Source organism: Miscanthus floridulus, chromosome 10 (assembly GCF_019320115.1).
Source record: "Miscanthus floridulus cultivar M001 chromosome 10, ASM1932011v1, whole genome shotgun sequence".
Taxonomy (NCBI): Eukaryota; Viridiplantae; Streptophyta; class Magnoliopsida; order Poales; family Poaceae; genus Miscanthus; species Miscanthus floridulus.
In genome coordinates, this window is record NC_089589.1 from 134,940,646 (window position 1) to 135,012,734 (window position 72,089).

A 72,089-nucleotide genomic window follows, 5' to 3' on the forward strand; every position below is an offset into this window, starting at 1 on the left:
TCCTCTTGGTGTGTGAGACACGTCGGGTCATGCCGACATAGCACGGTAAATCTTTTCTTTGGCGCAAGCACTGCACGTGGCACACAGGCACGCCTTCTGGTCATGCCTTCCCAAGCACGACCCTCAACATATCTCTCCTAGTTTTCTTTGTCCACTCGTGATATAAAAAATATTTTATGTGTATATTTTCATGAAAATTTTAATGGTTTTCATAATCTATTCAAGAATTATATGAGAAGTAGTATAATAAATGTTAGAAAATTGCATTGTAACATTTTTTTTGAGATGAAAGAAGAATTGTTTTAGATAAAAGCTGGGTACATTAACACATTACAAGCACTCAGAAATTGATTTTCATCTAAATTGTACCCACGCTGTGAATAGCTGTAGATCTCAAACCCAAACCTGTATGACGCTTCGTATAGATGACCGCACAGACAAACACTCGGCAAATGGCCTGAGAACAAATGCCCAATGAACGACGGCCAATATTCCTGCAAGCAGAGTTGAGAAACTTCTTATTTCTTGTGTCTTCCTTCTTCTTCTTTCTGCCACTGAAGAATGAGGAAGCGTGATCTGAAATTTATTCTCCCTAGTCCTTCATCGTGGCCAGATCTAATCACAACAAAACAGAGAAGAGGCCGGAGAAAATTATTCCATGGCGGCGACATCATCTCCGCCTTGATGTCGCCGTCCGGAAAGAAAAGTCTCCATGTCGTCGTGCCGATGAAGTTGTTGACGCCATAGTTATCGCCCTCATCTTCAAAAGCACTGCTATGGAGAAAACGATTCCACCCTAGCCCCGCGCCGTTGACAGAGAGTAGGAGGAGGAGATAAATCTCCAATACCAACAAACTTGGCATGGAGAGACCCTAACCTTAATGACTCAATCTACTAAAAAAACTTATTAAAAACAATGGATCCCTACTTCCTCCGGCCTCCAGCGAGATGCCTCGCTGAAGGAGAAAGGAGGGGGGACCAGTGGTGGTGAAAGGCGGGGGGCGACGGCGGCGGCGGCGCTAGGCGAGTCGCGAGGCCGAGGGGGCGAGTCGCGAGTCACGGTTCGTGGGCCTCGTACAAAGCAGCGACGTAAATGCAAGCCGCTCATGGGCCATTTTCATGCCGTGCTTGCCCAAGCACTGCTCATAAATGCAAGCCGAGCCATATAGCCCATCATACCGAGACTCTAGGCAACGACATGGCCTTCACAGTCGTGTAATGCCATGCCGGCCCAAGTATTACTTTTAGGAATTTTCTAGCTAAGCCCGGATCCTGGCTTTGGGACTAGCCACTCACTCGAGAGTACAAAGAATTCCACTGTCAAAACATATTCTAAGGAAAATATAATAAAGATTAATTTGATGTTAACGGGTTTTTGGTTTCGTTTTTTTCTTGTAAAGTTAGTTTGAATTAAATCAAACAGATTTAAGACAAAGCTAGAGGATGCATGTCGTCCCAAATTAAATGCACTTCTGTTGGACTCTTGGAGGCGATCGTATTATTTACTCCTATAAAAAATTATTTTATCATGTAATTATTGCAACTTGAAAGTAGGGAAAGTAAAACAAAAAGAAACTACTAGAATTAGATGGATCATACCTAAAAGTGCATTTATTTAAGGGTAAATTTCAAATGCTAAAAGTGCAATTATTTTATTTTCTATGCGATAAAGAGTGCAGCTATTTTATTTTAGAAAGAAAAAACTCATAGGGGTTGCTTCTCTCGCTAGCAGATCATGGCCTATTTGGTGGACTGACACGTGGTGGGCGGATGGGACCTGTGAACCTGTCCCCACCGCCCTGCCGGGGAGCTGTGAACACGTCCGTCATAGGTGCATCCTGACTGCGCACAAGAAAAGTGGTGCCAAGAAGCCCACTGGCCATATCCACGCTGTGTGAGATTGCCATAAAATGGCAGTACATTAACTAATCCGATTTCCTGAATTGTTTTAGAAATAACGACGGATCATATTTTAATGTTTTCTTTAAAAATGATTCCCATTTCAACAGATTACGTGGGACGCGATGAATGAAGCACGCGATTTGAAATAACTACTAGCGGTCGGCGTGTGTCATGTAGTACACGTCTGATAGCGGTCCCGGGTCCGGTCCACGAACTAGCTAAGGCATGACCGAAGCAATCTCTAGATTTTTTTGGGTCTTTTTTTGGGTAATATATATAGAAAAACACTACTCTCTCGTCTTTTTAAGATTATGCATGTATGTACTTAGCTTTGTCTTTACATCTAATTTAAACTAACGTTATAGAAAGAAAATGAACCGACGCAACCAGTCAAATTAGTTTTCATCATATTATTTTCCTTAAAATATGTTTTAATAGTAGTGTAATTCTTGTTATCTCGAGTCCGGTCCCAAAGCTAGGATGCCGGCCGCTTGAAAAATCCAGAGAAGTAATGTCGAGACTACTCAGTGCAAAGCTAATGAAGACTAAATAAAACGATTTGGCATGCTTGAGGATGAGCAAATCAAAAACAGTTGTCTTCAATATTTTTTTCTTAAATTTATTATTTTCACCTAAAGATCATTTCATAGGCGGCTTAGGCGTGTACCACGAAGGGCCTAGCTTATTAGGTAACCATTTTCTTTGTGTTAGATACTCGCTCCATCACAAAATATGTGTACATCTTGAACTTCGAGGAGTCAAGCGCTTTTAAGTTTGACCAAATATACATGAAAAAGAACTATATATGGTTATGACATCAAAATATATATTATTAGATTAATCATGTCATATATTTTTTATACCAAACCTATTTACATCGAGATTCAAATGTCAATATTATTTTCTACAAATTTAGTCAAACATAACGTCCATTGACTCATAGATGATTTGACAATGGAACACTGCAGAGTTAGAAACACCTAGGGTCTCCACACCCACACCCCGAATTTTTTACTTTTTGGCCCTTTTTCGAAAGTTTCTCTCAAATAGACCCCTGGCGGAAAGAATTCCAGAAATGGACCCTTGGCTCGGCGCCAGAGTGAGTGGCGCCGAGCTCGGCGCCACGGTGACTGGCGCCGAGCTCCTGGCCACGGGCAAACGGCCTACAAGGGGCTCGGCGCCAGAGCGGATGGCGCCGAGCTCGGCGCCGTAGATCTTGGCGCCGAGCTCGGCGCCACTCACTCTGGCGCCGAGCTACCTGCATTTAACCCCCGCCCAGCCTTCTTCCCTGAGCGTTCTTCCTCTTCTTTCTCCTCGGGTTTTTTTCTCGCCACTTCATCCTACCTCACGAATCGACATATTGGACCTTGAAAACCTTGATTTGATCCGTAGATCTTCGAGAGCAAGGTATACTCGCTCACCTCCTTGTTTTTCTCGTATAGATTCGGTACATATTAGTCGGATTTTTGAACCTAAGAATCGTCATCACTTAGGGTTTCATTGTATCCCTCAATATATGTATTATACAACCGTAGGTTCATTTCAAGGCGTGAAAAATGCTAGCAAACCAAGCCGCATGTAGTTATGTTATGGGTTTATTGTTGTGGATGAAATGAGAAACCCTAGGTTTAGGGTATAATGTTAACTGCTTTTGGTTCTTATAACGAAATTGATTGTATTGTAGTTATGGTTCTCATTGATATTTTGTTGTGATGTTTTTATTTATGTTTGCTAAATTACATCCTATTTGTTAGATGCAAGAAATGTTTTGGGAGGAGTTTTGGCGAAAACGGGGTCGTCCTCGCGAATTATACCCCGACGCGTCTAGCAAAGATGCCCCTGTTCCCCCTGACCTTCCTGTCCCTAACTGTGATTGTGGTTTCCCGGCCCATGTTTTTCAATCGAAACATCCGGACACAGCCGCGCGTTGCTTCTACACATGTAGTCGGTTTAATGTAAGAAATTATTTGTACTATCCTTTTTCTTTATTTGTTTAAGTATGGTACTAATATATTATTGGAATCTCATTGTGTAGGACCATGAGAGGTGCTTTTTCTTTCAGTGGATCGATGGTGCAGAAATGTTTGATCCTAGGTACCTCTTTTTCGATGATTGGTTTAGAGGGAGACATCCACGTGAGCACTTCAAGCGGTGGGTTCCACCCCCCCTAACCCTCCGGCAATGACGGCTAAGGAGAAGCACCTAGCCGCCATTAGACGACTCGAGGAACCTCCTCTGTGCGATTGCGGAGATCGAGCTATGATAAACCCTGAGAATACGTTGGAGTTTGTGTGTCCAAACAAGCATGAAGTAAGTGCAAAGTGTATGTGTTAAAATCTTGAGCTATATGTGTTTATGTACTAATGTCTCATTATTTAGGTGTATTCAATGGCGAAGTGTCGTTTCAAGGAGTGGTTGTATGGTCCTAAGAACCAATGGCCGGAAGAACCGCGGAGGGTTAAGGAAAAGAAGAAAGAACGTGTAATCTACAAAGCACCTCCTATCATGTGCGAATGTGGTTGCTAACTGATTGCATTTTATACATCAAGGGATTGGTTGCAGCGGAGAACATGCTGCAGAGGTGGCTCGTGCAAGATATGAGGAGAAGAAGTTAGATGCCCATAGATCACGAGCTGGTCGCACCGTTTAATCATCGATTGTGCTGTGTGATGATGGAGACGAGGATGAGGACGACACTGGCAGACTGAGTGAGCTCATTGCTTTAGCAGAGGCGGGCATACAGGCGCAGGAGGCTGACGACGACACAGGCAGACTGAGCGAGCTCATCTCTCTAGCAAAGGCGGGCATTCAGGCGCAGGAGGCTGACGACGACACTGGCAGACTGAGCGAGCTCATCGCCCTAGCAGAGGCAGGCTTACAGGCAGAGGAGGATGACGACGCGTTCTTCACTCAGGCCGTAGCGGCCGCAAACGAAGCGGAGGCCGCTTACTACAAGCGACAGGCAGGTGAGAGCAACGCAGTTGAGCCTAGCCGCAGCAACAGGGTTGTAGTAGAGGACTGGTACTCGGATGATGAGTTGCTTACTCAGTACGTTTCAGATTGAGGATTTGGAAGTGCATTTGCCCCTTTGTCTACTGTCGGCACTTAGTTATACTATTAATATGTTGTGTAATATGACATAGTATCTAACTTTTCATTATGTGGTTGTTTCATTATCAATGGTCTTAATATTCCGCTTAATGATACAGACTTATTTCTATTTGAACACGTGCTGCAAAAAACAGTTAACGACATACGATATTATAGAAATCAACACACGAAACACATTAAGTGGCATGTGACTACAGGTACCGAACCTGGGTACATAGTTTTCTTTGACTAAACCTAACATGCCTTAGGTAATTAAACCATGCCTTTGGTAATTAAACCTAACATGCCTTAGATAATTAAACCTGGGATTCTCCACAAGAAAAACATAAACTCATCCTAGTAGTGTGGCCACATAGCAAATTGTGTTGCACCTTCTCCATAGTAGCCTCCCGTTGTTGGTGGTGGTGGTGGCGGGGGTGATGGGGGAGACCCCTTTTTCTTGTGGTTAGGGCAGGTGCAATATGGATCATTGCAGAGTGCCTCCTGTGAATCGGCACCATTGTTGTTGTCGTCCTGTTCGTCGTCCTTGTAACCGCTGCTAACTTCCCTTTCTAGTTCGAAGATACGGTCTTGTAGGTAGTAGATGTACTCCGCATGCGGATAAATAGGTCGAGGATCGACCCACCTACTGAACCCACAGTTTTCTTCTATCAAGGAAGACTACAAAAAGTATGTCGTGTAAGTGATATACAAGACAAACATATTGAAGAAACAAATAGTAAAAGAAATTACACATGCTCGCGGGCATTTGAAGAAACGACGACCTCCATCTATTCCCTCGGTGAACATCTGCACTAGGCAGTCCTCACCATGCATGCATTTTGGCCACTCTTCTTTCCTTTCATCGTATCCTGTCAGTGGTGCCTCTTTGGTGAAATCACTTTTGCTCTCAATTGGGAACCTCTCATAAAGAGCTTCCTCAAAGAAATCGGGACCAAGAGGACCCTCCCACCCCCAGGTAGTTTTCTTCCCCTTTCCTCTCCCTCTGGACGACCCTCTAGACATTGGTACTACAACGAAAGCAAATGCTGAGGAGTGTTCTTCTTCCTTATTGTTTGTGTGAATGAGAGGGAGTGAGTGGTTATTTATAGGTCAAGAGGAGGAATGGAGGCCTGTCAATGTGCCATGTCAGCGATCCATGTGCCGCTTTACCTCAGCCGTTGGATCAAACAGTCATAAGATGGATGGTGGAGATAGAGTTTAGTTGTGCTTCCTTGCATGTTGTCCTTGCAGCTGAGAGGTCTATATCAGTGATGTGATAATTCGATGATGTCCGTGTATCTGAAAAGTCTATATTTATTCTCTGAAAATCATAGATTCTCTGAAATGCATAGATTCTTGTACACAGCGTATGTACAAATATTCCTGAATTATAAACGTAATAAATTTATAGTTAATCTATGTACTAAATTTATGTCTTTGTACAAGTATAGTATGATTAAAGATTCACGCAAAAAATTCGCAAGATACGGTCTTGTATTAGAAGCATCCACAGTTACAAACAGAGACATCAATATATATTCTAAACATTTACTCATCCAACAAGCATAATGCAACCACAACGAATATCACAACTAACATAATATGTCATGCAAAGTACAAATAGTCCACAATATTCATACGGTCCCGAATAATTAAAGATAAGTAAATACAATAGTTCATAGTAACATCTACCACGTCCCTCACTGTCTCCTACTCTTGCCCCTACCCTTGTGACCCAGAGCGCTGGTGCCTGGAGTGTAAGGGTCACGGGGACGGCGTCGCCTAGTGCCTAGAGGCGGTGTAGGATAAGTCGATGGAGCGTCATGGAGCTGAGAGGGCCCAAGCTCATCGTGCCTCTTGTCCATGTCATCGTCGTCCTCGGCCTCCTCGTCCTCCTCCTCGTCCCCTATAGCTGCTTGACTAGAGGAACCCAAGGCTCCTCTTCCTGCGGAAGGATCATACACGTCATGCGTCGTGTTTGTCCTGCAACCACAACGACCAGCCGCACGGCGTAGACGACATGACAGCCTCTGTTGTACAAAACAATGTTAAGTGAAAGAATATAACGTATTAATGATTTGTTTGAAAGAATATTTGTATTCTTACATCTAGGAAGCCAAGTATGTAGTCATCATTGACTCTAGGCCGAACGCGCTCGATCTCTTCAACTGAGCTTCTCAGTGTATTGCCCTGCAACAATGTTTTCAATATTAAGACTTCTGAACACCTAATGTATTACAAGGGTTATATATTTAGTTTTGTTTTCTTTTGTACAAGAATGTAACTTATTACAAGGGTTATACAGCGCGAAGGTTGCAATAACTACAATAGATAACTCCTAACGTCGGTCCAAGAACACCTAATGTATTGTTATGTAACTAAACGTAACAAAATAAGTCGATTGGCTTACCACTCTGTCCAAGATCGGTCCTGCCTCCACCTGCCTTCCTGCACGAGTGGACCGGTCGTACGTCATGTCCTCATCGTCGGAGGACTCGATGTCGGCGTAGTCAGCTTTGGTCCACTATAGTCTGAGCCTGCACCTTGTCGAACACTGGTACCAAGCTTGGTACCGCCTGAACTCACGGTTCATGTGCAGCTCGTTGTTGTCGTCCAGGTTGTCGTGCATCTCCTCCCATTCCTCAATGTAGGACTGGTGGTGCCTCTCCCAGTCAAAAATCTTCTTGTTCCTCTGACGATCCAACCTGCACGTATGTCATCGTTACATTAATCCACGTACGTGGCACCATATTATAATAAATGGACCATCATCATGACTCATTTGAAATATCAAAACACTTACTTGTGTAAGTCAATGCCAGTCGAGAACATAGGCATAGGCCAAAGATGTCTCACTCCAAATTGGCGTGCAACCCTATCTGGCAGGTGGTACTCGATAGCATAGAAGCAGATTAGAGGACACCTCATCCTATAGAAGTAGTCGTCGGCCCCACATACGGTGCTCAGCTGAAAAAGTAGTGCGTCCTCTCCACCATATGGCTCCCACTCTACCTGCATCATGTTCAAATAAGATGTTAGATGGTATACTAATCCTTTTAATAGGTGCATGGAAAATAAAATTTACTTACACTAGACGCCGTCAGCGAATCTAGCTCATTTGTGTACTGAATGTACGCCCGGTCTATCCTCGTGTGCGAAACCCTGACCTGGTCCCAAAGGTACGCCCACGTCGGCTGGCGACTTGGAGGCTGACCTTGGAACCATTCATGACATGACAGTACCTCTGGACGACCAACTGGAAAACGAGCCCACATCCACAGCTGTAACAGGTACACGCATCCACCAAGTGACGGGTTCGCCGTAGACCGACGACACCCCTCGCACAGCTGCCGGTATAGAAAACACAAGACTGCAGAGCCCCAGCTGTACTGACCCGCCTGGTCCCAGTTACTGAGGCAGTGGATCCACATCCAGGACGCATTGTCACCCGTTGCGTCTGGAAAGAGAACTCAAGCAAAAAGGTGTAGGATCCACGCCCGGCAGTAGTACACAACCGTCTCCTCATCTGCCTCCTCGGGGCACTGTGCGAACTCTGTACGTAGCCATGAGATGGGAACTTCAGAAGTGCGAGCCCCTTGCTCACCAAGCTCATGCCCAAGGAAGGCCTCCACTCGTGCTCTCCATCCCTCTGACCTGCATTGCCCGGTGACTGGGTTCCCATGAATCCTTAGGCCTAGCATCTTCTGACAGTCCTGAAGCGAGACTGTCATCTCCCCGAAAGGTAGGTGGAAGCTGTGAGTCTCCGGCCGCCACCTATATTTAAGACCAAGGAAGATTACTTGTTAAACAGTCAATCGCATTAACAAATGGCCATGAATGGAGGCAATGATTCACTTTAATACCTGTCTACCAACGCAGTTATCGCCGCTGAGTTGAACTTGGGCAACCCACGACGAACCTGAAAGGAGATGACATCTAGGCCAGCTCTTTGCAGGAATGGAGTGTACCTATCATCGTACCGAATGTCCAAGAACCCACTGTGGGTCCTAGAACAAAGGTGCGGAAGGTCCTGCATCGAAGATAACATAGTAACATGTTACTTCACGAACACATGTACGAATAAAACTTATAGATTATTACCTGCCCCAGCGCAACGAGACGTCCTCTGTGGGTCTCCTCGTACGTCGGGTCGAGCAGGTGGAATTGCTCCATCCTACAAAAAAAAGTGAATGAATTAGAATTGCAATGTACAATGAAACATGAACTTATAAATGTATACATAATTGACACAAATACAAGCATAAATTGAGACATGCATAATTAAATATATGATACGACAAAATATAAAATAATACTATAAACCAATAGTCCTACCTCACTAATCTGCCAATGGCAACTTCGTGAGTTATGGCCAAGTCTACCGCACTTGCCGCACTCGTACTGCTCGGGATCAGTAACAAATGGAGTTCCTCTCCCACGCCTAGTTCTTCCGGGTATCTGATCCATAACCATCCTATGTCTCGTCCTCTTCCTTGATCCACGCTTGTTCCAACGGTAAGCTGGATCCGCAATGTACTTCGGCCCATCATAAGGAGGCCACTCTCCAGGGTCCCAGAAAGGCACGAAGCGAGGGCTCCATGTGTTCACAAGCGTGTTGACACTGAACTCGTGAGGTATCCTCCTCTCGATATTATAGTTGCGATGCCTAGCTGCTGCCACCAAATGCGAACATACAAAGTGGTATTGCCTTGGTTTACCACAAGTGCACTTGAAATCTTGGAGGACAACCACATGTATCCTCGACTCTCGGACCTCGCCATCGGACGTTGTACTGCCCCTATGCTCGACCTGATAAGTCCCTGTGGTGTGGTCAAAGCATGCAACCTCATGTGTGCCAGCCCTTTCTCTTGCCTTCTCTAGGTGTGCCTTTGGTTTTGGAGCCCATATCTCTCCATCACTACTCAACTGCAATGCATGGGCGTGTCTATCGTTGAACCAGGCAACAAGCTTATAGAAGGTGAATTGAACAATTGCATTCATGGGCATACCACGTATCCCCAATAGCAATTTATTGAATGACTCTGCCATGTTGCTGCATTGAAACTCGTACCTCCAGCCACCATCGTCATGAGCTCTCGTCCATTTCTCCAAATCCCTCATCAAACCTATGAGCCATTGTCTACCTTCTGCATTTGATGCGGTTCTGACCTGCTCTAACTTTTCCCTAAAGTACTTGTCCTCAAGCTGTCGAGCAGCCTCCTGCAACAGATCAAAGTTTTTCTTGACACTGTCCTTCCGTAGGAGATTCTCGGCAAGGTGTCGAGTACACCAACGATGGTGCAAAGGTGCATACCCCTCTAACTGCTCTCGCACGGCATTAAGTATGCCCTAATGCCTATCAGATATGACGCCAACCTCCCTGCCAGGGCCAACCACATGTATCCGGACTAGCCTCAAGAACCATCCCCAACTGTCATTGTTCTCCTTCTCAACCAAAGCAAATGCTAAAGGAACCAACTTGTTGTTCGCGTCACAGGATATGGCTATAAGAAGTGTGCCCTGGTATTTACCAATCAAGAACGTACCATCAATGGAGAAGATGGGATGACAATGCCTAAAGGCCTCGACACACTGAGGAAAGCATCAGAAGGCACGGAAAAATATCTGCCTCCCATCCTTCCATGCATTAGGTTTTGGGATGTACTCATAATGCATGCCTGGATTCACCGCTTTGATTGCATTGAAAAGAACTGGTAGCTGCTCATACCCATCCTCCCAGTCCCCATATATCATGTTCCACGCTCGCTGCTTAGCCCTCCATGCTTTACCATAAGTTATCACATATCCTCCATACAACGCCTCAACGGTCCTGATAATTGTTCTCACCTTCATGTTGGGTTCTCCCTGCAAAATTCCCATCAACCGCTTGGCAATTAGGGTAGATGTCAACTACCGATGCCTCAGTGTTAGCTCATGGTCAGCACAATTGTGTGACCCAACTACTTTTGTGATCTTCCATTTTCCGGTCACCTGTTGCTTCCTTGCACAAACCCTCCATGGGTAGCGTTCCTTGTCACACACAACTGTGTAATGGCGCTCCACATATGAATGCAATACCCTGTAAGGCCTCTTTCGTATCACTGCAAAAGCCTGCAACCACCTCTTCAAAGCAGGGAGGTCATTGAACACCCTCCCCTCCTCAATTACCATGTTAGGACCGGCCTCAGGAGCTTCTAGGAGCTCATCATCACGTCCTTCTGCAAACGCCAGATCAGAATGAGCAAGATCACTAAACTCATGAACTCTAGGATCACGGCGGTCGGGAAAGATACGTCTCATCATCTCAACATCACTCTCCGTCAGCTCTCCAACATGACGATCATCATCAGAATCAAGAGCCCTAGCCATTTCATATGGCTCCGAATCATTCATAATTTCAACATTATTGGAGCCACGAAATCCATCTGAAAAGTGCACTTGCGCAGCAACATGGGGCACATCGATATTCTTAGGAATGTCTCCTGCAACGTCATTACAGAAATGAGGAAAGAATGAAAAAAATACCATGATTCTGATGAGCTCCCAAAAACCATGCGGTTAAGACACTTACTCGAATGATTCTGTGTCAAAGGGATCTCATAAGGAGGATCTGCCACGAAAACATGAGTATGACAACCATCTCCAAATAACGCATTGGGGGCAGATTGAGCATCAGGAACCGTAGGCGCAATCTGCACATGCAGGTAAGGTTCCGGAACGGGAGGGTCGATGTGTGCCGGATGATCCATTGCTGGGGTAAACCCATGAGGGATTGGATCAACTAACACCCGACGAACAACCACGTCCAAACATTGCAGCTGGCTCTTCATAGCCGATCTCACATAATTGTCCCACTGATCCGCACAACCAATTGAGATCATTCGCCTGAAGATGTTTGGAGGACAACCTAGGTGCAGTACACCATCAACTGCAATGTCATCATCTCCAAAGCAATGCAGCTCCTCCCGAGCCCTTGCAACCATATCACTAAATGAAGGCCTATCATTGAATAGCACAGGCACGCTTTGCATGTCAAGAAACTCAACATATCCATAACGATCGCTTTCAACCGTGCCTCCATGATATATGGTCACTAGGTTGTCCATCTATTTAAAAAACGTAACGAATCATATGTCCTTCAGTCCAAATTATACGATAGATAGTACCTAACAAGTACTTTCTAACTACAAACTAAGTAATCATGATAATAACTACGTATATATTTATAGTGTACTCACTAAATAGCAAGATCATATGTAGGTAACTACAAATATAACTACATATCTAAGTAGCTATCTAACTATATCTATTTATCAATGTATCTATGTTTCTATCTATCTACATATATATATAACCATATCACTAACAAAGTCATCACAATATAACTAGTCAATAACATACACCAACTAAATAAGTACATTGCATATTCATATTTTATACCTTTCCGGGTCGACGGACGATGGGCGTAGGCCAAGGCAAATATCCGAGACTGCGGTGGCGCGGCCAACGACAGAGGTGGCGCGCGGCGGTCGCGGGGTGGCCGGCGCTCCGCGCTGCGAGACCGGCTCGACGGCCGCGGGAGGCGGGGCGAGGCGAGGACAGCGGTGGACGTCGGCAAGGCGGGGCGAGGCCGAGGCCGGCGGTGGAGACAAAGGCTACGACGACGGTGGAGGGCGTGGCGGCTCGGCGCTGCAGCCAACCAACGGCCAACAGCGCGAGGGCACGGCGGCGCGGTGCGGGCTCGGGCGAGGGAGCGGAGGCAGCGGCGCGGGTTCGGCCGCCGGAGCAGCAGCGGCTCGGACGGGCCCGGCGCGGCGCGGGTTCGGCGCAGGCGGGCGCGGGCGGGCGCGCGGCGCGGCAGGCGCGGCACGCGGCGCGGGCAGGCGCGCGCGGCGCGGGGGGCGCGGGCCGCGGCGGGCGCGCGGCACGGCGCGGCGGGCGCGGGCGGGCGGGTGCCGCGGCGTGGCGCGCGCAGGGCGGGCGCGGGCGACGTCGGGCGCGGGCGGGCGTGGGCGCGGCGGCGGCGGCGGGGGCTGGCTAGGGCAACTAGATGAGGAAGAAGGCCGGCCGGGTAGATATTTAGGCCGAGCTCGGTGCCAGAGTGAGTGGCGCCGAGCTCGGCGCCAAGATCTACGGCGCCGAGCTCGGCGCCATCCGCTCTGGCGCCGAGCCCCTTGCAGGCCGTTTGCCCGTGGCCAGGAGCTCGGCGCCAGTCACCGTGGCGCCGAGCTCAGCGCCACTCACTCTGGCGCCGAGCCAAGGGTCCATTTCTGGAATTCTTTCCGCCAGGGGTCTATTTGAGAGAAACTTTCGAAAAAGGGCCAAAAAGTAAAAAATTCGGCACCCACACCCACCAATGGATCACAGAATGACCTGTTCGCTTGAACTTATTAGCCCGGCTTATCAGATATAGTACAATATTTTTCTTTCACAGTAAATCAGCATCAGCCGACTTATCAGCTGAATAGCTCTACAGGACGTGCCGTGGGGGCCCAATGTTCTGGTCCGGACGTGTTGTCCGTATATTGTATTTGTATAGGAGGAGTAGGCAGTACTAGGACTAGTACGTAGGAGTATTATGATGATTTGGCGGCACAAAATCTGGTGAGGGAGATGAAATGCTTCGATCCGTTTGCAGGTTCCCTATAGCATAATAAGTACTCCCCTAGCGTCCGCAAAGATCTGGGCACTTGATTCCAAATACTCGTTTTCTAAGGGATTAACAATATAATTCTACTAGCTAACTTGACAAGGTTAGGTTTGTACAAGATTACATTTCTGAAATTATATCAATATTTGTATTTTTGAAATGAGTTTATTTTGAAGATAGTACTATGTACCAACTGATCGATGAGCTAGCGTTACATTATTAGATGCACTTTTTTTATTTGGACACTAGTACATTTCATTAGTTTGTTTAATAAATTTGATCAAACTTTACGACCCGTTGCTCGACACACACTGTCGCTCCAGGGATTTTATGGTGATTCAGCTTTTTTAGCAGCTTGCTATAGCCTACCGAGGCCGGTGCAAAGATTCGTTTTCCTTTCGACGGCCGCAGACGATGCGGCCGCTGATCGCCTCCCTCCCCTCACATCCCCTGCAACTGAATCTGTCTGGGGCTGTGTCAGCACCCCTGGCTGATCGCCGCCGGGATGCCAAGCTCGAGAACGGGACAACAACGATACGAGTTCCCGGACCGACGAGGGCCGGTTGAGTAGCAGTAGAATAATAGAAATTGGTTTGATGTTTACAAGCTTGTCTCTCCTTATCGCCTTAGCGCTACTTATCCTTAGCTGGCTCGCAGGCACAGCTGATGCTTGCCCATTGTGGGCCGAAGACTCGAGAGCTCCTGGGCTGGCGTCACTTACTCCTTCGAGGCCCATTGTCTTGAGATGCCTCAGGTGGAAGGGTGCTGACACCCCCCTCCCCTTGGGAACCAGCATGCCCCCATGCTGGCGCAAGAGGAAACTTCTGATGCAATGCTTCAGCATCTTCCCAGGTGGCAAGGTCCACATCCATGTTAGACCACTTCACAAGAACTTGAGCAACAGCACCATCTTGGCGAGGATGAAGGCGCCTTTTGAGGATGAGCTCAGGAACCTGAAGACCAAAATCACTCTCTGGAATGTCAGTTGATACCTGTGACTTGTGTGGTGGCGCTGGTTTAAGCAGGGACACATGGAATACAGGGTGGATGGATGAGCCCGGAGGAAGTTCCAGTTTATAAGCACTGTACCAATTGCTTCGAGGATCTTGTAGGGGCCAAAGTAGCGGAAACTGAGTTTCTGGTGTGCTCTCGGAGCCAAAGAACTCTGCACATAAGGCTGTAATTTCAAGTACACCATGTCCCCAACAGAAAAGGATCGCTCAGATCGCTTTTTGTCCGCCTGAAGTTTCATACGCTGTTGAGCACGAAGCAAGTGCTGGCGAACAGCAGCAATCATGACCTATCTTTCAGACATGAAGGTCTCCACATCAGAGTTCTCTATGGCTGAATCAGGGGTTATGCCAAAATGACGTGGGGGGTGCCCATAAAGGACCTCAAAAGGAGAGTGGCCCAGAGCAGAATGAGGTGAAGCATTGTACCAAAATTCGGCAAGGGAAATCCAGCGGATCCACTGCTTGGGACAAGTGTGGACGAAACAACGAAGAAAAGTTTCAAGGCATTGATTGACTCATTCGGTTTTCCCATCGGATTGTGGGTGGTAAGCAGAGCTCATGCATAGAGAAGTTTGTGCCAGGCAAAAAAGTTCACGCCAAAAATTGCTTGTGAATATACGGTCCCTATCAGAAATGATGTGTGTGGGCAAACCATGCAAGCGGTAGATGTGATCAAGAAAGAGTTTAGCAACTTGCTGTGCTGTAAAAGGGTGTTGTAGTGGAATGAAATGGGCAAACTTGCTAAATTTATCGACAACTACCAACAAGCAGTTTGCAGAACCCGACTGGGGAAGACCTTCAATGAAATCAAGAGATATGACCTACCAGGATTCAGTCGGCACAGGAAGGGGAGAGAGGAGTCCAGGGTACCTACAGCGATCTGGTTTAGCCTGAAGACAGGTGGTGCAAACCCTGACAAACTCCCTGACATCTGACTTGAGACTCTTCCAAGCGAACAGCTTGCGGATTCTGGCATAAGTGATCGGAAAGCCGGAATGTCCACCCAAGGGGGAATCATGGAAGGCATGAATGATCTGTTGCTGCAGCTTGTGGTTACAGCCAATCCACACGCGGCCCTGGTAACGGAGAACTCCACTGACCAACGTGAAGGGTGGGTGCGAAGAAGGAGCAACTGCTAGCTCCTGCAACAACTTAGAAGAAGCAGGTCACTGTCGTACCCAGCAACGACTTCAGATAGCCATTTTGGTGTGGAATAGGAAATTGCGTTGAGTTGTGCAGGAGGAGCTAGATGGCGGGACAAGGCATCAGCAGCCATGTTGGAGGTGCCCGGCTTGTAAACAACCTTGTATTGAAGCCCAACCAACTTGGTGTACATCTTCAACTGCCATGGTGTGTGCAAGCGCTGATCAGCAATATGGGACAAACTCGGCGTGCTGAAGGTACGAGCGCCACTGGTCAACAGCCACCATGATAGCCAAATACTCCTTTTCGTAAGTAGACAAACTTCTCGTTCGGGGGCCTAGAGCTTTGCTGATAAAAGCAAGAGGATGTCCATCTTGGAGCAAAACTGCACCCACTCCCATGTCACTAGCATCAGTCTGTATTTGAAATGGTCGAGAGAAGTCGGGAAGAGCAAGAACCGGAGCAGTGACCAATGCATTCTTGAGAGAAGCAAACGCCCCATCATGTACTGATGTCCACAGGAACATAGTACCTTTCTTGAGCAGATCATTAAGAGGCCTGGCCAGGATAGCGAAATGCCGCACAAACTTCCTGTAATATCCGGCTAACCCCAAGAAACTGCGTAACTATTTTGCATCAGTAGGAGTTGGCCATGAATGAATAGACTGTATCTTCGATGGATCCGTGGCCACCCCCTCTGCGCTGATCACATGCCCCAAATAAGCAATACTTTGCCGTGCGAACTGGCACTTAGAGCGCTTCAGCAGCCATTTGTCTTTTGCCAGCAGATGAAACACTTGCCTGATATGCTCCACATGCTCCTCGAGGGTCTTGCTATAAATAAGTATGTCGTCGAAGAAGACGAGCACACATATGCGGAGGAGAGGTTTCAGAGTCACATTCATTGCACCCTGGAATGTGTTCGGAGCCCCTGTCAGACCAAAGGCCATTACAGTCCATTCAAAGTGTCCCCAATGAGTTTGGAATGTCATTTTATGTTCCTCTCCGGGAGCTAACCGAATCTGATTGAAGCCGGCACGTAAGTCCAAACTAGTGAACCAGCGGGCCGAAGAAAGCTCATCCAATAGCTCATCGATGACCGGGATTGGAAACTTGGATTTCACAGTCAAGGAGTTAAGTAGCCGGTAATCGACGTAGAACCTCCAAGACTTATCCTTCTTTCGGACTAGCAATACCAGTGAGGAGAATGCACTGGTACTAGGCTGGATCATGCCCGATTGAAGCATCTCAGTCACTTGGGACTCTATTTCTGATTTAAGTGCCGGAGAATACCGATAAGAACGAACTGCCACTAGTTGAGCACCCGCCACGAGAGGAATGCGGTGGTCGCATGCACGTCGTGGGGGCAGCTCAGATGGTGCTGCAAAGAGGGCCTGAAATTCATCCAGTACACTCTGCACTTCTGGAAGCACATCAGAAACTTGGCGAGAACTTGCTTCATCATAAATCTAGAACAGTTGTACAAATGCACAGCGGGGGTACTCATCAGTGATTCCCTGGAGGGTGACTGTCGATGCGGGACCCACAGGATACCCTGCAAGGGAGAGAGAAGATCTAGTCCAACTAGGATTCTTCCCATGCAATCTTAGTAGTAGTACTATTCAGTAATCCTACTAGGAAATCTCATTATAAACCGACTAGGACTCTGGCCTCCTAACTATATAAAGGAGGGCAGGGCTCCTAAGAGAAAAAAGAAGGGGCAATTGTACAACACAACACTTCACAATCAATCCAACGCAAAAGGCTAACGCCGACTGGACGTAGGGTTATTACTCGATCTACGATCGAGGGCCTGAACCAGGATAAATCGACTGTCTCTTGCGTTCACCATCGAGTTCAGCATACGCTAAAGCCCGAATATACTGCCTCGGGTATCCCCGTGGTAGGCTATCGGTGGTAAAACATCGACAGTGACATGTGACTGCTGATAGGGTATTGTCATCCACTTGTTACCCCAATGCACCTTCATAGGAGAGAACCGTTCCAACCAGTCCATGCCGACTATGATGTCAAAATGTCCCAACGGCAGGATTTTCAGAGTGGAGGTGAACATACACCCTTGTACTGACCATTCAGCTGAGGATAATTTAGAACTACAGATGATAGTACTGCCATCAGCAACCTTAACAGAAACTGGCTTCGACAGCAAAGAACAACCAACCAGATCCTAGGCAAAAGAGGTACTGAGAAATGAATGGCTGCTCCCCGAATCCACAAGTACTAAGACCTCACGACCGGCCAAGCTTCCCATGAACTGCATAGTGCGAGGGGCTGCTGCTCCAGAGACAGCTGCTGCCGACAAAAGCATGCAAACTTGAGCATCTTGTTCATCAACGGCCGGCTCTAGGACTGGTTCCTCCTCTATCTCAGAGAACTCATCTTGACACAGGTTCCACACTGCCTGAAGCGCGTGGAGTTGGACAGCAGGGGCACACCGGTGGCCAGGTGCCCACTTCTCGGCGCAGCGAATACAGAGACCTTGAGCTTTACGGAAGGAATGCAGGGCAGCCAGCTTTGCATCAACGGTCACGCCGCGGGTAGCCTGCTTCTTATCATCAGCAGCCGGTGCGTTCGCCTGGGGACGCTGAAGCGGTGCCTGATAAGGCAATGCGCCCCTGACGAACTTGGCAGCAACTGCACCTTCTGGCTTCTTGAAATCCCTTAGTTTCCCTAGATCGCCCACCTCTTCCTGCAGCAACGCAAGAGTGCAAGCAACATCGAGAGTAGCAGGGCGCTGCACAAGTATGACAGAACGGATGTCGTCGCGTAGCCCATCGACAAATCGAGTAACAAGGTAGAGCTTATCGGGGTTGGGATTATATGCTTTGAGTTGGTCGACCAGTTCGGTGAACCAATCCACATACTCAACGACAGTGGAGGTTTGGCGGATGTTACAGAGTTGGCGGAGAATAAGTTCATGCTGGTCACGGCTGAAACGTTCATGAATCAAGGCACAGAAGCCGGACCAGTTTAGATCCTTGAGAAGATGTTCGACGGACTGGAGCCAACGGCCCGCAGCCCCCTTGAATTGCATAGTGGAACAGCGAACCCACACGCTAGGATCAACGAAATACATTTCAAAGTAAGTCTGGGCTTGCGTAATCCAAAGCTGGGCATCATCACCATAGAAGGGTGGGAAGTCAAATTTCGTAAGCTTGCCAGTGGGGACATGATGAGGTGACGATGGAGATGGGAAGGTGGACTGGAAGGTGGAAGGCGCTTAAGCCGAAGAGGAATAGTAGGGCTGAATTTGGTAGTGAGGTGGAGGGTAGTAGTAATTGAACTGAGGATCAGAATGAGGAAGAGATTGACTCTGGTGCTGTAGTGGCGGACTGTGGTGGGGAATGGGTGGTGAGGGATGGTGGATTGGTAGATTGGAACGGAGATTGGGTGGATTGGGATGATGATTTGGCGGAAGAGGATGAGGGATTGGCGGATTGGGTTGTTGAATTGGTGGATTGGGTTGGTGAATTGGCGGATTGGACTGTTGAATTGGAGGATTGTGGTGGGCGAACGGATGATGATGAACGTTCTGCGGAGGTGGGCGAGTATGAGGATGAACTGGAAAGTGAGCAACAGGCTGCGTAACATGACCCATTGAATGTGAAAATGAATTGAACTGGGTCGGATGAACTTCAAACTTACCATTGTTCGGGGTCGGAACCAGGGTCGTGACTGACCCATAGCCCCGCTCCCGAGCCACTGGTGCAGAGCCATGCCCACTGGGCCAAACGTGATTCTCGTCGGCTACCGACGAGTTGCCGATGGCCAGCCCACCGGGTTGGGAGTACCCCGCTCCTGGTTGCGCCGTAGCGATTCCCAGGGGAGTTCGATCCCAAGCTTGGTGATCCGGTGCGTGCTCCGAGGAGATCTCCGCTCCTGGTGGCGCCGTAGCGATTCCCAAGGGAGTTCGATCCCAAGCTTGGTGATCCGGTGCGTGCTCCGGGGAGATCTCCGCTCCTGGTGGCGCCGTAGCGATTCCCAGGGGAGTTCGATCCCCACCCCGCTTGAGGCGCGTGACCTCCAGCTGCACATCGTCGAGGGTACCTTCGAAGTAGGGGCGCCACTCCTCAATCGCGGCCACAGCCACCTCCAGCGTGGCCAGCCTGTCGCCGCCGTCGCCATGCAGCTCCCGCAGCCAGATCAGTTCGAGGTCGCCCACGCGGTACTCCACTTCCTCGATCTCGCTGCCCCAATTGTCGGCGACGATGGCAGTGTGGGACTGTTCGCCGCAGAAACGCTCTAGCATGCCGACGCGGTCGCCGATGGCCGACCCGAGCTCCTCCAGCCCCCGGATCTGGTCCGCGGAGTTCTTCGCTTGGGCGGACATCGCCTCCTCCAGGTGTGTGACGCGGTGCTCCATGGCGGCACCCTGCTCCTTGCGCTCCTGCTCGCTGTAGGCGGCCGTCTTCTCCCATCGCCTGCAGCGCTCATCGATTGAATCGAGCCGCTTCAGGATCTCCTCAAACGCCGTCTTCACGTTGGGCTCCATCACACCGTGAGCTCGCTGGAGGCGCGTGTAGTGTGGATGCGCCGACTCTAGAGCTCCGCCGAGGAAAGGTAGCTTTGATACCGGTTGTCAGCACCCCTGGCTGATCGCCGCCGGGATGCCGAGCTCAAGAACGGGACAACAACGATACGAGTTCCCGGACCGACGAGGGCCGGTTGAGTAGCAGTAGAATAATAGAAATTGGTTTGATGTTTACAAGCTTGTCTCTCCTTCTCGCCTTAGCGCTACTTATCCTTAGCTGGCTCGCAGGCACAGCTGATGCTTGCCCATTGTGGGCCGAAGACTCGAGAGCTCTTGGGCCGGCGTCGCTTACTTCTTCGAGGCCCATTGTCTTCAGATGCCTCAGTTGGAAGGGTGCTGACAGGCTGGCTGCCCTGCTCCGGCTTTGATCGAGTTGCATGCGTCACGTAGGGCCGGCGCCGGGCCACATCACATGCACAGCCGCTTCTCCAATCTCCAGTGAGCTGTTGTTGCACGGCATGCAACTATGACTTGAGTAGTAGCCGGCATTGGCATGGCAGGGAGAGAAGCTAGCTAGGGATGTTGAGGCGACCCTTGGCAGGCGGCAGCTGATGTGATTTGGGATTCGTATCACTGCTGTGCCGATATGTCAGACCGTGTTTGATGGAAAGTTGGAAATTCGCTTATTTTTATTTGATAATTAGTGTTCAATTATGAATTAATTAGGCTCAAAGCGTTCGTCTCGTAATTTCCAACCAAACTGTGCAATTATTTTTTTTTCCCGTCTACACGATGTGATGGGTACTGTAGCACTTTTTAGGAAAACTTTTCGCGAACTAATCAAGGGCTCACTGCAGTGAGTGAGAGTGCCAATCCTTTCAGGCTATCACTGAACCTGTCGACTGTGGAGGCGTGCAAGCTGATCTGTCCTGTGCATGCCACATTGCCATTGCCATCACATGCATGCATGCATGCCTGCCAGAATGCTTGTCTCCCGACCCAACAGCTAGCCAAGGAAGAAGCAAGCAGATGTGTTGTCGATCTTTTTTAGCCCAATAAAGAGGATAAAACAGGTGAGGAGACTAACCTAATCATCGTTGTTAATTAAAAACGCTAGTACATCAGTAGCTCATTCATTCATGTAATAAGGCAGGCTAGCATGTAGCCGTAGGACTAGTACCGTAGAGTTGAGACTTGAGACATGAGAGGATGTATGGATGAAAAGAAAGGAGACGTGTGCAGCAGCTAGTGTAGAGGTGATCAGACAGGCAGCAGCAAAGGCGACACCACCGGCCGCAGCCTCGTCGGTGTGTCTGGGCAGTCTGGCCCTGCCTCTGCCTGCCCTGCTGCGCTTGCTGACGACGCGGCTCCGGTTGCCTTGTGCGCTGTGTGCCACTGTGCCTGTGTGCTTTGGCTTGCCGTGTCCACAGGCAGGCGCCCAGGACAGTCGCCCAAACCGGCGAACAGACAGCCCCAGGCCTTGTTTAGTCTGTGAATTTTGGGAATTTGGCTACCGTAGTATTTTCGTTTTTATTTGTTAATTAATGTTCCATGATGGATTAATTAGGTTTAAAACGTTCGTCTCGTAATTTCTAACAAAACTGTGCAATTAATTTTTTTTTTTGTCTATATTTAATGCTCTCGTATCACAAGATTCGATGACTTTTTAGGAAAAAGGTGCATGCATGCACAAGCGCACAGGTCTACACTGGGCACAGCATTGAAGGCCAGCTTGCACGGACAAAGAGGAGGCCGGGGCACGGACCAGCAGCAGCTAGCAGCGCCACTATCAGATGATTTCTACTAGGGCCTTGTTTAGATCACTCCAAAATTCCAAGTTTTTTCACTCTCTCTCCGTCACATCAATTTTTGGATGCATGCATGGAGCATTAAATGTAGAGAAAAAAAATAACTAATTGCACAGTTTAGTTGGAAATCACGAGATGAATCTTTTGAGCTTAGTTGGTCCACGATTGGATAATATTTACCAAATAAGACGAAAGTGTTACTATTCATCGGGTTAAAATTTTTCTCAATCTAAACAAGGCCTAGTACATGTTTGAATTGAATATACATCGTTAAGTTAAAAAAAAAATCTGTGCTTAAGGGTGTTTGGGTCGAGTGACTAAAATTTAGGAGATGTGTTGGGAGGACATTGTATGGGGTGTTTGGATACTAATAAAAAAACAAATTATATAATCCGTCAGTACTCAACGAGGCGAATTTTTTAAGCCTAATTAACCCGTCATTAGCACATGTTTACTGTAGCACCACATTGTCAAATCATGACCCAATTAGCTTAAAAGATCCGTCTCGCAAATTAGTCGCAATCTATGTAATTAGTTTTGTAATTAGTCTATATTTAATACTTCATGCATGTGTCCAAACATTCGATGGGACAACGACTAAAAATTAGAAGAGGCAACCTAACACCACCTTAATACTACTTCCGTCCAAAAAAAAATCTGCCTTCCAAAAAGTCAAAGATTTTAATTTTTGACCGAAAACATATAAAAAAAGTATTGATGTTTATAAACGTAACATGTATAATTAGATTAAATGTGTGATATATTTTTATAATAAATTTAACTAGATATCTAAATGTAGATAATATCTTCCACAAGTTTAGTCAAACTTAAGATTCCTTGACTCCTTGTAAAATGAGATTTTCATTCTTTTTGAAACGGAGAAAGTATTTCAATAAGTTGACTTCAAATCGCCGCAAACAAAAATCACTACCTATTTGTGACCGAGGGACTATGTACAAAGCTTCCTACACTTCAATACCATAATGTTATGTAAACAACCAAGTGTTTTATGACCAACAACTAATTCATGTTTCGGTTCCTTGCGGTTTCTTGCCCTGGAGGAGTGGTTCGCAAAACCAAGAGGGACCGCACGAAGGCTGTTCTGGACTAGACTTCAGGCTGCATTCTACAGAACCATTCTTGATGGCTCCATCAAGTTTTGTGCTCACCGTCGGCTTACATTTGTGGCCCTGGCGAAAGCCGCAGGAGCTTCTAAGGCAGAGATCACGGATCACCTGTCATACATGCCCGGACTACTTGACTTGTTGACCTGGTCTCACCATTTCGTTCCAGAATGGGCGATGATATTTTTTGCGGCTTTGTGGATACCTTGAGACCGAGATTTGGAGGCACCGTTTTCTTCCTGAATGGGCTAGATCAACTCTAGCAATTGCCCAAAAGTAGGGACCCTACTTGGAATTCGAGGGCTACCCATAATTTGGAGGGCTGTATTTTATGATCTCAACTCTAGCAATAGAACCCAAATCAAGACCCTAATTTCCTGTTTTGTCTCTTTTCTTACTTTCTATGTGTATTGTACCTATTTTACCTAACATGCATTCAACAATAATTTTTGTAGCCCATACAATTGAAAATATTAAAAACACAAATTTGAAATGTCAATTCAAAATTTAGAAAGCAGATAAGGCCCCGTTTAGATCCAAAATTTTTTGGATTTTGGCTACTGTAGCACTTTCGTTTGTATTTGGCAATTAGTGTCTAATTATGGACTAATTAGGTTCAAAAGTTTCGTCTCGCGATTTCTCACCCAACTGTGCAATTAGTTTTTTTTTCGTCTACATTTAGTACTCCATGCATGTGCCACAAGATTCGATGTGACGGGTACTGCCCAAAAATTTTTGGAATCTAAACAGACCCTAAATGTCAAGATACCATCACAAACATAGTTTTACAAACAAAGTTAATCACATCAATCAACCTGTGTCGAGCTATGAATGCCGGGGAGGAGGCACATGGAGGTGGAGAAGGAAGATAGTGGTCGCGGGTGCGCCAAGAGTGAGGCAAACACCGGCGAGGGGGGATGTCAGGAGAGGTGGCACCGCCACGAGAGCCAATGTTGTTGTTCCAGGAAGAGTGGACGTGGGGAGAGGGGTCAAGGCCGTGCCGGGACGAGGTAGGACTCAGGGAGAAGCCGCATCGGCAGAGGGGGCGCTATGGAGGAGGGAGCCAAACCGGTGCGGAGCTTGTGCTGGGGAGGAGGTAGGTCGGCACCGGGGACGTTGCTTGCTGTGAGGGTGGTGAATTCGCATTGGGAGCAGGGGAAAGCACCGAGACGAAGGCAGGTTGGCACTAGAACTAAGTCATAGGGACTGTTGGAGGGGTCGCCGGTGTCAACAAACAAGAGAGGGAGCAGTCGGGCTGGAGGAGAATCCGTACAAGCACGAGCTTCCAACCGTAGGAAAATAGAAATAGGGACCCCCTCCCTCGAGGGCCCCCAAGAATGAGGGCTTCGAGAAGAATCTGAGTAGGGACAGATGCGGATGTCCAGATATCAAAAAAAAAAAAAAAATCCGATATCTGTATTTGTTTTAGTGCGAATATAAAAAATCTGTATTGATATTTGATTTAAATATGGATGTTAAATAGACATATCTGCATTCATTTTTGAAGATTATTCTCTATTCGATTTCACATCCATATTCGTAAAAAATGTGAAATATCCAATATTATTCTTATCCACGAAGTAAATATTATTCTGAAACCATATAAATCTTAAAATTAGGACTCATTAACTATGTAAATGAAAATAAATTTAATATAACAAATGATATGTACCGTTATATAAAAGTTATCTATGTAATTTTATTATTATTAAAAGAATATAAATCTTAAGTTTAATTAATTTTAATATGGATAATCATATCAAATAGTAATTATTATTGTATTTATATAATTTATTTTTATGTATTTAAATTTAGTAATTAATATGTATTAATACATTTAATTACTGAAATATCAATTCAAATAATTTATTTTTGGTAGTTGTTTTTATTCATGGTATTATATAGCTATATTTTAATCTCTTCATCCGTAATGATTTTATTGTATTATAAGAACCTATCAATAAACAAATAGGTACATGTTATCTTCAAAATCGAATCCTGATTCGACATGTCTGTTTTGCATTAGTATCCGATATTGTTTTGCATTAGTATCCGATAATATTTATATTCGTATTCTAAAATCTGATCTAAAATGTGATAAATAGTAGTATCCGAATTCGTATCCGTGCGAATCTGACCCGAATCCATCCTGTCTTCTAAGGGGGTGTTTGGTTGCACCTCCTAAATTTTAGTCGCTGTCTAATCAAATGTTTGATACATGCATGGAGTATTAAATATAGACTAATTACGAAACTAATTACATAGTTTGTGACTAATTTGCGAGACGAATCTTTTAAGTCTAATTAGTCCATGATTTGAAAATGTTTTGCTACAGTAAACATGCGGTAATGATGGATTAATTAGGCCTAAAAAATTCGTCGCGTGGAGTACTAACGGATTATGTAATTTATTTTTTTATTAGTATCCGAATATCCCATGCAACATCCTCCCGACATACTTCCTAAATTTTAGTCACTGGATCCAAACACCGCCTAATTTTGACGACTGAAGTAGGGGCTTGGACAGGGACTTTGCCCGAGTTGCATTAAGTGGAGTGGTTTTTTTTCCCACCAGCCCTTCGAGTTGGAACTTGAATACGGTCTTGCTACAGTTGCTCATAGATAGTAGTAGTAGAGACAAAAGGGCAGAAAAAGAGAGGCACCGAGCAGCAGCAGCAGTCCATTTAGAGTCTGTTCGGCAGGGTCAGGGGTCTGGCTTGTTTAAAAATGGCTCTGATTTTGGTTTCTGGGAAGGAGCAGCTCCTCTGGAGAAGCTAAAGTCGTTCTGGAAAATATTTGGCAAAACGGCTTCTTCGCACTAGATGACATAAATCCATAGCAAGGAGCCGCGCTAAGCTCGTTTTTTAGGTTTCTCCTGCGCAGATAAAAAAATGGCTCCGGCTCTTGATCGACTTTCTATGCGGAGCTTTTTCCAAAACAGGCGTTTAGCACAGCTCCTACAGAAGCATAAGCTAAAGCCCATACGGAAGCCCTGCAAAAAAAAAAAAAAAAAAAAGCCTCTTAGTATTGCTCCTCCCCGCCTCCCGCTTTTGTGCTGCCCTTCCCCAGCACATTCGCATTGCTTCTCCCCGCCTCCCACTTTCCCTTTCCCTCTGGTTCGCATTTAGTATTGAACGAAGCTGCGCTTGCGAGGAAGATGACCTGTGATTCGGGCGGCCTCACGGGCGATATGCCGCCGCAAGAAGCATTGGCGGCAGTCGCTGACATTGACGTGCTGGAGTAGCATCGTCGCCCGCCGCTACGTCCCGAGGTCCGGAAAGCACCGGCGCTACGGTTCTAGGGGTTGTAACTCGTCATGCGCCTCCCCATCTCGGTGCCGTGGTCTTGCTCCGACGAGGAACAGACGTGGTAAGTGTGCTCGAGCTCCGTAACTTTTGGGGGTTTTAGTTTCAGGAGGGGTTTGCTGCTGTTTCCTCGACGTTTCCGTTCACCCCCGTCGCGTTTATGAACCTTATAATATTCTCTTGTCTTTTGGGGTTTGCTAGTTTCGGTTTTGTGCGCACGAGCACATGGTTGTGGACAAATGGTTTCTAAATCAAGGTGATAGTAGTAGTGCTGATCCGATACTCTCATCCGGCCAAGTTGTTCCAGTTCCAGGGGAGTTTGTGGATTTCTGTCATTTCTCCAACATGATTACTGGAACAAAGTTTTCTGTCTGCCCGACACAAACATGATGGCTGTAGAGTCTGTAGACTAGCTACTTTTGTAGTTTTGTTATTGGGTAATAACATTTGCAGGGGGCCTTAGCCAGCTCTCTATCCTAGTCGCCTAGTCGGTCTCGCATCCAGCTTGCAAGGCATTGGCTTAAACTTTTGGGTTTTTTCCTTTTTCCCGAGCTCTACCTCTACTGCTCAGCTCGCATTTCGGCATTTGGCCCGCTCTTCTTCTCGCGGTATTGTTCCTCGGTTATTCGGCATGACCAGATCTACGTCGCACGCGCGCGACATGCACCGTAGATCATTTACCTTGACTATTTAATGTTTGTACTTCCATGTCTTCTCTACTTTCTACAAAATAAAAATGCTGAATTTGGTTCAATCAAACAATTCAGTCGTCCTGCGCTAAGCATAGTGAACTGGATTTTTCTGGGTCACCATTGAATCTACAATTCTACATGCATGCTTGTACTAAATGATCTTTGTTTGTTAGTTTGGAGACTTGAATATAACAGAGACGAGGGAAGATTATGTCAATGAAATTTATGCCATAGAGACCACAACACCCATCTGCTTCCTCATTCATACCCCAGGCACACAGGAGCAAAGGTGCTTTTGCTTGAACTCTCCTCCATTTATTATACAGGCAAAATTATAATGTACTTCTTGCTTGAGCCACTAGTTTTTCTTAATTGTCTTCTGTAGCTCTGCAGGACTGTGTGGCTCCTGTTAAACAACAATAACAGATTTTTCCAAGGGGACACAAGTGGAACAATGCACGTGGAAGCATTCCAGAAGATGTGTTTTAACTTCAACTCTACACAAATAATACCATGCGAGATATTTTTTCTGCAAGTAAATAAGCAGCCTGTTTTCCTCTCCGGGAGTTCCCTCTCCTTTGGTGCTGATTTATTTCCTAGGGGACTCCATGCGTCTATGTTCTTTTAAATTCTGTGCTCTGTCGTTGGCAGCCTACAGGCAGCGGTAGTGCTCCTTGTACTCTGGACTGGACTAACTCTCCTTGCTTCCTTTCTTAATTTAATAGCAGAACTCCTGCCCTTTTCTTTCCAAAAAAAGGTTATTTGGCTGCACTAAACACACTTGATTGTTTCTTAATTTATGGACGTACACCACCGTAGCTTGAACAATTGCAATTCCTTTTTTTTAGCTCATTTGCTCTGTCCAAATGTAACTGTATCTGCAACTTAGAAGGAGTACGATTCAACAGGAGGAAATTAGTTTTAGATAGCAAGCTGTCTTTTTTTAAAATAATCTATTTTTGTTTCTAGGCGACAGTAGCTCACTTCAGAAATATCAAGCGACGAACAAGGAAAGTGGCCACTGGCTTGTGAAAGATGAATTGGGTGATTTTAACACTAGCTATGTCTGGTATGTCTGTATATGTATAATTACATGAACTGTATATACCTTGCTTTCGTGTTCAATTGAAAACTAACATGCTCCAGATTGCTCAGTGAGCACAAGGTGTGTTAGACTATCAGTGTCCTAAATGCTAATGATGCTTGATTCGGTTAAAATCGTGCATATTTTTCTGAAATGACTGAAATCTTTTTTGTCTTTTTTAAAAAATCTTATTAGGTTTCCAAAGAAATGGCAAATGGACATCTCACTGGAGGATGTTTTGTCTTATCTACATGTAAGAGTTCATCACACTCATCAATTATCTTAAAGCCCATCTGTCAGATCCAATGCATCTTTCAAGTTTCAACACAAAAATTCACTTCTGCATGTGTAGAATGCCAAGGCAGCAAGTCTCCTGGAAGATAAAGCAACAGTTTCTGGAGAGGTGGATTGCGGAAAGGCCATGAAGGGATGTGTTGCTTCGTTCCCGATGCTGCTTCTCATGGTTGATGAGAAGACATCAATCTACAACTCAATTCTCAATGTGGCTTTATCAACAAAAGGCGCTTCAACTCATGATCGCAGTGAAAGGAGAGAGGCTCTGCTCTTTGGCTGCAGAACCTTGCCACCTCTACTTAACGCTGCTAAGGTATGTAATTTATTGTTATGCTTGTCCACTGTGCAGCCATTCCCACTTATATTTGATGAATGGTGTAATACATTAACTAAATCTACCATGTACCTTGACTATTTAATGTTTGTACTTTCATGTTTTCCCTACTTTTTACAAAACAATAATCTCACATATTCTCAGATTTAATTCAAATTAATAAATTCATCAGAGTTACAATTGTCCACATCAACCCTTGTATTGATTGGTCTTACAGGTTGGTGATGCCACTAAAAGTGATTGTGTGCTGGTATCTATCTTTGTGAGGCATGTCTCTGGTGAGCCGTTGGTGCTGACAGTTAATTTGGACGAATCTTCACAACATATGATGTGCTTATATGCACAAAAGACAAACACGAAGCTCGAATTGCAGTATTTTATCTATGGCAGGAAAAGGCTTGAACCTGATAGTACCCTACTGTCTTATGGGGTAAAAGCAGACAGCACTATCCATGTTTGTACCGGGCTTCTTGGTGGAGCGTAAGTTCAGAAATATTTTCTTGTGCCACCTCACCTATATATATATGTTTTGCTTAATGTTGTTGATTATTAAGTTATATATATAGTGAATGTCGAACATGCATGACAACAAAAGCATTAAATTAAGCTTATAACAATGATGCATGCACAAGTACCTTATTATTGCTTTCTTGCTTAAAGGAAATCATAAATAATCAATGACTAAGATTTACCAATTCTTTTTATCTCTTGGGACATAATAAGAGCATTGGTAGTGAAAGGGTTCAATAGTTCTTATGTTCACGTGCTTATATTTATTCTTTAATTAATTTGTTTTATGTTTCTTATTGATTATTATTATATTCATATTTCAGGGCGACCATAAGTAACTATCTCGCTGATAACGAAGAGAAATTATTAATAGAGGTTACTTTACCAACCGGAAAGGTTTCATTGGAGATGACTAAAATAGGATGTTTATTTCTATCAACATGGTTGAAATGTTTTACACGGGCATTTGCTAATTCTAAGAGCTGGAATGGGAACTTTACTGTGGATAAGTGACTACCTTTGTGTGACCCTTTTAGCAAGTTTTAGTACGACAACGGTAATATACGTCGGGATTTCAACTCATTTCCTGATTTCCGGTTGTCACTTATCCAGTTTTCCCAAGTACTATTATTTTCATTAAGATTGTAAACAGGGAAATGGAACACGTTGTCGTATACTACCTTCGTAATCTTTTATAAGGCATGGCTTGATATGACATGTCACTACTAGAGAACAGATTTTAGAACGATGTCCCAATTTGTCATTAGCCTCGCATTTTTTGCTCTCGGGACTAAAGGACCCTTTAGTCCCGGTTGGTCACGGGGCAGGGATCTTTAGTCCCAGCTGGTATTACCAACCGGGACTGTCCCGGTTGGTAATACCAGCCGGGACTAAAGCTTTTAGTCCTGGTTTTGGGTGATGCCCCGGGAATAAAGATTAATCTTTAGTCCCGGTTTGGCCCCCTAACCAGGACTAATTATCCCGGCCTATAATCCAGCTCATTTCTTCCTCCCCGAGCCCGAGCCATTTCATTCAAACTCACTGTTTCTGTTCTTCAGCTTGCTGTTGTTCTTGCTCTCTCCCCCTCCATTGGTGTTGCTCTTCGATTTTGGAGGTAACAAACTTAATCCTCTTATGTTTTATCAGTAGCTTATCTCATTTTGCGATGTAGATGCATGCGTAACTTTATATGTTGGACTTTATTATGATTTTATATGTCATTTTTAGCTCAAAATCACATGATGATTTGCATATATGTTTGGATAAACAAAAGTTAAATTAGTTCATCAAAATCATGTCTCGCTCGTCCTCGCTGGAGCACGCGCCATCCTCGTCCCCGGCGGCTTACGTGATCTTAGAATTAATTTTTCCATGAAATGAAAAACTTAGAAAATAGTTAGAAAATTGTAGAAAATCCGTACTAGTTGAACTTGCGGACCGTGTTCAGCTCGGCAAGCATGTTCTCTACCGAGCGGTAACGGACGTCAAGGAGGAGCTTTGATTCTACGAGGGAGAGCGGCAACGGTCGTGGAAGACCGTGTTCCCTTTCTCGTAGAATCGGAGCTCTTCCTTGGCCAAGTACGGTGCCGTCCGGTGGAGAAATACTCGCCGAGATGATCACGTAAGCAAGGTCAACTAGTACGGATGGTTATTTATTGAAACATGTTTTTGAGCAATAATTTGATGGATATTTGATAACTTCAGACCTACAAATGTCATCTACAAATGTTACTATCCTTGGCAACCTAAACGCCAGCGAGCTCGCCGATATCGAGCAGGTCACTTAGAATTATTTTTTCCATAAAATGAACTACTTAGAAATCATGCCTTTTATTTTTTAGAATTAAATTTTCCATGAAATGAAAAACTTAGAAAATAGTTAGAAAATTATAGAAAATCCGTACTAGTTGAACTTGCGGACCGTGTTCATCTCGGCGAGCATGTTCTCTGCCGAGCGGTAACGGACGTCAAGGAGGAGCTTTGATTCTACGAGGGAGAGCGGCAACGGTCGTGGAAGACCGTGTTGCCTTCGTCGTAGAATCGGAGCTCTTCCTTGGCCAAGTACGGTGCCGTCCGGTGGAGAAATGCTCGCCGAGATGATCACGTAAGCAAGGTCAACTAGTACGGATGGTTATTTATTGAAACATGTTTTTGAGCTATGTGATTTCTATGTCATTTTTAGCTCAAAATCACATGATGATTTACAATAGTAAAATCAATTGATAGTTTGGTATTTTACTATTATACATAGTACATATTTCATGGTTTAGTTAGATAAATAAATAATTTTAGTTTTGTTTAAATATATCATTTTAGAAAATGTGAAATTTACACTAGTTTGCAAAAATAAGTATAGAAAGTAGATGACAACTGGTACCAGATCCTCGGCCTCTCGTTCGGTTGCGAAACGACTGAGGCCAGAACTCCCTCTCATTATCTGCGGCAAGTGTAAGCAGAAGATTGTGATGGAGTACCGAGTCAAGAGACAGGGACCCAACAAGGGGCGGTTCCGTGGCTACAAGCATTCCCAGCAGATAGGGATACCTACAGAAGCCACCAGAGAAAGAAGGATGAGGAGGCAGACCGAATCCATGTATTGGAGCAATTTGTTAATGAGTCACGACAAGCATTGCTTGAATCACGTGAACGAGAAAAATCTCTTGAGGCAAGAATGCAGGAGGAGATCAAGAGGCAAGTGCAGCTAGCAATGAGTCAAATGCAATCGCAATCAACGCCGGGAGTCACCATTAGCTGCCAGTTATTCAAGGTGACGCTGGGTTGCCCTTCCCTGTTGATGACATTACCGAGCCTCTAACAACATGTGAGCTGCACATTCCAGATGGTAATAATGCATCAATCATGGTGGCTCTCGGGGTTGTATCTCCAATAGACTAAACGAAGACATCAAGAATCCATGGGTCAGTTATTCAACCTGGATATGCTAGCGTCTCGGTCGATAGAGTGCTCAAAGGTTACAGCAATGTTCCTCTTGACATTGAAGGCGGTGATGGGGAGAAGACACTAGGAGAAGCAGAGAAGACATTTATTCAATGGCGTAAACGCTTCATCATCATTCCTGGGGCACCACCGCTTCCCCTACCTCACCCTAGGTACGAATGAAAGTGAATGAAATATTATTTTTCCATTAATTTTATATTGGCTTAAAAAATAATTGACCCACAACTTGTTTTTGTAGCAGGGTCTCCCCCCAGCCTAGCCCAATCATTCATTCCCCATCTCATCACAGCGTCGCGGGGGGTGAGACGACTTCATCCCCACGGCGATCTCCAACTCCTACACCGGCCCCATCGCCTCCACAACGATCTCCAACTCCTACACCGGCCCCACCGCCTCCACAATGATCTCCAACGCCTCCACGTCGGACTCCAACACCGGCCTCATCGCCTCTACGCCGGTCTCCAACACCGCCCCCACCCCCTCCACAGTGACGCACTACAAAGACGTCTAAGGTCCCGGCGGCAAAGAAGACCCCCAAAAAAAAGAGTTATTTCTCAAGAAATACCTCCTAAAAAGACTGATGAGCAAATAGCAGCTAAAGAAGACAAAAAAGTGAAATATTTTTTTATAGATATCCAAAAGCAGAGACAAGCGAAGCTTAAGGAGAAGTCATACTTTTACATACCACGAGATCAGCTGAGGCAGAAGGTCGAAGCTCACAAGAAAAAGATGCTTGAAGTTCGTAAGCCTCCGCCACTATCAGACTATGACCGCTCCCTCGTGAAGTCACATGATGCACATAAGAAAAGGAAAAGAGCATCAGGGAAGGATGTCCCACAGCTCGAACAACAGAAGCAACCAATGCAAAATCTTGTTGTTGCTAATGAATATGGTTCCAACATAGAAGTCTATCGACCAGACAACTCTGGAGAAGTGTCGGTTCAAGACCTTAATGCTTTTTTTGAACAAACTGGTTTAACCTTGGATCAAGTGACGGGCAAAGCTCCAATCCAGAACCTGGAAGTTGATACCTGGAAGACTTATAAATTTGGCAAAAGTCTGTACAACCCTGCGGCTCTGAATGAATTGGGTACGCAAATGTACTTGCTTAACAAGTGGTACATGTAGGCGTGTGGCAGGGGTGAGCAGTGGATCTTTGTCAGATTTAGAGACCATCATTACTTCCGTGGAGATGACATCTTACATATTAGTTTCGAAGAATTGCATCAACTATTCCACTTGGACGCTCTGGACAAATCAATCATTAGCTCCTTTTGTTTGTAAGTGATTCTTACTTTTATTTAATAAACTCACTTCCAAGCGTACGTGTATATAATTATCCTCACATGTAACTTATATTTATATACAGATTCCAGATGTCAGAGCTCCAGAGAATACAAGACACCAGTGTTGGCTTCATTGATCCTTATATCGTATTCAAAACCGATATTATTGTCATGAAGTTTGAGTAAGTGTTAATAATATCATGAAGTTCTTCGTGAAGCAGCACGACAAGACAACAATACTTTTCCCGTACAACTTTGAGTAAGTGTTAATAATAATGTAGTCTACACATTTTATGTAATATCAATACAACTTATATGCATGTACGTGTGTGTATAAACCAATGCAGGTTTCACTGGATACTCATTGTCATTGAGTTAAACTCAAGTCAGTTAGTAATCTTGGACTCATTGAGAAAAGAGCGGGCACTATACCAAGATATGATAGACATTATCTAGGAGTAATTTCGATCTCTCGCGTACAACTATTATTGAATAGACTTTGCCATAATTTATTAATGATCGTACATATTATTGGTCGCACAGGGTTTGGAAAGAGTTTATTCGGCAACACCGCAAGGATTGCAAGGCACCACTTAATGTAGTTGAAATACCAGTAAGTTGTACTATATATACTTTTCCACATGTTTAATTACTATATCATACTTCAATTTACGTGTGAGATGATGAGAATAATCTTCTTCTCGTACAGTGGTGTTTGCGGCAGGAACCAGGTAATAACTTGTGTGGATACAACGTTTGTGAATTTATCACTGCATACATAAGAAGAACTTCTGAAGATGTCCTCAGAGTACGTATATATCAATTTTTTTATTTTTAAATGAATATATATATATATATATATATTAATACTTTTTCTTTTATTTCAAATGCAAGACTGAATGGTTGAAACGAAGGGTCATGCAAAAAGACCATCTGAAAGCAGTTCAAGAGTCAATAGCAGGATATCTTCTAGAAAAAGTGCTAAATCCCAACGGCGAGTTCTACTTTGATCCTAAGGAACTAATGATGTAAATTAAATGTTTATTGATATCGTTATTTTCGAGAACAAGATTATAAAAGTGTTGTATATATACATATATATATCTATAATATATATAGTTTCATACTTTATTCGAATATAATAATGCTCGAGATGAGAATTAGATGTAATTATATACGTGCCTGTATTTATATTAGCAGCGTAGAATACGTACATAAAAACATATTATATATTAAACAAATATGTGTAACTGAACTGAAAACAAATTAAACAAAAAAAAAGAAAAAGAAAAGGAACCTTTAGTCCCGGTTGGGGTTACCGACCGGGACTAAAGGGTGCGGCCAGGTTTGCTCGGCTGGAGGGCCTTTAGTCATAGTTGGTAACACCAACCGGGACTAAAGGTCCCTCTTTAGTCCCGGTTCGATGACCTAGGACTGAAGGTTTCACCTTTAGTCCTAGGATCGTTGTCTCGGCGCGGTAACCGGGACTAAAGGCCGTTACCGCCCGGGACAACAAGTCCATTCTGTAGTAGTGTGTTCTCCTAAATTGTGCTTTGACCATTATATTATATTATATTATATTATATTATATTGTATTGTATTGTATTGTATTGTATTGTATTGTATTGTATTGTATTGTATTGTATTATATTATATTGTATTGTATTATATTATATTATATTATATTATTCAGGGTTATGAATTTATGATAATTGGACGGTATATTCAATTACAAATCTAAACATATCAAGTTTGTATTATAATAATTAAAAATTATTAGGTAAATTATTGGCTAAAGATTTAAGTTTGAATCTTTATATGTGTGTATGCCTTATGAAACAACATGGAAGGAGTATTTGACAAAACTCAGATCACATTACCGAGGGTTCCTGCTTATTGTTTTTTCTTCATATATCACTTTGTAAATGAACTTTTTTTTATCAAATTTTTGTAAATGAACTTTGCTGGCACCTTCCATGCAGTAACATGTTTTCTTAATGATGAATGGTTTTAATTTGAATGCCACCAGAGTATGGATGCATTGGCCTCTGATGAACAACGAATTTGAGTCAAAACATCAAGTCTGTTTAATAGTCGTGGAGTCTTTTCAAGTGTTAGCTGCTTACCTGTCTAAGTGGACAGAAGGCATCCTGATGAGATTGAACGAACTAAAAGGGTATATATTGTGCATCCATAGTTCAGTATGGGCTAGATGATGTACCTGCTAACGCCACTATATAGGGAACTCCACCCGTGTCATGTCAAGATTAAACTTGCAGCCTGTTCGCTCGCTCGTATACGATCGTGGATTATAAGCTGGAACAATAATTTTCTCTTCCACCAAACCAGCCAGCAGTAAATAATCCACAATTGTTTACGACGAAACGAACATGCTATAGATCTCCTTAGGTGCTACTTTTATGTCAAATTATTAGAAACCCGTGTGAGTTAACTGGCTGTGGTCAGGTCCGTGGCTTGGTAATCTTCATTTGGAATTGGAGATGTAGCCTTGGTTATGCCATGTCCTTTTCATTATTGCTACTTGTTAATATGCTTATCTATATCAGCTTTTGCACTGGATGATGTATATGTATTCTCTTGGCCATATATAGGTCACAAGGGTGGAGGAGAATCTTCAACGGCGGGGAAGGGGAAACAGCTTGAAAGTCCAGGGTCTTCACAGCCTTGAACGCCAAACTCAAGCCAGGGATCCAACGTAGGCGCTGCGAGAGCTCCTCCTGCATATGGCAGCAGCCCCAAGCAGCCGCACCCGCAAGTTCAGACTTTTCACAGCCTTCAACTCTAAGGGGGCGTTTGGTAGAGCTTCCGGGGCAGCTTCAGGAGCTGTTTTTCGGATCTCTCAACCAAACGCTCTTTTACCAAACTGCCGCAAAAACCGGCGACCGGAGCTCTTTTGCTCAGATAGAGCCGAAATATCTAGTTTCGCTCGGCTCTCGCTCGTTCGCGTGGCCCCACCACACGGCCATGGTCTAGATTGCCCCGGTACAGGGATGACCGCCGGCGCGGGGATTGGCGGAGCTGGGCGCATGCCGGCATGTGGAGGAGACAGGCAGATGCCGCCGCTGGACGGATGGGGATAGTCGTCGGCACGAGACGGAGGTAGTCGCTGGTGCGGGGAGGGCCGGTGGACGACGGCGCGTGGAGCGGAGAGGCAGACCTGATGTCGGCACATGGAAGGGAGAGGCGGACCTGACGGTGACTTGCGAAGGGCGGCACGGGCACTCGACGCGTGAAGGAGTCGAGGATAGAAGATAAGGTTGGGGGTTGTGCTGTGGAGATAAAAAAAAATAAGTGGGGTGGAGATTGTTTACAAAGGAAAAATAGAAAGAAAAAAGAAAAAAAGAAAGTAAGGGTATTAAAGACATTTCGTAGTTTCTCATCACCAGGTGAAGCTGTTTTGCCAAACGATAAAAAAACTAATTCAACTCTCTGAATGAATCTACTCCACAGATAAAGTCATAACTGAAACTGTTTTGACTGGAGCCGGAGCTCTACCAAACGGGCCATAAGTTCTAAGACAGGGATCCTACGGCGCTGGGAGACCTCCATATCAGCAGTCCCAAGCAGCCGCAAGTTCAGGGTTTTCACAGCCATCAACGACAAGTTCAAGGCCGGGATCCAACCTAGGCTCTGTGAGACCTCCATGGCAGCAGTCCCATGCATCCGCAAGTTCAGGGTTTTCACAGCCTTCAACGCCAAGTTACAAGTCAGGTATCCTACCTAGGCGCTGAGAGACCTCCTCCATGGCAGCAGTCCCAAGCAGCCGCACGTTCACGGTTTTCACAGCCTGCAGCGCCCAGACCTCAACCTCCTCCTCCTGCTCCTACACAGCAGCAGTCCTCATCATCGGATTCGGAACTCGGTTGGCAGACAGCAACAAGGAAAGGGAAGGTCAAGAGATATGATTGAGCAAGCGGCGGGTCGGATTCCCCCATCGTTATCTAATTAGTATTTTAATTTCTTTGAGATTGACATTGACTAGTGCTCATTGCTGACTGCCGGATCTTGGACTTATTTGGCTTGTCCAGTATTTCGGATCTTGGACTTATTTGGCTTGTCCAGCATTTGACATCTTGATGTTCAATCAAGAAACTTTCATGACTTTATCTTAAAAAAAACCACTATCATATGCAGCCTGAGTTGTCAATTTAACCCCATTTTATTGCTAGCATCATATCTGTCATTTGTTTGCATTTGGGGAAGTTGTCTAGAGTTTTAGGCCCCAGATACATTTGTCATTTGTTGTTTGGAAATGGGGAAGATGTCTATAGTTTTAGGCCCCATATACAGTCCAGAAAATCATGGGGCTTGCTGCACACTACACAATCATAAGACCACCAGAATGCAACGCAGCATGGACTAGTCTATGTCCAGAAGTTTGACAGTTATCAGATGTAAATGCACTCAGCCACCTGGTTAGTCGTTTCAAAGTTTGTTTTGATAACTGTGGTGCCCTTGGGGCAAATCTTGAAACACCTGGGCGAGTTGGCTAACACAGCATGTGCTATCAACATCCACATAGAGATTGTCATACATGCATTAACCAGGTTAATATAGGTTCCCAAAATTCTCCATGGAGAGGACACATTACAAAACAGACAACCAAAAGCGTAATGTCATCGGTGTCAGGGTTGAGCATCAAACAAGTTCTCTCAAACACACCGCCTCCCTCCTCACGAAAACAGACAGCACGAGTCTTCAAAATGTGCTGTCATCCATCCAGTAAATCACTTCTTCAATTTTGCTTCCAGACCAATATTCTGCATCACTCTCTCCTTTTTTGCCTCCTGCATCTTTTCACTTAGTTCCCAACTGCACAAAACAAAGCAGTCACAAGGCAATCAATGTTTGCATACATGAGATGTAAGAGTAGAAAACAAAACCCAGTTGGATAATTTCTACATTCCATGTCTTAATAATTGTCATATATTATTTTAGTATATACAAGTACAGTTAACAAATCAAGTAGTTGCATCTTCATTTAATTATTGAGAACAACTTTGGCGTTATAGATATGCAACTATATAACTTTTGACATTACTGAGATGCTTTGATCTGGTAACTGTCTCCATACTTTCAACTCCCACCCTTAAAGAACAGCCCGACTTCACCAGAACAAGGAAGTTCAGTTGGGGAAGCCGCCTACACACACTATTATGTTAGAGAGTAATGTATGTAACAATCACCTTAGGAGCATGACTGAATGTTTTTCAAAGTCATGGCCACTGCAGATTTCTGACAAGGTTTCTTGTTTCTATACATTCTTGATCCTGATTACCAATAGCCGTGGTAGAATTTCAACTATGGGTGTAGCCTCCCTAGCCCCTACTGTTTACCTATTCCTCTTTATATGTGTTGGTGAACGAGCTAAAAGATTTTTCTATCAGAAACAGTATGGAAATCAAGATGATTTGTTCATAATAAAGTAAAGATGTCAATATCATACAGCACATGCGCTTGGCTTTGGTACGTAGAGTTGGTTTGTAATGTATAGAGCTAATTTGGGTGAGGGACGCACATTGTTTTATACTGGTTGCTCTGGTTTTGGTTAGGATCCCAAACTAATATAGGCTTTCTGACCATAGAACAAAAACAGGTGAACATAAATTGGAGTCATGAGTAAACAAAGTCTGAACAGAACAACACTCTGTTCGCTAGCTTAATGGCTTAATGCATAGTATTGCATCGACTTTAAACCATGATAAGATTAGGTTACAGTTTCACCATGCCATTTTAGCTGAATAATCTGTTCATACCTCAACATGTCAAATCACTGGTATCAGATTGGCTACTTATTTAACTTAGCACAGAAATTGCATATGCTAAATACCTGGCCACCTACACCATCATGTTCTACTCATGTTTTTAAATGTAAACTAGACGCTGCTAAACACAACAATACTTCCTGCAGTGTGCTACAAACAAGGTGCAATAGCAAGAGACATAATATAACCTTGTGATGGCATTCTCACTCAAGAAAGAGGAGAAACTGCTGCGGATGAAGTTATGACCAAAGAAATTGTTCCTGCGGCCCCTTTTAGGAGGGTATCCTTCTTCTTCTTCTTCATTGATATAGAGGGCACTTGACTGCAGCTTCTTGTTCCTCATGTCGACCTCAATCATCCAGAAAAGGCTACGGTCCTCATCTTCCAGCAGGAAGCAGATGACATCTGGATCAACTAAGCTCACCATAGGAAAACTTGGTCCTAATAACACATAGTTTTTAATTAAAACACATTCATACTTGTTATTGATTTCAGCTATCAATTATAGAAGTCATTTTGTTCAAGATGGACCTAAAAGTCATACATGGATGTGGTTTAAAAAAGCAAACAGGCATAGTTAATGTTGAACGATCAAAATACCTTATTTTTTTGAACATTTGATACTTTGTATTTCGACTGGGAGCGAGGGAGTATTTATTTTTGTCTTTATTTACCAATAATCATCCTTCAAAAGTTGGCCAACCATAAGACTCGCACCCATGATCACGCATACACAATGAAAGACATGCTCAAAAGAGGAATATCTAGTCCATTCCTCCCTTCTGGGTTTCAAAACGATATTTACAAATCAACTGTAGATTAAACTTTAAGCAATCAGACTTCAAAAGGCAAATCTGACTCAAAAAAGGATATCAAGGACAGTAGGAACATAATCAGACTAATAATCACAAATCATGACAACCTGCTAACACCAATTCAAGCATTCATCAGCCATCAACTCTAATTTATAAACTATCTCCATCCTCAAATGAACAGCTATTTTTGAAATCACTCTGATGGTGTCTAAGCAGGACAATATGAGAAGCAGTGAGAATACAATGGGGCTTACCGGAGAATGGGGGAAGCGGTGGGATCCTGCGGTGGGCTCCTGCGGCGACGGCGAAGTCTCAAGGTTCTCTCCACAACCCTAGGGCGGTTTCGTGGGCGTGCTCGTGCCCGCGCTCGGTTTCGCGGCGGGGACAGGGGCGTGGGCCAGCCGGTGGCTGTGGCAGACTGGCCGGGCGGGGGGGAGGTCGACGGCCGGGCGGGCGGGCGGGGTGGGGAGGGAGGGGGCCGTGGAGTGGGGAGGGAGGGGGGGCGCGTGGGGGGGAGCTCGACGGCGGCGGGCGTGGGGAGCACGATGGAGTGGGGAGGGAGGAGGGCGCGTGGGGGGGAGCTCGACGGCGGCGCGAGGGGAGGGAGGTCGACGGCGGCGTGAGTGGGGAGGGAGTGGAGTGGGGAGGAATGGAGAAATGGCCAGAGCCGGCCCACGGCCTATCTATTTTGCGGCCTGTTTGCCGAGTGTCGGCCCGATACGACACTCGGCAACGTTTTTTTAAAAAAAAATTCCATCAGTTTGCCGAGTGTCGGCCGATGGCGCACTCGGTAAACTACTTAAAAATCCCTGTTCCCCCTTAAAAAATTCCATCAGTTTGCCGAGTGCCATCTATGCAGCACTCGGCAAACTTATTTCTATATTTCATGCTACCCTTTTCTTTCCTCTACTTAATTACTTTCCTCTATTTCATGTTTCACTAATTTCATGAAATGAACTTGCATTGCACTTTGTTAGGTGCACTCACAAATGTATATTTCAAGCTTGTACAAAAATTGGACTATTATTTCCTGTGTTTGTATATCACGCATATAAAATTCAATAATTGCGACGAAAGAATTAAAATTACGAAATGGCTCCGAAAAATTGCCAAAAATTCACAAGAAGCGATCTTTGTTCTCTATTATATATACAAAAAAAATTTGAAGTGAAACTCCAAATTGACATTCAAATTGTCTCCTCATCTTACCGGATCTTTCTGACATCTCAGAAACTTCTCCGGACATGATCCGATTTGTAAGCAACGTACGTGTCAACTTTGCCGAAACACTCTCAATTTTTTACCATAGCCTCCACGTATGATATCATGACAACTCGACGAATTTCATGATTTTCAGACTTCGTTTGTTTTTTATAGAATTTTTAGACGTTTCCGCCACGCGTTTCTGCTCATGTTTCGCGAACATAATGTTCGAGATTTCTGGTCTGGCCTTGGATACGGTATCAAAACAAACTCAGTGAAAAGAATATCATTTTTTATTCACTTTTTTCGGATATTCGAAGCACTTGCAGTTCAAATCCAAAAAATTACCGAAAATTCATTTGACTAAAATAAATTGATGAAATATAGTAAAATAACTCAGAAATGTACATTACTTGAACAGAGAGCAACAGGTATTGTAATACAACAGTCTAAAAAGTTTTGGGGGGGGGGGGGGCAAAATCAAAAAAAAAAAATGTTTGCCGAGTGTAAGATTCTGACACTCGGCATATAACAGCGTTTGCCGAGTGTCAAAAGGTGATACTCGGTATCGATGTGTGTTTGCCGAGTGTTGTATTTTGGCACTCGGCATATAGGATAACGGAGATCGACGGTGTTACTGGACATGAAGTTGCCGTGTGTCTATTTTTTGCCGAGTGTAGGCACTCGGTATAAACTGTTATGCCGTGAGTTTTATTTTTGCCGAGTGTCGGTTGTGGGACACTCGGCAAACACCATGTTTGCCGAGTGCCCGAAATCGTGCCCATGGCAAAGGTGGGGACACTCGGCAAATTAGGTGTTTCCGGTAGTGAGAGGAGAGGTTGATCTTCATGTCTCATGTCTGGAGGGATCTGCAGCCTCTTAATGCTCCACTGAATTGGAATGGCAGCCGCAGGAGGCGGATGGTGCAGCAGGCAGAGGTGGACCTCCGTGCGGAAACGATGCGTGAGATCTGCCACCGTGAACTCGCCTTCGTCACCGTGGCACAGGATGCCCATCTGTTTGTCCAACATGATGCGCTGCTGCTGGATCCGGTATGGTTGGAAGAACTTATCAGACTTGGGGTCGGTGTGGCCACTACTACAGAATGGACCTGTTGTCCCGGGCGGTAACAGCCTTTAGTCCCGGTTACCGCGCCGGGACAACGATCCCGGGACTAAAGGTGGAACCTTCAGTCCCGGGTCATCGAGCCGGGATTAAAGAGGGACCTTTAGTCCCGGTTGGTAACACCAACCGGGACTAAAGGCCCTCCAGCCGAGCGAACCTGGCGCACCCTTTAGTCCCGGTTGGGGTTACCAACCGGGACTAATGGTTCACCCTTTAGTCCCGGTTGGTAACCCCAACCGGGACTAACGGTTCCTTTTCTTTTTCTTTTTTTTTTTGTTTAATTTGTTTTCAGTTCAGTTACACGTATTTGTTTAATATATAATATGTTTTTATGTACGTATTCTACGTTGCTAATATAAATACACGCATGCATATAATTACATCTAATTCTCATCTTGAGCATTATTATATTCGAATAAAGTATGAAACTATATATATTATAGATATATATATATATGTGTATATACAACACTTTCATAATCTTGTTCTCGAAAATAACGATATCAATAAACATTTAATTTACATCATTTATTCCTTAAGATCAAAGTAGAACTCGCCCTTGGGATTTAGCACTTTTTCTAGAAGATATCCTGCTATTGACTCTTGAACTGCTTTCAGATGGTCTTTTTGCATGACCCTTCGTTTCAACCATTCAGTCTTGCATTTGAAATAAAAGGAAAAGTATTAATACACATATATGTATATATATTCTTTTAAAAATAAATAAATATTGATATATACGTACTCTGAGGACATCTTCAGGAGTTCTTCTTATGTGCGCAGTGATAAATTCACAAACGTAGTATCCACACAAGTTATTACCTGGTTCCTGCCGCAAACACCACTGTACGAGAAGAAGATTATTCTCATCATCTCACACGTAAATTGAAGTACGATATAGTAATTAAACACGTGGGGAAGTGTATATAGTACAACTTACTGGTATTTCAACTACATTAAGTGGTGCCTTGCAATCCTTGCGATGTTGCCGAATAAACTCTTTCCAAACCCTGTGCGACCAATAATGTACGATCGTTAATAAATTATGGCAAAGTCTATTCAATAATAGTTGTGCGCGAGAGATCGAAATTACCCCTGGATAATATCTATCATATCTTGGTATAGTGCCCGTTCTTTTCTCAACGAGTCAAAGATTAGTAACCGACTTGAGTTTAACTCAATGACAATGAGTATCCAGTGAAAACTGCATTGGTTTATACACACACGTACATGCATATAAGTTGTATTGATATTACATAAAATGTGTAGACTACATTATTATTAACACTTACTCAAAGTTGTACGGGAAAAGTATTATTGTCTTGTCGTGCTGCTTCACGAAGAACTTCATGATATTCCTCTGTGCTTCAGATACCCAGTGGTCCTTGACAATAATATCGGTTTTGAATACGATATAAGGATCAATGAAGCCAACACTGGTGTCTTGTATTCTTTGGAGCTCTGACATCTGGAATCTATATATAAATATAAGTTACATGTGAGGATAATTATATACACGTACGCATGGAAGTGAGTTTATTAAATAAAAGTAAGAATCACTTACAAACAAAAGGAGCTCATGATTGATTTGTCCAGAGCGTCCAAGTGGAATAGTTGATGCAATTCTTCGAAACTAATATGTAAGATGTCATCGCCACGGAAGTAATGATGGTCTCTAAATCTAACAAAGATCCACTGCTCACCCCTGCCACACGCCTGCATGTACCACTTGTTGAGCAAGTACATTTGCGTACCCAATTCATTCAGAGCCGCAGGGTTGTACAGACTTTTGCCATATTTATAAGTCTTCCAGGTATCAACTTCCAGGTTCTGGATTGGAGCTTTGCCCGTCAATTGATCCAAGGTTAAACCAGTATCTTTAAAAAAAGCATTAAGGGCTTGAACCGACACTTCTCTAGAGTTGTCTGGTCGATAGACTTCTATGTTGGAACCATATTCATTAGCAACAACAAGATTTTGCATTGGTTGCTTCTGTTGTCCGAGCTGTGGGACATCCTTCCCTGATGCTCTTTTCCTTTTCTTATCTGCATCATGTGACTTCACGAGGGAGCGGTCATAGTCTGATAGTGGCGAAGGCTTACGAAGTTCAATCATCTTTTTCTTGTGAGCATCGACCTTCTGCCTCAGCACATCTCGTGGTATGTAAAAGTACGGCTTCTCCTTAAGCTTTGCTTGACTCTTGTTTTTGATATCTATAAAAAAATCTTTTACTTTTTTGTCTTCTTCAGCTGCTATTTGCTCATCAGTCTTTTCAGGAAGTATTTCTTGAGAAATAACTCTTTTTCTTGGGGTCTTCTTTGCCGCCGGGACCTTAGACGTCTTTGTAGTGCGTCGCTGTGGAGGGGGTGGGGGCGGTGTTGGAGATCAGCGTGGAGGCGATGAGGCCAGTGTTGGTGGAGACCGGCGTGGAGACGTTGGAGATCGTTGTGGAGGCGGTGGGGCCGGTGTAGGAGTTGGAGATCGTTGTGGAGGCGATGGGGCCGGTGTAGGAGTTGGAGATCGTTGTGGAGGCGATGGGGCCGGTGTAGGAGTTGGCGATCGCCGTGGGGATGAAGTCGTCTCGCCCCCCGCGACGCTGTGATGAGATGGGGAATGAATGATTAGGCTAGGCTGGGGAGAGACCCTGCTATAAAAACAATTTGTGTGTCAATTATTTTTGAAGCCAATAGAAAATTAATGGAAAATAATATTTCATTCACTTTCATTCGTACCTAGGGTGAGGTAGGGGAAGCGGTGGCGCCCCAGGAATGATGATGAAGCGTTTGCGCCATTGAATAAATGTCTTCTCTGTTTCTCCTAGTGTCTTCTCCCCATCACCGCCTTCAATGTCAAGAGGAACATTGCTGTAACCTTTGAGCACTCTATCGACCGAGACGCTAGCATATCCAGGTTGAATAACTGACCCATGGATTCTTGGTGTCTTCGTTCGGTCTATTGGAGATACAACCCCGACAGCCACCATGATTGATGCATTACGATCTGGAATGTGCAGCTCACATTTTGTTAGAGGCTCGGTAATGTCATCAATAGGGAAGCGCAACCCAGCGTCATCTTGAATAACTGGCAGCTCCGTAGAAGCACAACTGCTTTTCATCTGACCAACGGGGCTAATGGTGACTCCCGGCGTTGATTGCGATTGCATTTGACTCATTGCTAGCTGCACTTGCCTCTTGATCTCCTCCTGCATTCTTGCCTCAAGAGATTTTTCTCGTTCACGTGATTCAAGCAATGCTTGTCGTGACTCATCAACAAATTGCTCCAATGCACGAATTCGTTCTGCCTCCTCATCCTTCTTTCTCTGGCGGCTTCTGTAGGTATCCTTGTCTGCTGGGAATGCGTGTAGCCACGGAACCGCCCCATAGCCTCTTGTTCGACCACCGTGTTCGGGATTCTCTAGGGCATATGTCAATTCATCCTTCTCTCTGTTGGGCTTGAAAACACCACTATCAGCTTCTTCCCTAGCACGAGCTAGTCTCTGTGTTGCTCTCTCAATTTTTTGGCCGAAAATTAGCTTGCCAGTGTCTGGGTCTAGGCTTCCCCCATGAGCGTAGAACCAATTCTTCGCGCGTTGAGGCCAGTTCTTTTCTATTGTTTCAGGTATGATTCCCTTGGCAGTAATCTCTGCTTCTAGGTTCTGCCACTTGGGAATAGCACTCCTATAACCACCTGATCCCATGCGATGATGGTATTGCTTCTGTCGGGCATTCTGCCGATTCCTCATCACACGTTCCTCACTGTCTTGAGATGTCTTGTATTCTACGAAGGCATCCCAATGGGACTCCAACTTGACAAACGCCTTAGCATTGAAATTCGGCGTAGCATTCTTCAAGATAAACTTTTTATACAATGTCTTCTTCCAACTCTGGAACAATGTTGCCATCTTCTTCATTGTCCAATCCCTCACTAGCTCCTTCAAAGCATCATCTGCTTGTAATGTGAAATGCTGAGTGATATCTCTCCAAGCTAGGTTCTTATCACGATCAGATACAAAACTAACATTAGGAGTGGATATCTTCTGCTTCCATTCACGAGCACTAACTGGGATCCTATCCCTTACAATGAACCCACATTGATTGACATATGTCTGAGCATGTGGTCCCAATGGTTTGCCGGTGTCGGTGTCGAATTCTGATATTATGAAACGGCCCTCTAATGGCTTTTTTGGCCCTCGGACTTTCCTACTTTTGTCGGTGGTTGATGTAGATCCAGAGACCGGCTACATGAGTAGAAACACAACGATTAACAACAAATATACGTACGCATGCATCTATAAGAGATGATAGATAATCGAATATACCTCGCCAGTATTTTCTTGCGCGACAATTTGTTGATCTTCAACCACCGGCATATTCAGGATATCCTCATAATCAGCAAAGTACTGACTCGTGTCATCTACATCCACATTGGTGCCGGCGTTGATAATATCCGCCATTATGTCATCACTCAAGTTATCATCCGGAGTAGCCATTTGTATCTTCAAGATAACACATAGATAGAATTATTATGGTACATAACATAAGTACATGTGATAACACATATAGAATTACTAAATCCAATTAAGTACATGTAAATAAGTACATGGAAATAAGTACATGGAAATAAGTACATGTATATATATACACATAGAATGATACAATATATTTTCTCTCTCTCTCAACACATAGAAATAAGTGCATATGTCTATATCTCTAGATATGCATGTGATAACACATTGAATGTCTCTCTAGATACAATTTTCTCTCTCTCTCAACACATGAAAATAAGTACATGTATATATACATATAGAAATAATTAAGTACATATGTATACCATATAGAATCTCTCTCTAGATATATATAGAGAGATAGAATATATAATTACTAAATCCAATTAAATAAATCCAACATGAAATTAGATAAACTAGTAATAGATAATACATTTTAAAAAATCTAACTAACTAAAAAATTACCTAAAAAACTAACATATATCACCTAACAATCTAACTAACATATATCAATTATCTAATAAATCTAACTAACTAAAAATCTAACTAACATATATCAATTATCTAATAAATCTAACTAACTAAAAAATCTAACTAACATATATCAAAAACTATCTAAAAAACTAACTAAAAAACTAAATAACTACTAAATATTGTTTATTAGTATTATCTAAAAAAACAATGAAAAATCCAACATTATAACGACGGCAGTGAGGCCGGGCGGGCGGGCGAGTTCGACGACGAGGCCGGGCGGGCGGGGCTCGACGACGGTAGACGAGGCCGGGCGGGCGAGGCTCGACGACGGCAGCCGATCGAGAGCGCAGTAGAGAGATCGAGTTCGACGGCGGTGGGCGCGCGGGAAGCCTCGGCGACGGAGGGTGGGATCGGGTGCAGCGGCGGAGACGGGATGCGGCGCGATGCGGGCCGGGAGAATGGCGCGGCCGGGTGGGGGTAGACGACGACGGCGGCGCGGCAGGACGAGCTTGACGACGGCGGATGGCGCGGCCGAGACGAGATCGAAGATGAACAGAACAGACGTTCGATATATATAGGCCGGGACCCTTTAGTCCCGGCTAGTAACACCAACCGGGACTAAAAACCCTTTAGTCCCGGCTGGTATTACCAGCCGGGACTAAAGGCCCAACCCTTTAGTCCCGGCTCGCCTTACAAGCCGGGACTAAAGGCTTTTAGTCCCGGTTGGTTTGACCAGCCGGGACTAAAGGTATTTTTGGGCGCGCAACGAAATTGCCGCCCACCCTTTAGTCCCGGTTCTTGGTCTGGGCTGGGACTGAAGGCCTAAAAGTTTTGGCAACCCGCCAGCGTAATTGGAAAGGCCTAGGATTTTGATTTTGTTTAATACTAGGTTAAACAATTAATTCCATATCAACTTCAATACTTTGCAATATTTATTTTAAAAAATACTATTGATTAACTAATTATTTATTGTAAATAGGAAAATTTTGTAACCTAAAGTTTTTAATTTCTTTTATGAATATAGAATATAAATGTTACTAATACTAAGTATTTTGTTAATGCAAAAATATATTTGTAACTTAAAATTAATAAAACTAATATTATTCGATAGGAAATTTATTATCACATTATTGTAACGTCAATGTTTCAATTTTTTCTCGGTTTTTGACCAAAATTGACAGGAAATTTTTGTTAAACCTATAAAAATAAAGAAAATATAGTATTTTTTGTTGTACAACTTTTTCAAATGAAAAAATGGCCTATATAAGGATTGTTGTTTTTTCAATTCGACCAAAATTAACAAACTTGGTATTCAAAACTTTTCAATTCGAAGTCATTTAGAGTCCATAATACTAGGGTCAAAGTGTTGTTTTTTCATTTGACCAAATTTGACTTGGTCAAACTTGCTCAAATGAGACACTAAATGACCTCAGATGAAAAAACTCTGAATACCAAGTTTGATCATCTCAGCAAGATCTACAATTGTTACATAGATCATTTTCCCATTTGAGAAATTTTTATCAAACACTAGTCACAATTTTCCTTATCTCTTATAGACTTCTAAAACTATGTCACACACTTGTGAAAATTGAACTACATTTTGTTCAAGCTTTCTCAAATGAAAAAATGGTCTATATAAGGATTGTAGATATTGATGATATGAACAAACTTGGTATTCAAAACTTTTCAATTTTAGACAATCTAGGGTTCCGAAAACTAGTTTGTAGGCGTCGAAATTTAAAAATCATAAATTTGAACCGTCCAAACTTTCTCAAATGGAAAGTTGACCAAAACAACAATTGTAGATCTTTTTGAGTTTAACAAACTTGGTATTCAAAACTTTTCAATTCGAAGTCATTTAGAGTCCATAATACTAGGGTCAAAGTGTTGTTTTTTCATTTGACCAAATTTGACTTGGTCAAACTTGCTCAAATGAGACACTAAATGACCTCAGATGAAAAAACTCTGAATACCAAGTTTGATCATCTCAGCAAGATCTACAATTGTTACATAGATCATTTTCCCATTTGAGAAATTTTTATCAAACACTAGTCACAATTTTCCTTATCTCTTATAGACTTCTAAAACTATGTCACACACTTGTGAAAATTGAACTACATTTTGTTCAAGCTTTCTCAAATGAAAAAATGGTCTATATAAGGATTGTAGATATTGATGATATGAACAAACTTGGTATTCAAAACTTTTCAATTTTAGACAATCTAGGGTTCCGAAAACTAGTTTGTAGGCGTCGAAATTTAAAAATCATAAATTTGAACCGTCCAAACTTTCTCAAATGGAAAGTTGACCAAAACAACAATTGTAGATCTTTTTGAGTTTAACAAACTTGGTATTCAAAACTTTTCAATTCGAAGTCATTTAGAGTCCATAATACTAGGGTCAAAGTGTTGTTTTTTCATTTGACCAAATTTGACTTGGTCAAACTTGCTCAAATGAGACACTAAATGACCTCAGATGAAAAAACTCTGAATACCAAGTTTGATCATCTCAGCAAGATCTACAATTGTTACATAGATCATTTTCCCATTTGAGAAATTTTTATCAAACACTAGTCACAATTTTCCTTATCTCTTATAGACTTCTAAAACTATGTCACACACTTGTGAAAATTGAACTACATTTTGTTCAAGCTTTCTCAAATGAAAAAATGGTCTATATAAGGATTGTAGATATTGATGATATGAACAAACTTGGTATTCAAAACTTTTCAATTTTAGACAATCTAGGGTTCCGAAAACTAGTTTGTAGGCGTCGAAATTTAAAAATCATAAATTTGAACCGTCCAAACTTTCTCAAATGGAAAGTTGACCAAAACAACAATTGTAGATCTTTTTGAGTTTAACAAACTTGGTATTCAAAACTTTTCAATTCGAAGTCATTTAGAGTCCATAATACTAGGGTCAAAGTGTTGTTTTTTCATTTGACCAAATTTGACTTGGTCAAACTTGCTCAAATGAGACACTAAATGACCTCAGATGAAAAAACTCTGAATACCAAGTTTGATCATCTCAGCAAGATCTACAATTGTTACATAGATCATTTTCCCATTTGAGAAATTTTTATCAAACACTAGTCACAATTTTCCTTATCTCTTATAGACTTCTAAAACTATGTCACACACTTGTGAAAATTGAACTACATTTTGTTCAAGCTTTCTCAAATGAAAAAATGGTCTATATAAGGATTGTAGATATTGATGATATGAACAAACTTGGTATTCAAAACTTTTCAATTTTAGACAATCTAGGGTTCCGAAAACTAGTTTGTAGGCGTCGAAATTTAAAAATCATAAATTTGAACCGTCCAAACTTTCTCAAATGGAAAGTTGACCAAAACAACAATTGTAGATCTTTTTGAGTTTAACAAACTTGGTATTCAAAACTTTTCAATTCGAAGTCATTTAGAGTCCATAATACTAGGGTCAAAGTGTTGTTTTTTCATTTGACCAAATTTGACTTGGTCAAACTTGCTCAAATGAGACACTAAATGACCTCAGATGAAAAAACTCTGAATACCAAGTTTGATCATCTCAGCAAGATCTACAATTGTTACATAGATCATTTTCCCATTTGAGAAATTTTTATCAAACACTAGTCACAATTTTCCTTATCTCTTATAGACTTCTAAAACTATGTCACACACTTGTGAAAATTGAACTACATTTTGTTCAAGCTTTCTCAAATGAAAAAATGGTCTATATAAGGATTGTAGATATTGATGATATGAACAAACTTGGTATTCAAAACTTTTCAATTTTAGACAATCTAGGGTTCCGAAAACATATTACATAATATCCGTCTCTAAAACATAATATATTAAACATGCATCGTTGTATCATGCGGGCACAACAGTGAATTTCTTCTTGACGTATGACCCTTGGTTATGATCTTGTCGTAACCATGGAGTGTCTTCATCATTTAACATGATGCTTGGATCTTTCTTCACTATGAAGGGTGGAATTCGGACATTTCTTTCGTAATCTTCTGACATGTCTGACTTGTCTTCAATTCCTACTATATTTATTTTCCCAGAAAGAATTATGTGGCGCTTTGGCTCATTGATCATTGAGTTGATGTCTTCGTTTTTTCCTCTCTTTGATTTTGTAGACATGTCTTTCACATAGAACACCTGACTCACATCGGCAGCAAGGACGAATGGTTCCTCTTTGTATCCAATATTGTTGAGGTCCACTGTTGTCATTCCATACTCTTTGTCGACTGTTACCCCTCCTCCGGTCAGCTTCACCCATTGGCACCGGAACAAAGGGACTTTAAAATTAGGTGCGTAGTCTAGTTCCCATATCTCTTCTATGCGGCCATAATATGTTTGTATATTCCCATTTGGATCTGTGCCATCTATGCGAACACCACTATTTTGATTGGTGCTCCTTTTATCTTGGGCAACTGTGTAAAATGTATTCCCATTTATCTCGTACCCTTGGTATGTGAGGATATGCCACGATGGCTGCCTAGCCAACAAATACAGTTGCTCATCAATATTGTCATCGCCTTGACATTCTTTTCGCAACCAACCACTGAAACTTTTCATGTGCTGACGCATAATCCAAGCTTCAGTCTTCCCTGGAAACTTGGATCGTAAGAACTCCTTATGTATCTCGATGTACGGATGCACCAATGACGAGTTCTGAAGAACTGTGTAGTGTGCTTTATTGAAATAATCGTCTTCCATGCCAATATATGTTTTCTTCCCTAAAGTTCCTTTACCACTGAGTCTCCCCTCATGTCGTGATTCGGGAACGCCAATCGGAGCAATGTCAGGAATAAAGTCAACACAGAACTCAATGACCTCCTCTGTTCCATAGCCCTGGGCGATGCTTCCTTCAGGCTTAGAACGGACTTTCACATATTTCTTCAAGACTCCCATAAACCTCTCGAAGGGGAACATGTTATGTAAGAACACAGGTCCAAGAATACTAATCTCCTTCACCAAATGAACTAGGATGTGTGTCATGATATTAAAGAAGGATGGAGGGAACACCAACTCAAAGCTGACAAGACATTGAACCACATCGTTCTGTAGAGTAGCTAGTTCCACTGGATTGATTGCCTTCTGAGAAATTGCATTGAGAAATGCACATAGCTTCACGGTGGCTAGACGTACATGTGGAGGTAGAATTCCTCTTAAAGCAACTGGAAGCAATTGCGTCATAAGCACGTGGCAGTCGTGGGACTTTAAGTTTAGGAATTTTTTATCTGGCACATTTATTATACCCTTTATATTGGAGGAGAATCCCGATGGGACCTTGATGCTGCTTAGACATTCGAACATGCTGTCCCTCTCTTCTTTGCTAAGCGTGTAGCTAGCAGGACTTAAGTAATGACGTCCATCACCTGTCTTCTCTGGATGAAGGTTGTCTCGTTCTTTCATGCACTGCAAGTCCTGGCGTGCTTCAAGTGAATCCTTTGGCTTCCCGTACACACCCATGAATCCTAACAGGTTCACACAAAGATTCTTTGTCAGGTGCATCACGTCGATTGCGTTGCGGACCTCTAGGACTTGCCAATAGGGTAGCTCCCAAAAGATGGACTTCTTCTTCCACATGGGTGCATGTCCATTAGCATCTTTGGGAACAGATTCACTGCCTTGTCCCTTTCCAAATACTACTTTCACATCCTTGACCATTGCGAGTACATCTTCCCTGGTTCGGTTATGAGGCTTCTTCCGGTGGTCTGGCTTACCTTTAAAATGCTTCCCTTTCTTTCTTACTTGGTGGTTCAAAGGAAGGAATCGACGATGGCCAAGGTACACGACCTTTCGACATCTTTTCAAATATATACTGTCAAGGTCATCAAAACAATGTGTGCATGCATTATATCCTTTGTTTGTCTGACCTGAAAGATTACTTAAAGCAGGCCAATCATTGATGGTTACGAACAACATTGCTCGTAGGTCAAAGTGTTCTTGTTTGTACTCATCCCAGACACGTACACCTGGTTTGTTCCATAAAACTAGAAGTTCTTCAACTAATGGCTTCAGATATACATCAATATCGTTGCCAGGTTGCCTCGGACCTTGGATGAGGATCGGCATCATAATGAACTTCCGCTTCATGCATAACCATGGAGGAAGGTTGTAGATACATAGAGTAACTGGCCAAGTGCTATGACTAGTGCTCTGCTGTCCAAAAGGATTCATACCATCTGTACTTAAGGCGAACCTTAAGTTTCTAACCTCATTTGCAAACTCTGAAAATTCTCTATCTATTGCTCTCCACTGGGACCCATCAGCTGGGTGTCTCAGCATATTGTCTACCTTACGGTCTTCTTTATACCACCGCAACAACTTTGCGTGGTCTTTATTTCTGAACAAACGTTTTAAGCGTGGTATTATAGGAGCATACCACATAACCTTGGCAGGGATTTTCTTTCTAGGACGTTGTTCACCCTCGACGTCACCAGGATCATCGCGCCTGATCTTATACCGCGATGCTTTACATACCGGGCATTCATCCAAATTCTCGTATTCATTGCCATGGTAGAGGATACAGTCATTAGGACATGCATGTATCTTCTGGATTTTTAATCCCAAAGGGCAGACAACCTTTTTTGCTTCGTACGTAGTGGTGGGCAATTCATTTGGCTTCGGAAGCATCTTCTTTATGAGGTTTAATAAATTCCCAAATGCCTTATCGGATACACCATTCTTTGCCTTCCACTGTAGCAATTCCAGTGTTGTACCCAGCTTTTTTTGCCCCTCTTCGGCCATCGGGTATAGCAACTTCCTATGATCCTCAAGCATGCGCTCCAACTTAACTTTCTCTTTTTCACTTTCCCATTCTTGTTGTGCATCACGAATGGCATCGCCAAGAGCATCACCGAGATCATCTTCTACCGCTACCTCTTCTTCATCTCCCCCCATTGTAGTATCATCAAAGGCACCATACTGAGCAATAATATCATCAATGTCTAAATCTTCTCCTTCACCTTCTTCCATCATGACCCCGCTTTCTCCATGCTTAGTCCAACATATATAGTTTGACATGAAACCTGACTTAAGCAAATGTGAATGAAGACTCATTGAGCTTGAATATTCCTTTAAATTCTTACATAGGGCACATGGACAGCATATGAAACCATCCCGCTTATTTGCCTCGGCCACACCTAAGAAATAGTGCAAGCCCTCTATAAAGTCTTGGGAGCGACGATCGGCATTGTACATCCAATGGCGTGACATAATCTGTATTATACGACAAATTATGAGAACCTTGAACATAATTAAGTATTTTATTACACAACATAAATGACACACACACGGTTGATTAATTAACTAAGCCTGGCTACAACGTAAGCAATCCCAACTATCACTAAACAAACTAAAACTACAATGCACTTCAGTAACATAATTATTTTGTGATCGTACGCAACTAAAACAGACAAATCATTCTTCTGTTGAATATCAATAAGCTTCTCCTGCTGGCTCACTGCCTCATCAGCAGCATCCGCTACCTCAAGCGCACCCAAATTCTGCACGTATGTAGCATAATCTTCCTCCCAGTACCAACCATCGCATCCATTGCCCTCCCACTGAAATTAAAGCCAAAAAATATTTAGTCAAAAATATTCAAGAAAAGCAGGTCAATTAGCCATAATTATAAAATGCGTAAGAAACTCACATCGCGATCCGGGCACTTGTAGAAAACACGACCCTTGTTGGGTCCCTGTCTCTTGACTCGGTACTCCATCACAATCTTCTGCTTACACTTGCCGCAGATAATGAGAGGGAGTTCTGGCCTCAGTCGTTTCGCAACCGAACGAGAGGCCGAGGATCCAGTAACAGTTGTCATCTACTTTCTATACTTATTTTTGCAAACTAGTGTAAATTTCATATTTTCAAATATCCATCAAATTATAGCTCAAAAACATGTTTCAATAAATAACCATCCGTACTAGTTGACCTTGCTTACGTGATCATCTCGACGAGCATTTCTCCACCGGACGGCACCGTACTTGGCCAAGGAAGAGCTCCGATTCTACGAGAAAGGGAACACGGTCTTCCACGACCGTTGCCGCTCTCCCTCGTAGAATCAAAGCTCCTCCTTGACGTCCGTTACCGCTCGGCAGAGAACATGCTCGCCGACATGAACACGGTCCGCAAGTTCAGCTAGTACGGATTTTCTACAATTTTCTAACAATTTTCTAAGTTTTTCATTTCATGGAAAAATTAATTCTAAGATCACGTAAGCCACCGGGGACGAGAATGGCGCGTGCTCCAGCGAGGACGAGCGAGGCGTGATTTTGATGAACTAATTTAACTTTTGTTTATCCAAACATATATGCAAATCATCATGTGATTTTGAGCTAAAAATGACATATAAAATCATAATAAAGTCCAACATATAAAGTTACACATGCATCTACATCGCAAAATGAGATAAGCTACTGATAAAACATAAGAGGATTAAGTTTGTTACCTCCAAAATCGAAGAGCAACACCAATGGAGGGGGAGAGTGCAAGAACAACAGCAAGCTGAAGAACAGAGGCAGTGAGTTTGAATAATGGAATGGCTCGGGCTCGGGGAGGAAGAATTGAGCAGAATTATAGGCCGGGATAATTAGTCCCGGTTAGGGGACCAAACCGGGACTAAATATTAATCTTTATTCCCGGGGCATAACCCAAACCGGGACTAAAAGCTTTAGTCCCGGCTAGTATTACCAACCGGGACTAAAGGTAAACCTTTAGTCCCGGGGGCAAAAAATGCCGAGGCTAATGCTAAATTGGGACATCGTTCTAAAGTCTGTTCTCTAGTAGTGGGCCGCCGTCGAAGCAAGGGGGAAGCAGAGTCAGGGTTGCCGGTGACGACGACGAGCTGGAGTAGACGAAGTAGTCGACGGGGATGGAGCCAATGCTGCTCCACCACATAGGATCCTCGAAGGGGACACGCATCCTGAATAGGATGGAGTTGCGGTGGGCGGCGACGGCGGCGGGCTCCGCGAAATAGATCGCGGGCCTGCCTGTCCAGTGGATGTAGAGACGTGAGACCACGGGCGGGTCGGCGATCCTGAGGGAGGCGCGGACGGGGCGGCCGACGCAGTCGTGGGCGAGCGCCGAGGCCGTGGCGTCGTCTTCGACGACCCCGCAACGCCTCCTGCTGCTGCGGTGGACGATGCGGTCGAGGATCAGCCACCTGGGGACGCGCGGCGGCCGAGGCGAGGCAGAGGGCTTCCTCTGCTCCGGGGCGGACGACCTCGTCGGAGAAGGGGATAGCTTCCTCGCGCCGTTGCCGGACACGCGCGTCGAGGTGCGCTTCCTGATGCCGTTCTCCGCTTCATCCATGCCGCCGCAGCAGGGCAGATCGCCGGCAGCAGAGTTAGGGTTTAGTATGGGCGCGATGCGAACGCCAATGCGATGCGGCGGGCAGAGCGGGTTTAGTATAGACGTTGCCGGAGGATTTTTTTTAGCAGAAGTTTGCACTTTGTTACTGCTCCGTCCAAAAGAGGTTGCAATTCTTATTTTTAGATAAATCAAACAATTTCAATTTTGACTACTTTTATACAGAAAATACTAATATTTTTTAGCAAATAAACATCATTAGATTGGTTATGAAATATATTTTTTATAGCAATTTATTTTGAGACATAATTGCATTCTTTTTAGGATGGAGGGAGTAAAAATGTTTATTTTACATCATGAGTTCCCCAAGATTTTTAAATACGGTCTATATATTCAATTCAATAATATGATCGATTTGGTATCTAATTCAGGCCAGCGGCTCGGGCAGTGCCAGACTGGCAGGCTGCCAGCCAGTTCATCCATCCACCACGGCGCGGAGCGAGACCCTCGCGCGTAGCTAGTGAAGTGTTCGGACTCTGGCTCGACGCATACGAGTATGTATAATCGTGTAGCTCCACACGTGCAAGTTTGTAACAGGTCGGCCTCCCACCCCGCCAACCGCCGGTGGCCAATCTGGCCTCGGCGTCCACCCACCAACTCGCCGTCGGCCACCCCGGTCCCGTTGCCCACCTCTACCCCATGCCTCCGACGCTGTCTACCCTGGACGCGGCGTCCACCGGTCATCACCCTAGCTCTAGGCTCGTAGATCTAGCCCATGGCCGGCCATGGAGATAGGGTCTCCTTCACGTCGTTCCTGGGCGGACGAGGTGGACGAGGTTGACGCTGCCGGCGAGTCTCAGGCACGTGCCCTTTCATCCCAGGGGCTCAACCCCGATGCGTCCCCCTTCTACGAAACCTCCTCGCCTGGTTATGTCCGGGGCGAGAGGAGCCCCCATCGCCGGTGCCTGAGGGGAAGGGGAAGGGGAAGGCGGCCGTGCCGGCTGGCGGCCATCGGCGACACGCCCGCCGTCGCCACCTTCGTCGTGCGGGGCCGCCGGAGGGCTTCATGACAGTAGCGCGGCGGAGCCATCTCCAGCATGGAGACCTGGCCATGCACGTCGTGAGAGGGAGGCACCCAGCTTCACTGGTGGCTCACCCTGCGCGTACCTCGGCTCATCCGGACACCGACGTCTTCCACCAGGTCCAGAGTCGACGCCGCTGGTGTCGGCGTGCGCCTCGCAAAATGGTGAAACCAGTACCCCCAACCTCGTAGGCCTCTGCTTTAAGTGTTTGGCGGACGACCACGTCAAGGCAGACTGCGTTTTTCAGCCGCGCTATTTCAACTGCTGGGGCGAGGCACACCACGCCAAGGATTGCCCACTGCCACCCAGATCGCTGGCTGGCAAGCGTGGCTGTTCTCCGTCGTGGCCGCTCCGGCGGATGTCACGGCCTCCGCGTGTTCTGCCTCCACAGGTTACTCCCTGTCGGTCCCGTGTTGCTCCCACCTCCGACGGGATCTACTCCGCCCTCGGTTCTTGGTTCTCCGCCTCCGCCTCCGCCTCTGACTCCGCGTCGTTACACGGAGCTCGTCGTCGTGCCTCGCTCTGATGAGCTTGAGGCGGCGCAGCTGGACCTGGGGCTTGCTCTGTTCGCTGTCGTGAGGGGAACCAGGCCACCGGTCTCGCTAGCCATGGTCCGCCAGTTCCTGCTCGACCAGTTCGGCGTGGGGGAAGGTGCGTCCACGGTTCGCCGCCATGATCCAGAAGACTTCGTCGTCAGGTTCACACACCGTGAGGATACGGAGTTGGTCTTGGGCACTCCGGCGGCTGATCCTCCGTTCACGTTGATCTGGCGCCCCTGGCGGAGGAGCTCCTTGGCCTCTGCGGAGTCGTTCAGGTATCGGGTGCTCGTCGGGATGACGCGCGTCCCTCTGCATGCTCGGAGCGCGGCGGTGGCACAGACCATTCTAGGGTCCTCTTGCGCCCGCGTCGAGGTTGCCCCGCCAGAAGTAACTCCGGCCGATGACGACCGTGAGTTCTTTGTCGCGGCTAATCCCCGACGAGAAGATCACGACGATTCCGGAGCCGAGGGTACAGGTCCACGAAGGACCGCTCTACCTCCGCGCACATGAGGTCGTCTAGGCCGACCTACCGGGACTACGATACCTGGTGAGTCTGCGCATCGTCGAGTACCAAGACTGGACCAAACCGCCCACATCTTCCGATGACGATGGCCACGGCACTGGTGGAACTGATGAGGACGACGACTCAGGAGACATCAACTACAATGGCTAACACTCTGTATTTGACATTCGCCGTGGTCGCTCGTCCAGGGGGCCAAGGTCGGTCAGGTTGGCCGGCAGCGGTGATGGCGCGCCGTCGCTGGGCAGGGGGAGTGGGCCCACCTTTTTGGCCCCGTGCTGCCGTGGTCGTCGGCACCGTGGAGCCCCCCTTCGCGCAGCCTGAGGCGACGTGCGGGGCCCAGCTGACGTGCGTAACGGGTTCCACGCTGTTGCAGCAGTCGAGGTGCCGAAAGCATGCAGAAAAAGGTGCTGACGGGTTGCTTGGACCCATTGGCCTGTCACATGTCGGTCTGGCCAATGCAGATTTGGGAAGGGATTCGGATCCCATGTTCATAGGGGAGGCCATACCTCTTGCTGGCTTGGGAAAGGTGGACCACCACGCTGCGGCATGCGTTGATGACGTCTCCATCGTTGGTCGGCGTGACGATGGCAGCCGATTTCAGGGTTTCATTGGGGAACTCGTGTACGACGACGTCAACCTGCTCGTGGGCGTGCATGGCCGCAGGTCCATGGACCCGGTCGATGCACCAGACTTGTTGCTGCTTCCTGGGGCCGCACGCTCCGTCGGGGTCCAGCGGATTCGTGGACCATGGAGTGGGGTGAGGTCGCGGACCGTGGCAGTCAACGCCCACCTGTCGACGCGGGCCCTATGGAAGTTGTTCCTCCTCCGGCGTTGACAGCCCAAGCTGCAGACGCGGAGCGAACTGGGCCGGCCCACGTAGCAGCCGGCTGCCCCCGGGTCGCTGGGCCTATGAATGTTGAGACAGCGCCGTCGCCGATCCAAGACGTAGGCCCAGAGCAGGCTGCCCAAGCAGCATCGATGCCGGTATTTGGGCCAGCCACCTGATTCCGTCGGAGATTTCATCAGCTCCATCTCGATGCCGATGGATGCGCCGCTGCTATCCACCCCGCCCAGACTGCGGGTCTCCCGTGTGCCGGACTACAGCGTTGTCCCCCCGCCGTAGTGTAAGGCCGGCTTGCTGGCAGTGGAAAGCCCAGGACAGCCAAGCCGGAAATTCAGGCGACAAACGTCATGCTCATGAAGCTCGGCAAGACAGTGCCGCCACCGGCGAATGATCAATCCACGGTGAGGAGGTTTCAAGAGACCTTCGCCGTCCACCTCAAAAAAGAGAGGCGATGCGGGAGCTGTTCCCGGCGCGGAAGCTAGCGGCTGACGTCGAGGCGCGTGACCGTCTAGAGTGCCAGCTGCCCAGTCGCATCATCGTGTTGATGGATCAACAGGAATGTTAGGGGCCTAAATTCGAGTGCCTGTCGCTATGTGGTTACAAGCGTCGTCGTCGCTGAACGACTGTCGCTACTCTGCCTTCCGGAAACGAAGGTTCAGAGCTTCCTGTCCTCATCGCCGAGCACGGTCTCGATGAAGCTGCTGGACGAAGCCGATAGCTGGGCACAGGCGGGGTACAGCAGCCTCGATGCACTGCGTTGGTGCTGAATATGCTTGTCGTTCCTTCGTCGCAAATTAGTATAGTGTAATAGATCCTGTGAGAGCTGTGGTTTGTACTTTTCGGTTTTATTTACAGGGTCATCTCTGGCGAGCCATGACGTGCCGCTCGCGTGCGAGGCTAATCAGCGATAACCTTTGTAAGCCCTTGTTTAGTTGACGGGAAAGTTGGAATTTGGCTACTGTAGCACTTTCGTTTTTATTTGGTAATTAGTGTTCAATCATGAACTAATTAGGCTCAAAACGTTCGTCTCGTAATTTCCCACCAAACTGTGTAATTAGTTTTTTTTCATCTATATTTAATGCTCCATGCATGTAGCGCAAGATTCGATGTGATGGATACTGTAGCACTTTTTTGGAACTTTTTTTGCAACTAAACACGGGCTAAAACTCCTTCTTAATGATATACGTGCTAAACATGGTCGCGAAAAAAAAAATTCAAGCCAGCACGTGGACAAAATCACTGAAGAAAATTCATGAACTTCGTAAACTTATCTGCTTCTCTAAACAGAACACAAGATGAAAAATCATAAGAATAGAACTAGCTACGTTGGAGGGCTACGTCAGGCATGGTCACATCATCATTATTTTCTTGTGGAACATTCTCACCGACCTTCCCATGCATACTCCATATCGTATAGTCTCCCATGAACCCCTTGATAATCAAGTGCATTCGTATAGACTCCATGTTGCCCTATTTTCTTTCATTTTTGCAATCTTTATATAGACAAAATACAAGCTATCCATCCCCAGCATCGGCTTTAGCAGCCGTGATGAAGGTGTAGACACCCATCAAGTATCGCTCGTCCGTAGCTGCCAGACCATACATCCACCCTCGACCCATCTCTGCACTGAAAAATATTTAGACTTCGTGCCATATAAAAATTGGGAGAGTAATTATTGCTCAAAACTACAATTTATTTACACTAATTTAATTTGGTCGCCCTATTTTGAAAAACAATTATTTCACACTAATTATTGGAAAATTAAAATTGGTAGCCCCCATAAAAATTGAAAATAGTAGCTCCATTAAAAACAATTATTTGTACACTAAACAAGAACAATTATTCTACTCTGTGACATATAAAAATGGAGACACTAATTACAAAAACAAGTTAAAATTGAAGACTTAATCATGAACAACTATGTACCTCCAAACAATTGGTTGGTAGGTGTCACGTGGATTTGCTCATCAAAATAGAAATAGGCAGCCCTATTGGAAAAAATATACTCTGCTCCATGCAAAACTAATTAAATCATCACATACTAACAAACATCAAAACCATTATATAATTAGCTAAGAATTAAAATGGATTCATAGACACCAACATTTTGAAAAGATAGCACTACTACAGAATTGACTTTCACTGTCGGCCCATCACTGCCGGTTTTGTACTAAAACCGACAGTGATAGGACCAGCCGGTAGTGATATTCAGGTCATCACTACCGGTTCATATCATTGCCGGTTTTAGCAATGAACCGACAGAGATATTGAGTCATCACTACCGGTTCGTGATTTGAACCGGTAGAAATAGGTTGCACGAAAAACTTCATAACTTTATCATATGATGTCCGATGAAGACGAACTTTATACCAAAGTTGTAGTACTTTTCGAGATCTACTACTTTGTAGTTCAAACTGTTTTGATTTGAGGTCATTTGAATGTCCAAATATGTATGATAAGATTTTATAGAGTTAATAAAAAATGAGTCCATATGCTCTAAAGTCACAAGTGAGTGTGTAGTGGCAGAAAATGATCTCAGATTGAGAAACAACTAAAATAAAAGTTGTAGATCTCGAAAAGTTGTAACTTTTTAGTTCACAACTTTTTTTTTATTTAAAGTTGTTTTGATACTAAGTTATTTGTTTCACAAGATTTTATGGAAGTTAATACCAAAAGAATCTATATGTTCTATAGTCATAAGTTAGTGTGTAGTTGTAGTTAAGGATCTAGAATGGATAAGCGACCAATACAAAAGTTGTAGATCTAGAAAAGTTATGTAACATTATACTCCCTCCGTCCCCAAAAGAATGTAATTCTAGAACAGTGTCATGGTTTAGTATATCAAGTTTGACGAATTATAGATAAAAAGTATAAATATTTATAATATCAAATAAACATCATTAGATTAATTACGAAATGTATTTCATAATAAATTAATTTGGAGTCATAAATGTGAATACTATTTACTAGAAATCTGGTCAAATATAAAGCACTTTAACTGGCATGCATACTATAGTTGCTTCCTTTTCAGGACAGAGGTAGTAGTTGACAACTTTTTTAAATCATCTATCCAACGAAAATTATATTTGAATTCTCACATTTGAAATTCAAATTTTTAAATGACCTCAAATAGAGAAACGATCAAAACAAAAGTTGTAGATCTCGAAAAGTTATGCAACTTTGTTGTTGATAATTTATCATTTAAAATCATTTATCTAAGGAAAATTATGGTCGAATTTCTTCACATTTGAAATTCAAATTTTTCAAACGACCTCGGATGGAGAAATGACCAAAACCAAAGTTGTAGATCTCAAAAAATTATAAAACTTTGTAGTTGATAACTTTTTCATTGGAATTCGTTTAGGGTCCCAAATACTCATTTCAAAGCTGGATGAAGATAGAACGAGGAGGACGAATATCCAAATGGACACAAGTGTCTTACAGTCGAGTGGTTAGAGGACGAATGTGCGAAACTAGAGGTCGTAGGTTCGAGCACCGCTGCCTGCAAAGTGCGCAAAAAATCTTGTGATTTGTATTCAAAATCAAGTGACTGTGTGGCTAGCTGCTAGGGTATCTCCTAGTATTAAAAAAATTTGCATCATTGTCGGTTCAAAAACCGGTAGTGGAGAGGTCTTTGAACCGGCAATGATATTATGTTCTAGGGTAGTGTGGATTCACCACAATTTGGATGCCTTCCTCAAAATCCAATAGAAAAGTGCTCTCTAAAATGGACAAACAACTAGAATTAGAATCAAGCAATCTAGCCATCAAAACAATTGTAAAGCTACAAATTCAAACGAGTGGATGCTTGTTACTAACCTTAAAGTAAGAAGATCATGCCCATGAATGAGAATCCAAGAGCTTCATTGAGCATTTTGGTGAAGAACGACCGTAACAATGGAGGGAGTGGGAAAACGCACGCCTCCTAGATGAGTGTGCTCGGGATGGGAGAGGGAGGGAGGGAGGAGAGGACGATGGATTTTGTACTGTGGTTTATCTTTGCCGGTTTAAGCCAAAAACCATCAGTGATAGCACCATATCGATGTCGGTTTATGGCCAGAACAGGCAGTGATATATCACCGCCAGTTTACTACCATTTCTAGCCACAAACCGACAGTTATGTGGAAGCTCAGAACCGACAGTGAAAAGTCATCACTGCCGATTCTGTAGAAACCAGCACTGATGGGCAGGCACTAAAGACTGATTCTATAGTAGTGTAGAGAGCTTCTACTAAGATTGTTGAATCACCAATCTTCCCTATGCCTGTGGTAATGAAATTAGGTATGGACTATTCGTCCCCCTCCCTTCCCCCTAGCTTCCCTAAAAAACTGAGGCCCCCGCTTGGCTAGACCATATTTCAAGTCAGCTTCCTCGCTAAGCTGACATCGATTAGAATCAAAACGGCAAAAAGCATACCACTTGGCAGGGGTGGCATACATGGAGAACTCGGGGAGGGGAAAGAACTTAGTGCGGTCGCGGAGGATGGAGTGGTCGTTGGATCTCGGCACGCTTGTTGCAGGGAGAGCGCCTGCTCTAGAGCTCGATCGCTGTCCTCCGGGGACAAGAATGGCGCGGCCAGGATCGAGCACGGTCACTGGAGGGAGCACGAGTCGGGAACGACTAGCAAGGGCGAAGGAAGAGGTGCTGGGGGGCTTCCATATTTAGACATGATTATTGAAGCTAGAACAAACTTTGGCAGCTCGATTTTCAGGGAAATAATGATCACAGCTTGTTGGATTATCTGGACGACTAGAAATATCATCATCTTTGATAATGGTTCCTGCAACCTCAGCTTATGGAAGAGACATTTCAGGGATGAGCTTGGACTAGTGTGCGCCAAAGCCAAGCCTACTAGAAAGCCCCCCTCACTCTTAAGCATGATCTTGTTTCTCTTTTATGTTTGGGCCTAGATGCCTTGTATCCTCTTGTATATACTTGTAAGTTTTTGTACATTTCCTTAATAGAAAATGAAAAATATAGGTAGGGGGCTCCCCTACTGACTTGTTCAAAAAAGAGGCATGGGCGAATGGAAGAGGGCGGCGGCTGGCAAGGACGAAGAATGAGGGCAGCAGGCCCATGGGCACGGCCACCAAGGGCGAGCACGACCAACAAGGATAGAGGAAGAAGCAAAGGGAAAGGGAGGCACGAGTGGAGGGAGAGAAGAATATGAGGTGTTTTTTTTTTCCCACAACCCCCTCCTAGCCGCTTCTGCATTCATGTGTAAACAATGCGGGGAAAGGAAGCAATGGTCGAAGTGGTCTGTTTTGGGGGGCCTCGGGCCGCTTTTTCCCCACCAGAATCCATCCCAAATAGAATCTTAAGATTGTTGAATCGGTTTCAAATAGAATATGAAACATACTTTGATCTATTGCCGCATATAGAGCTGCAAGACATGTCTGGTCCTTGCGTTTAACACATCATGCACCACATCAGTTCTTCCTATGCCGGCCATCATTGTTTCCCCTTTCTGATCCCTCATAATAAAACCCCATGCACCTTTCATCTCTTTCTGAACATAAGCTCCATTAAAAGTAATGTTCAGGACATCTGTTGTAGGTGGAACACCAGTTGAATCTCATTTTGTTTCTTTTTTTAGGAAACAAGAGGGGAAAGCCCCCTACAAAACTCATTTTATAGATTAAGTCTATACAAAAGAAAAAAGGAACTATACAAAAGAGGAAAACTAAAACTAAGATAACCAGTCTTTGCACCTAAGAACAGTAAGAGATAACTCCTCACAAAGATTACGCTTCGAGAAGATATATGGGGTCGGTGGGGTTTGGCCAGGGAGATCCCTAATCCACATAATTGCCAAATGCAATTTGTAAAGCGCGCCATGTGGATTTGTTCATGGAGTGGGTGTGGTCCCCCTTGTGGCAGAGATTGAGCCACACTCCACTTTGTCATCGGGCTTTCCGAAAAAAGCATAATGGACATCTTCTAAAGGCTGTTATCCATCCACTAAATCACTCCTTAAATTGTCCTTCCAGTCCACTCTTTTGCATCACTGTCCCCTGTTTTGCCTTTTGCAACATTTCACTGAATTCCCAACTACATGAAAGAAAGCAGTCACAAGGCAATCAATGTTCCCCACATGAGTAAGAGACAAGGCAATCAATGTTCCCCACATGAGAATAAGTAAGGTCATTCCTCCATCCCATCTCCTAATTATTGCCATCTATTCTTATTTTTTACATGTAAAACCGGGGGGTATTTGATTTCAGGAAGGTTATTGTCGTCCATCATCTTCATGTTTAAAGCAGACACCGGCGTAACAGCTCAAGCCAACACATCTGCATGTTTATTTGTAGAAAAACATTGCAATTAAAAAGATCTACTGTGGCCTTACTAAGATGCAACTATATATTCCTTTGACATTAGTGAGATGCTTCGATTCCTTAATCTCAATACTTTCAACTCCCATCCTTAAAAGAATTGCAGGTACGGTTTCACCAACTGAACCAGGTAGCTCAGAGTTGGGGAAGCGGCCTACACATACCATTCTGCTAAATTGGAATTGGAATGGATGCAACAATTACCTTCCTACCTTAGAGCATGACTTACTGTTATTCAAAGTCATGGTCACTAAGGATTACCAAGGTTTTCTTCTGTCTCTATACATTCCTGATCCCTCGTTACCAATAAACTGTGTTAGAATTTCAATTATGGGCATAACCTCTTTAATCCCTACTGTGTTAAATTGATTTACCTATGAGGTTTCTTCTTTATGTGACGGTAAGTATGCAAATGAATGAGCTAAAAGAAGAAAGAAAATGTATTTTTCTATCTGGAACAGCATGGAAATCAAGGTTGTTTGTTCATATAAAGATGTCGAGATCATACAACATGCATTTGGTTTGGGTAGGTAGAGTTGGTTTGTATGGTGCGGGTTGGGTAAGGGCCGCACATTTTTTTTAGGGGCTGCTCTGGTTTTGAATTTAAATCTCATACTACTATAGGCCTACTGACAACTACAGAACTATAAATTGGAGTCATGATTAAACACAGTCTGAACTGAAAAGCACTTCTGTTCTCTAGCTTCCTGCATAGTGTTGCATCGGCTTTAAAAATGATAAGACTGGGTTATAGTTTGACAATGCAATTTAGCAGATCAATCTATTCATATCTCAACATGTCAATTTAGCACAGAAACTGTATATGATAAATCTCTAGCAACCTACACCATTCATGATCTGAAATGTACATTAGAGGCTGCTAAACAGAACAATAATTCCTGAAGCATGCCACAAGTAACATGCAATGAAAGTTATAGACATGGATAAAAAGGCGATACGATGTTATCTTGTGATGGCATCGTCAGCCAAGTAAGAGGAGAACTTGCTGGGGATAAACTGGTGGCCAAAGAAATTGTTCCTGCGGCCCCTTTTAGGGGGATATCCTTCTTCCTCTTCCTCTTCACTGATATAGAGGGCGCTTGACTGCAGCTGCTTGTTTCTCATGTTGACCTCAATCATCCAGAAAAGGCCACGGTCCATGTCATCCAGCAGGAAGCAGATAACATCTGGATCAACCAAGCTAACCAAAGGAAAACTTGGCTGTACACGTGGAAGGCAACTGTGGCCAGCAGTTCCAAGAAGACTGAAGAACTACTCTGCTCCCATGGTGACATTGACATCCATTGTCCATTTGCCTTTGTGGATGTCATCCAAAGTCCATGCTGTTGTGGTGAAGGGATAAGGCGAAGGAGGACGTTTTGTAAGAATACAGACGAGCTTAATGATGCCAGCATCAGTGACACTGACACACCGCAATGGGTCGGGTGAACCACCATCCCTGTACGGGCGGCGAGACATTGCCTTGTGAGGGAGAGGGATGTAACGGAGCCATTGCTGATGATCTGGGTTGCTCTTGCTGTCAGCGAGGACGTCAACATCAACGAGCAGCATGCCATGGTAGTTGTCGACCCAGCACAAGCGTCTGCCGATGGGCACGACGTCGTCAGTTCTCCATCTTCATGTTAGGAGGGTTGTTCACCTTCTTAACACTCCATTCCATTGAAGTTGCAGGGGCAGGAGGTGGATGGTGCAGCACGCAGAGCTCAAACTCGTCGAGCCCAGAAAAATTGAGTTGTGCCACCGTGAACTCGCCTTCGTCGCCATGGCTGAGGATGCCTATCTCTTCCTCAAACATGGCGCCCTGCTGCTGCCTCCGGTGCGGTTGGTACAACTTATCAAGCTCGGGGCAAGTGGTGCCACCCTCGAAGCAAGTGGGGAGCAGAGTCAGGGACGGCGGAGACGAGGACGAGGAGCGGCAGGAGTAGGACGAAGTAGTCGTCGGGGAAGGAGACAGTGTCGTGTCACCAGATAGGATCCTCGAAGGGGACGGTCAGCCGGAAGAGAATGGAGTTGCGGTGGCCTTGGGCTCCTGGAAGTGCATGCTTGATCGGCGGCCTGCCCGTCAGGTGGAGGATCAACCACCTAGGGAGTGGGGACGTGCGGCGGCAGAGGCGAGGCAGAGGGCTTCTTCCTCTGCTCCGGGCTGGGGGACTTCTTCGGAGAAGGTCGTGATAGCTTCCTCACGCCGTTCTCCGCTTCTTCCATGCCGCGGCACTGTTAGAGGGTTTGGTCTGGCTGCGATGGGGGATGCGATGCGGAGGACGTTTGTGGAGCAAAAGTCAATATTTATACTAGAGACGGAAACGAGTTGGATTCAGGTGGGAACGGAATTCAAATATACCATATTTTATTTCAAATAAGAATACAAAACGGACGTCTCAATTTGGATTTCTATTTAAATATTAACTCGATTTAACTTCGAGTACATATATCTTTAAATTCTATATACATAAATATAATTTTACTACTAATTTCATTGATAACCAAAACGGAGTAGAATCAAAGTATACTTCTAATTAATAATCTCCAATATCGAAGTGAACCAAATTATGACGGACAATATATGATCAAATGATAGGTCAAGTGAAGAAGTTGAAATAAGAATGGTAGGCAACAAGTAGTCGTTGCTTACTGTACCTCAATGCCTGCAGTTAGATACTATGACAAGGGAAGCTGTAACTCACACTTGGTCTACAAGCTCGTGCTATTTAATGGAAATGTTAGCAACGAGACAAATCAATATATAGATCTCATTCCTATACTTTGGTGCTGAACTGGTAAAATATCTATGATTAGTCTAATTCCTCTAGGCTGTTCTTGCCCAGAGTGCTTGCTATCTAACCATACAATTTTTATTGCTCTGTTATCTTTTTTCTCCCAAAAAACGGCTCGATTTCTTTGACCATAAAATTATTTCATTTTTTCGCGGGGTGGACTTCGATGTCCTGCCGTGGACGGAGGCCCAGCATGGGAACGGTAGCACCTGGTGGTACCGAGTCTGGGTCGCCATTGAGAACCTGCCGATTCACGCATGGAATTCCCAGGTTGCTCGGAGCGTGCTGGGGGACAACCGCCTCATCGACAAGATTGAGAACGCCACGTTCAGGCAGGAGGCCACCAACATCTTCTTCTGCTAGGTGTGGATGTGGAACCCAGACTTCCTGCACTGCTCCAAGAGGATGATCATCTTCCCTCCGGGCGCGGGGCAGTCCCCAGACCTGGGTGGACTGCTGCAGCAGAGGTGGGAGGTGGCCCCTCCTCCAAGAGGATGCTCCCACAACCTCATCATCCACCTTGACCGGATCGAGGACTGGAGACCCCCACACGATCGCACGCCGAGCTCGGTCCAGAGTGGGCACCCGTCCACGGGGTCATCCGACTCGGAGGAATAGCCAAAGATCTATGACTTCGAGGACTGGATTCCTGGGGTCATCGATGGCCATCGGCCATGGCCCCGTGCCCAGCCCTGTCATGTGCCTCCACAGACCCATCACCGACGCCGACCTGACAGAGATGATGTTAGATAATCTGCTACATTCCTGTGTGAACACACGGCACGGGAAGGCGGCGTCGAAAAAGCTCCCTGCTGTGGTACTGTAGCCACAGTAGGGGCAGGCGCCGAACGGCTCTCCTGCCACACTGTAGCCACAGCAGGGGCAGGTGCCGAAGTTAGCCCTGCTGTCACATCCAGTCACTATAGCAGCATAGCAGCTGTACTAGGACTAGATGAGTATACTTGTATATATAGTTTGTCACTGCAACTCAGTAAAGAGCGAGTTCAGTTTTGGCATCTCCTCTGCAGAGTTTCGGCCAACGTTGGTGCATGTGCTCTCTGTGTGTGCTCTATTCTCCCACCCTTCTTCTACTTCTAACCATAGTGTGTGGTCGGACAACGATAGTCATGGTCGGCAATGCTGGTGAGTGCTTGGCTCACCCGTGTCGGAGATCCAGTGGACCAACAAGTGGTATCAGAGCCGTAGAAGTGCCGTCGCTGGACTAACCGTTGGCGATGATGAACGGTTTGGAGTTAGGCGATAACAGCGGCGCTGCCGTCACTGCCCAGCCACGACAGGAGGTCGTTGTGCGCACGGTGCGGGAGGTCAGTGGCACCAGTTGGCCGACGCTGACTCGCACCAACTATGGCGAGTGGGCGGTGACCATGAAGGTCAAGCTCAGAGCCCGACGGCTCTGGAATACTGTTGACAAGGGCACCGACAACGAAGAAGACGACATGTCAGCGTTGGAGGCTATCATTACTGTTGTGCCAGCGGAGTACAGGGAGCCGTTGGGGGCGAAGAACTCTGCTAAGAAGGCGTGGGAGGCCATTGCGGCGATGCGCGTCGGTTCCTACCACACAAAGAAGTCGACGGCCCAGCTACTGAAGTAGGAGTACGCCAACCTCAACTTCAAGGATGGTGAATCGGTGGAGGACTTGTCCCTCCGCCTGTAGACGCTCATCAGCAAGCTGAGGAGCCACGGCATCACCATCGACGAAGAAGAGTCGGTCTCTAAGTACCTCCATTCCGTACCGATGAAGTATATCTAGATCGCTCTCTCCATAGAGACGATGCTGGACTTGTCCACCATCACTATTGAGGATGTGACAGGCCGTCTGCGGACGATGGACGAGCGCATGAGGCAGGCCACAGCAACGAAGGACAGCGGCAAGCTGCTACTAACAGAGGAGGAGTGGGCTGCACGGAGGAACTCCGGTGTAGCCTCCTCCAGCCGCTGTAGCGATGGCAAGCACCGCGGTAAGACTTCTTCGGAAAAGAAGAAAAAGGTCAACCCCTATGCCTGCCGGCGCTGCGGGAAGACGGGCCATTGGGCAAGGGAGTGCCCAAAGCGCAAGCAGGAGAAGAAGGCTGAATCTCATCTGGCGCAGGCTAATGATGATGATGAGGCCACTATCCTGATGGCAACGTTCTGTGCACTGCGCGACATTCTATGCACTGCACGACGTTGAGGCCGAGGAGAAGGGAGAGGTGTTGGCGGTGGAACGGCCTAGGAAGGCCTTAAAGGCTATCAACCTCAACGAACCGCGCGCCCAAGTCCACCTCGAACGTGTGAGCGGCGAGCAGGAGCAGCGGTAGTATCTGGACTCCGGTGCTAGCAACCACATGATGGGCTCCAAGGTAGCCTTCTCCGAGCTTGACGATGACGTGACCGGCACGGTGAAGTTCAGTGACGGCTCAAGGATGGCAATCCGAGGGTGCGGCACCTTCATCTTCAGGTGCTAGAACGGCGAGCACCACGTACTAACAGATGTATATTACATCCCGCAGCTGCGTTCAATCATCATCAGCATTGGCCAGCTAGATGAGTGTGGTAGCGAGGTACAGATCAAGGACAGAGTTCTCAGCATCAGGGACCAGGAGCAGCGACTTCTTGCCAAGGTAAAGAGGTCCCAGAACCGGTTGTACCTACTCGACTTGAAGGTAGAGCAGCCGGTGTGCCTGGTGGCACGACACAACATGGAGCCGTGGCTATGGCATGCCCGGTTCAGCCATCTCTGCTTCGACGTGCTTAGTCGGCTGGAGAAGATGGTCCAAGGGCTGCCCCACATCAAGCACGGAGGCGAGCTGTGTGATAGTTGCTTGGCCGAGAAGCAGAGGAGGCTGCCGTTCCCAAAGGCGGCCAAGTATCGCATGGTGGACGCTCTCAAGCTCGTCCACGGCGATCTCTATGGGCCAATCACGCCAACCACAAATGGTGGTTGACGGTACTTCCAACTACTCATGGATGATTGCAGTCGCTACATGTGGCTGCAACTCCTGATGAGCAAGGATGAGGTAGCGGCGGCGATCAAGAAGTTCATGATGCGCACGGAGGCAGAAA

General features: G+C 45.0%; 1 protein-coding gene and 2 pseudogenes across 1 annotated transcript; all 3 read right to left on the reverse strand.

Annotated features, from left to right (window-relative positions):
* Nucleotides 1-38,435: 38,435 nt before the first annotated feature.
* Nucleotides 38,436-56,909, reverse strand: LOC136489734 (uncharacterized; annotated as a pseudogene).
* Nucleotides 51,450-55,676, reverse strand: LOC136485782 (uncharacterized). Its single transcript, XM_066482619.1, has 5 exons — nt 55,249-55,676; nt 55,058-55,159; nt 53,124-54,812; nt 52,737-52,970; nt 51,450-52,460 (listed from the first exon to the last, which is right to left on the reverse strand). Exons 1-5 carry the CDS (start codon nt 55,417-55,419, stop codon nt 51,450-51,452), a joined length of 3,207 nt encoding a protein of 1,068 aa, XP_066338716.1. The 5' UTR covers nt 55,420-55,676.
* An 8,952-nt stretch (nt 56,910-65,861) lies between the features above and the next one.
* LOC136489735 (uncharacterized) lies at nt 65,862-68,456 on the reverse strand (annotated as a pseudogene).
* Between the last annotated feature and the right edge of the window lie 3,633 nt (nt 68,457-72,089).

Bases quoted from the DNA above. Each gene is read 5' to 3' on its own strand.
- LOC136485782 (XM_066482619.1), bottom strand. From the start codon at position 55,419: ATGACAACTGTTACTGGATCCTCGGCCTCTCGTTCGGTTGCGAAACGA. The intron at 55,160-55,248 runs GTGAGTTTCTTA...CTTTAATTTCAG, and splicing joins ACAAGTGCCCGGATCGCGAT to TGGGAGGGCAATGGATGCGA. The intron at 54,813-55,057 runs GTGAGCCAGCAG...CGTATAATACAG, and splicing joins CGGATGCTGCTGATGAGGCA to ATTATGTCACGCCATTGGAT.